Source organism: Biomphalaria glabrata, chromosome 9 (assembly GCF_947242115.1).
Source record: "Biomphalaria glabrata chromosome 9, xgBioGlab47.1, whole genome shotgun sequence".
Taxonomy (NCBI): Eukaryota; Metazoa; Mollusca; class Gastropoda; family Planorbidae; genus Biomphalaria; species Biomphalaria glabrata.
Window position 1 is genome coordinate 41,185,188 of NC_074719.1, and position 72,089 is coordinate 41,257,276.

Consider the following 72,089-nt stretch of genomic DNA (forward strand, 5'->3'; position numbering starts at 1 on the left):
AGCAGGGGATTTCTGTATGTCTATTTTAGGGCTTTATTCAGCAGACAAATGCATTAGCTGAAAAAATAAGTGACATTATGCAGAGAAACAGTAACCAATACGTATACAAGTTTTAACTATCTAATAAATTTTATAAAAAAAAAACAACTACTTGCCAGCCGATGCCAACAGGGATTTCCAGCAAGGGATATCTGTATGTCTATTTTAAGTGCTTTATGCCACAGTCATATGCATCAGCTGAAAAAAAAAAGGGACACTGCAGAAAACATTAACCAAATAATCTCCCTTGGCAGATTGCTGACAGTTGGAACATCACAATCATGAAATATACATTACAAGACTCACTTTGCAGGGTGGCTCATTTGAAGCAGGCTTCTTTCATGTGTCCATTCTAAACAAGAGTTCTGTCTCGCTTCTGGAGCAGCAGTCTTTCACGTGTTCATTACATGACAAGGGTACCGACTAACTTGTCTTGGAACAACAGTCTTTCATTATGTCCATTACAAGTCAAGGGTACTGATTGACTAGGCAGGTCGATTAACTTGAAGCAGTCTTCATATACACTGGAGCAACTGGCAGACAGATGTTACCCTGTAATAGAATTAGTTTGCAATAATCTGCAATAAAAAGTAAATGCACATAGTCATTTTAACCAGACCATGGTTTCCAGCAAGTTTAAATGTGTAGATAAGTGATCCAATAAAATATGAACTTATTTTGTCAAAATAGTGAAGAACTGATTTACAGCCATATATATATATAAATGTAAATGACTCCAACCTGTTTTTTTGGTTCTCTTTTCCTCTACTGAATTGACCAATGAACTGCAACAGGAGCAATTTGTATCTTAATCTGAAATGAGAGTTTCTATTACAATTTATTACAATGATTTAACATGGAAAGAACTTGCAAAGAAAAGCAAATGAAAAACAAAAGGCATATGAGAAGACAAAAAAAATAAATATATGTATTAATTTTTATATGCAGTTTTTAGGTCTAGCCTTTTGCTCATTAGATAAGGTCTAAATGATCTGTATGTTGCTTTACTGAAAAATATTATAACAATGATAGTGAATAGGGTTAGGTTTTTGTGAGTACTGGCAACACTCTCAATTAGCTTGCTTAAAATTGTAATAATAATGACATTACTATCTTTTATTATGCATATATCCAAGGAAACAAAGTTGAATTTGCTTAATCCTACTACTTTCAAAAACTACTTGCCTCAAGGAGAAAAAATGTGGAAACCCTTACTGCAATTCTTGATATGCAGTTTCTATTATTTGGCCTGATCCTAGTACTGTGTGTGGCTTTATATCAGTTGTAAATACTCTGCATCCCTGTCTGAATTTAAATATAATAATGAATGGGCTGCCTAAATGAAGATAAGTGTATGACTTAGAGGAGATACTGACTGGAATTTGTACTAAGCTAGTTTATATATTACTGAATTAAAATAGTTCTTTAAATGCTCTGTTAAGATATAGAAGTTGTGTTAAAGTTTTTGTTAGCATCATGGTAAGCTAATTGTTAAAACAAAAAACTATTTTAATTTATTTGAACATTAAAAACACATTAATTGTCGTGCATAAAACTAAAGATTTTATAAAATAAAAAATAATTAGAAGGATTACGATTTCTTGAAGTTTACATGTAGTTTCATAACTGGAATGTTGTATTTTATGCATATATATAAAAACAAGAAAATCTAATTTTTAATGTTTAAATCAAAGTATTTTGAAGTCTCAGAATAATGTGAGCAGCATTAAAAAAATTAGACATCTTAAAGGTGTTTATATGAAGCTTTCAAGACTTGCCTTTTACTCAAGTTGGCCTTTTTACTCAAGTTTTCATTAGTCTGTATGCTGCTCTATTTCTAGAACAATAGGATGTACTCTTGATCTCCATCTGAAAAATATGAAACAAGAGAGAGCATTCGGCTGCCAAATCAAAATCAAAGATAGAGTTTAAAGCCATAGTGATACTGAAATTTGTACTAAACTGCTAAATTATTCTAGCTATCAATTTTACGTGAAGAAAAGTAGCATATTAGACAAATAATTTTAAAAGCATGCAAAAAAAATCTGAAAAAAATTTTCTTTAGGTTAGTTGAACACTAAAATATTCTCAACTTGCATGCAAAAACCAAGAGAAAAAAATAAATATATTACTAGCTTTGCTGGTGTTTATCTGGAGTTTCATAGCTTTCCTATATAATGCATAGATCAAAAGAAACAAAGTTAAGTTTATACAGCTAATACAAGGCATTGTAAAAGACTACTTGCCTTTTATAACAAAACTTGTTACATCTGTTGTAGTTTTATATTCTGCCTGTTCCTGTTTGGTTCCATTAATCAGTATGCTGATTTCTTTTATGAAACTAAATCTTCTCTGCAAAACTTATCTGAAGAATATTATGAAATGTGATGAATGAATGAAATAAGCATTAGGCTGTTTAACCAAATATGTGTTTAAGTCTTAGTGGAGATAAAAGAATGTCAGTTGTATATTTAGGAATAGATCTTGCTCGATAAATGCTAAGTCAGAAGAATAAGCTTGAATCATGATTATGATAATGTGGAAAATATTAGTAGAAATATTCTTAGAATGTGTTATTGGAACATATTCTCAATTAGCATGCATACATTAAAAGTTTAAAAAGAACATAAAAAAAGGAGGATTATACTTGCTTTGCTGAGTTTTATCAGTAGTTTCATTTTCTGTTCTGTACTATGCATAGGTCAAAAGAAACAATTAACCTTTAATATCTTAATTAGAGTACTTTAAAAAGACTACTTGCCTTAAGTCAGAAAAAGACTTTTGGACATCTTTGAAGCCAATATTAACATGTTTTTAGATATTTAGTCTGTTCCTAGAAGATGGTGGTTCCATTCAACTATACCCTGCTTGAGAGTGCTACAATGTTATATGCAGCCTAATCTGTAAAATTTAAAGATGATTGTGAAGATAAAAGAATAAAACATATGGAATAAGATCTAATCAAAGATGTGTCTAAGTCTTTTTATATGGAAAAAATGGAATTTTGTAATAAACATTTTGATAACTCCTAAATTAATCTTGCTTTTAAATGTTATGGGACAGACATAAAGTTGTTACATGGTTACACCAACAAAAGAGTAATTACCAAAAACACAGAATTTAGAAAATTATTCTTCAAAGGTTACTGGAACAATAACATTCTCAATTAGCATGCATAAAACATAAAAATACTTGCTTTGTCGAACTACATAATCAGTTTATAGCTTCCCGCTGTTCTGTACTATGCATATATCAAAGAGAAAATAAAATTGTGTTTGTAATGGGTAAATCACACTAATTTCAAAGAGTACTTGCCTTTAAAAGAAAAAGAGTTGTGGACATGTGTGCTGCTGTTCCAATTAGATAATGGTTCCATTCATCTTCATGCTGTATGCAACAATGCTTGGAAATGCTCTGAGATTTGATCTGAAAATTTTTTTTATATGATGATGAAGGGATTCAGCTCTGGGCTGCCTAATAAAAAATGATGTCTTAATAGAGATAATGGAATGTGTACTAAACTAGTTTGAACAATGGAATTCATCGAAATTGTACTAACAAGAAAAAAAAATATATTAACTGAACTAACTCAGAAATTATTCTTAAATGTAAAAATGTTATTTCAACATTGGAAACAAACATTCTCAATTAGCATGCAATCAACAGTTTTAAAAAATTACTTGCTTTTCTGAGGTTTATATGTATTTTTATATCTTGACTGTTCTGCATTATGTAGCCTATACAGAATAAAGCACATTTAAAAAATAACTGAATTGTAAAATTTAAAAGGAACAACTTGCCTCGAATGAACTTTCGAACGTGCTGGCTGATAACTAGCACTCAAAGGAGATTGTTTCTTTAATCTGTCTGCTCCTTTAGTCTTACATTAATCTGTCTGCTCCTTTAGTCTTAGAGTGCTAGGATGAACTCCACAACTGGATCTTAAAAATATGTAATAAAGAGTAAATAGAGCATTGGACTGCCCAACCAAACAATTTTAAATCTAAGGATGCTGAACTAAATACTAAACTTGTTTGGACACTTAACTTATCTCTAAATACAAAGCAATAAGAACAAAGTTGTATCAAAAGTTATACAAACGTTATGCAAACAAAAACAAATTACTAAGCAATGAGAGAACTAAGAAAATTATTCTTGAAATATTATTTGAACATTGAAACTAAAACTAACATGCTTAAAGGTAACATAAAAATGAAAAGATAACTTGCTTTTCTGAAGTTTATCAGTTGTGTCATAGTTTGCCTGTTCTGTATATAGCTATGCATACTTCAAATGAAACATGAAGTTAATTGTAAAATCAAAATATTTAGATCTAAAAGAAAAACTTGCCTCAAACAAAAACACAATGTTTTCAAGCCCTGCCTGTTACTCTATGGAGCTGGTTCCATTGATGTATAGACTGCTCTATTTCTAGAGCAATAGAGTGCAACATCATCTGAAAAATAAAATGTGATGAATTGAGTTGCCATACCAAAGATGTCTTTGTAGAGAAATAGCAGGCTAAATAGGAAATTGTACTGCTATTTCTGAATTCTGCTTAAAACCCTGCCATGTACCGCGAAAACCTAGAATTGTAGACTTTTCAAAACCTATTCCGTTGAATGGAGATTTCTCTCCTTTGCAGATTCTATACTAGACTAGATTAACTTAAGACACTTAAGTAGATTCAATGAAATGAAACGATTATAACCCAAAGAATTGATTAATAATAATAATCAACTCAATAATGAATAATCCATTGCTCCGCACAATAAATTAAATTTAATGTAAAAATAAATCAATCCACTCACAATGAATTAAAATAGTCTACTTTCTAGATCTAGATCTATAATGTCATCTTGGCCATAGACAACTTCTGTCTGTGACTTTCTACACATCTCCCACGACGTATGTGAACAGCGCACGAAAATCTCACCAAAATCGGGTCATCTTTTATAGTCGTCTGCACGGGAGAAAAGGGGACGCAATTAACTGTTTTAGATCTAAATGGAAAAAAAAAGCGGATATAGGCATATTGGGATCTATTTTTAGTGATTATAATGGGCGCTTGATTACGTTGGAATAAGCTTCCAAAAAGAAAAAAAAAAGTGATTAAAAATATATAGTTTAAGAAAACTGTTTCCGAATAAATACACCAAACTAAGCAGCAACTATTTAAATATAGATATATATCGGATTGGTAAGGTCAGGGGCGTAGCTAGAGCTTTGGGGGCCCGGGGGATTGACCTCTTTAGGGGCCCTTTAAAAAATATATACAAAATCATTAGAAAATGTATTTTCAGAAACACATACACTAGTATCAAACACAACACACTAATAAAAGATAAAAAAGAAGGGCGGATAAGCCTACAAGATATCAAAACAAAATTTAAAGCACTTCGTTTAAAATTTATCGGTAGGGTAGTTAGGTGCCCTGAAAACTTCCCCTCATTAACTTAATACTATTTCGGTTTAAGGCTCAACAAAATTCTCCCCATCCAAAACAACACACCTCACTTTTTTGGCACCCACATCCACCCTTTTTACAGATCACTAACCAGACACCTACAAAACAATGAAAATCAAATACACCACAAAACTAAAAACAATTACACATCACTTAGACATAAACTTAGAGTAAATTTAGAGCTTAGAATAAAATGGGGGAGGGAATTAGGAATAGTGGTTAATACACACACAGATACATTCACGCAATTACACACTAAAAACATAACTCCGAAAGCACGGGAGGTGATCTACAGGCTAATTTATGGGATGACCCCAATAAAGAAGAGGGGTAAGGACAGGGCAGGCCACACATGTAAACTATGCGGGGTGGAAAATAACAGACTAGAAAAACATTTGTTTGGGGAGTGTCTAAACTTCACTATTGTGAGAGAAACTCTGTCAAATATTTTAAATGCCAACAGCCATGTCAAGGTCAACATAGGCATAGCAATATTTTAAAATAAAATACTTAAAGAAAAAAGTAAAAAACTTAAACATATGAACTTGATTTTATTAGCAGAGTATAGGATACTTATATGGAACACGTATGTAAAAGCTACTTACGACTACAAAATCCTAAATAGAATTCAAGTAGATCATATATATAGAAGGATAATACAATGTAGGATAGAAAAGTTTTAAATAAAATATATATTTAAAAAAAAAGTAAATGTACATTTAAGTAAATAAAATATTGAAATGTAAAATATTGTAGACCTATATTTTGTCACATTGTTAATGGTGACAATGAAAAGCATTTATATTTAGAATGTACTGTATATAGCAATATTGGAAATACTGTAAGAGATTTATTAGAGAAAATTGTGAAACCTATGTGAATAGTAATTTAAGCGAAACATAAAATGATACATAATTTTAAATTTAATAATTGTATCAGAATATAGAAATTTAGTATGGAACAGTAGACTTAAAGCTGTGTATCATAATGTCATTTTTAATCCAAATGATTAGGATATAATATACAGAAATATACTTGATTTTAAAATTGAACACTATGAAGGCTGACGCCAAATGTAATTTTTAGCGGCCCCCGTAAGGGGAAAAAGCCGCTATTAGGTTTGTGCAAAATGTCCGTCTGTCCGTCTGTCCGTCTGTCCGTCTGTCACACTCAGATCTCGAAAACTAGAAGAGATATGAAAAATATTATTTCATCATTAAATCCGGCTTGAAAAGTTTAGGTGCAACGGCTACTTTTGGTTTTCTAAAAGCAAACCGTTTAATTTATAAAATTAATTATGCAAGCGATTTTTTCATAAAAATACACCAATTCTAAAACAATTACGTAAATGTAAGGGAGGCAATGTTACAATATGCTAACAAAGATGGACAATTTTTGTGTATTTTCAGTATCACTAAGTCAAATATATTTTTAAAATGTACAGGAAATGTTTACAACAAATACAAATAATAGTTAAAGACGTTTTTTCTGGTCAACTAGCTGCTAAAATTAAAAGAAAACATTTCTGTTTGTTTATAAAGGCTCATAATGCACTTTGTATGTAAATATCACGCACATTTTTTTAAATGGACTTTTTATGCAGCGATTTTCGTGCAGTAGCGTAACGTCGCAACATGATCAGGTGCTAAACCAATTCCTTAAACTTTTTTAAAAAATCAGATTTTATTTATTTTTTGTTTAGTGCCCCCATCCGAATAAAAGAAGCTTATTTTTGTGCGTTTTGTCTGTTGGTCGGTCTGTCCGTCACGATTAGATTTAAAAAACTAGAACTCTAAAAGCTATTGAAAATCTGATTTACCCTTTAATGTTCCTCCCATAACATCTCAATAGTTTTAAGTATCTAAAATTGATTGTTCCGGATTTTTTTGTGCAAAACTAATCAACGCCAACAAATGTTTGTTTGCTCTTCTAACTTATATTACATTCAATTTCCATGCTTAAACGTTGCAAAAACACATTATCAATAATATGTTGTTCCGTTTTTTATGTAAATAGCATATTAATGCTAAATCATAATCTCTATACTGACTTATATTTCATTAAGTGTAAAAATGTTCCGGATATTGTTTTATAAAACATGAATTATGCCTAATGATTGTTTGAAATCGCATAAGGCTTTTAAAAAAAAGTAATTTACTAGAATTGATTACTGAAAATTACTTTTTAGACATTTAATTTTCTTGTAAAACATAACATAGAAGTTTTGTAATCGATAAAGAAAGTTCCGGATTTTGTTTCTTACAAATCGTCGCCAGAAATTTCCGAATTTATTTAAAAATCTACTAACGCCAATTAATTGTTTGAACTCCCTCTTCTAATTAATAAACAAATAATTTTCTCATTTACGAAATAATGTTTTTACGGATTTTTCTGAAAAATATTTTAACTCACTACTCTCTTACAGTACATTTAACTTTCTACCTAAAACATTAAAAAATCTAATTATCGTTAATATTATGTTCCGATTTTTAAGGAAAACAGAATCCAAACACCAAAGTAAGGTATGAAAATCTCTCCACGTGGCTGTAGTACATCTAATTTTTATACGAGACCATCCAAAAAATTTAATTAACGGTATTACATTTATCTGAAATTCTCTTTTTCTTTTACTATTTATACAAACATCCGGAACAATCTATTATATAAACTTTTCAATTGTGTTCATACCTAAAAATTATTGCGATGTTTTGAAACGTAAAATAAAGGTTAATCAATTTTTAATAACTTTTAGTTGTTTTTTTTATATCAAGATAACGGACAGACCGACTGACAGACAAAACGCAAAAACAATGCGGCTTTGATCCTTTTAAAATAAATTCTATTAGAACTCAGTGCACCAATGTCTATGAACCCTCGTTAAATATCTCGTGTAAATAAAGACATTTTTTTTTATGGTACCGGTACTAGCCTATTGTGAGGTAATGGAATTTTTTTTCTTTGACGTCATATGAATGGACTCTTTAAATGTAATGTTAAAAGAACGCACTCGGTGCACCAATGTCTATTAACCCTCGAAAAAATTGCTTGTATTAATGAAAACATATTTTAGTCTAACTAAGCCGTGTGACGTAGTGTTTTTTTTTCCTTTGACGTCACATGGAATGAATTCTTTAAATGAAATGCTAAAAGAACGCACTCGGTGCACCAATGTCTATGAACACTCGAGAAATAGCTCGTTTTGATAAAGGTGATTTTTAGTCTAGCTAGGCCTTGTGACGTAGTGTTTTTTTTTCCTTTGACGTCATATGGAATGAATTCTTTAAATGAAATGCTAAAAGAACGCACTCGGTGCACCAATGTCTATGAACACTCGATAAAAGGCTCGTAATGATGAAGGCGATTTTTATTCTAGCTAGGCCGTGTGACGTAGTGTTTTTTTTCCTTTGACGTCATATGGAATGAATTCTTTAAATGAAATGCTTAAAGAACGCACTCGGTGCACCAAAGTCTATGAACACTCGATAAATGGCTCTTATAGATGAAGGCGATTTTTAGTCTAGCTAGGCCGTGTGACGTAGTGTTTTTTTTTCCCTCTGACGTTATATGGAATTAATTCTTCAAATGAAATGAAAAAAGAACTCGGTATAGTAATGTTTATTAAGCCTCGTTATGTGACTCGCGTTTAAAAAAGGAATGATATCTTGATTTAGATCTAATCTAGATTTTTTAAACTAGATCTAGATTTTTATTACAGTATATCTAGATCTGGATTTATATTCTAATTAAAATTATTTTAGAGTCTAGATCTAGAATTTCTAGATCTAGTTTAGACTAAAATAGACTAGATTAAGATGTAGAATTTCAATTTCTAAACTTAAAGTGTAAAAAAAAAGTGTAGATTTTCATTTCCAAACGTTTTGATCAATATTGTAATGTTTTAATATACTAAAACTAATCTACTATTTTTTTATTAAATTTAAATTTACGGCAAATGAATCTTTGAAACATTATTACTTTTGACCATCGGATGGCTGCCTGGTCGTGCGGTTTTCGCGCTGGACTGTCGTTCAGATTTATGGATGGCCCAGGGTTCAAACCCTGCCCGCTCCCATCCCCCGTCGTCCTGCGGGAGGTTTGAACTAGGAAGTAATTATCTTCAACTCTGAAGGAACATCCGAAACGTGTAAAACATTTTACATCAAAATTAAATCACCTCTTGAATATTATTTGCGAATATGCAGGGATCCGACTTCGACGGGGGCCGCCTCTGAGTTTGTGTAACACAAACTCTCTTTGTAATCTTGTTTATTGATCCATTGTATGTTTTATTTTAAATCAAAGGAGCTTTTCTTTTTTTTTTTTTTTTTAAGGATTCTTTTATTTTCTTTCAATGAATTGGAAAATTCCATTTGTATCATAAATATCAATTTACAAAAGTCTGTTTAAACAATGAAGAAAATAAGTTTAATGTATGTGTGTGTGTGTGTGTGTGTGTGTTTGTATAAGTGATAACTATTAACAATTTGCATGTGTATGTATTTAATACATTGTTTATTTGCTTTCAAATTATAAAGTAAAGTAATTATAAAGTAAAGTAAAGTTCCCCTTTCAGACCTTGTGGTCTATAGGGCAGACGATGTAAAGGTCATCTGTTTCTGTAGCCTACGGTTTACGAGGGTGTCATGTGGCCAGCACAACGTCCAACCGCCTTTACTTTTCCCCAACTAACGTTAGGTACCCATTAGAGCTGGGTGGACCCAGAGGCGCCCGAAGATCCTGAAGTTAAAAATCCCAGTCTTCACCAGGATTCGAACCCCGGACCACGGTTCGGTAGCCAAGCGCTTTACCGCTCAGCCACCGCGCCTCCTTTCAAATTATAATACTAAAAATTACCTATTAATTTTTTTTTTCAACAAGAGAGACAATTAGGACTGGAAGATGCAATGTGGAAATTTCTTTTGGTTACATCCCTTTGATTAAATAAATAAATTTTCAAGACAACCCAAACAGGACATGAATTGGACTACTAAATTGTTAAAAAAAACAAACAAAAAAAAAAAAAACACTATTTCAATATGGACAAGATTGACTTATAAAATATTTTTCAACTAATAAATTTAATCTTAAAATGAGTTATATTCAAAAATGAAATAATTTTTAAGCTCTTCATACACATACTTACTTTAACTCTGTACATTTATAGAAAGCAAATGGTTTTATTATATGTACATATCCATAACTCCCCCCCCCCCCCCAGTTTTTCCAACTTGTCCAGGTAAGTGATAGAATCATAGCGTATTGGGAAAGCTAAAAGCTTGAAATTGCGCTAAACAAAAACAATCGGCAAAAAATATTTCTAATCGCACAGATTTATTGTTTTTGGTCTAGATCTATTACATTTTATATTAAATGACTGATCCAAACTAATACAACTACACTTAATATAAGCTTTTTTTTTTTTTTTTAAAGTATTTTTATGTTTTTCTTGTTAACCTAGACTGAGCCTCTCGACGTACTGGTTTTGTTTTTCCATGTTTCGGATGTTCCTTCAGAGTTGAAGATAATTACTTCCTAGTCCAAACCTCCCGAAGGATGACGGAGGATGGGAGCGGGCAGGGTTTGAACCCTCGACCATCGATAAATCTGAACGACAGTCCAGAGCGTAAACCGCACGACCAGGCAGCCATACTTATAAATTTGTGTCGTTCGGTGTGCGCGCTGGACTGCCGTGCGCGAGTCACGTTTGTCGCGTGTTCATTACCCTTCCCAATGCTCTTCTCCATCGTCCTGCGGGAGGTTTGGGCTCTAGGCAGTAGATTATCTTTAACTCTGAAGAAACATCCAAAACATGTGAAGCATTTGACATTTTTACAAACAAACCTGTCAAAATGTATTGACCCTCCCAATTTCTTTGCTACTGAAATCTACAGCACAATCACACAGAGATGTAAAAAAGTAGAAACAAAACAAGTACATCCTCCGTTTGGGACCCCTCAACTCAAGAAAACATTAAGAAACTGGAGCAGACACAAAATAGAGCAGCGAGATTCATAACAAACGAATATTCACATTTGACTAGAGTAACACCTTTAGTAAAATCACTAAATTTAGAAAGCCTTCAGGACAGAAGACTTAAAAGTAAAGTAGCAATTATACATAAAACATTGAACCATAATCTTCAAATACAAAAACAAAATTTAATAAAATACTCTGAAAGACACAAAAAATAAAGGCACATTCCTCGTCCCATATGCTAGGACAAATTTGTACAAATACTCCTTCTTCCCTAGTGCTATTAGAGCATGGAATGGGTTGCCTGAGCTAGCCAGGAAAACCAGCGACTTGGCAGAGTTTAAGTCATTGGTTGATATGCATGACCAAATGCATGACGCGTAGGACGTAATCATCTTCTTTGTTTGAAGTAACGTCTGTATTATATAAGATAAGATAAGATGTAAGTAGTTGGCCTAGTTTACAGAAACATACGAAACGTCCTTACTGACCTCCAGGAATGATAGCATTACAAACAGAATATGTATTGGTCGTCAAATATTCTTGACCTTTGTTGTGAATAGTTTTTTTTTTTTCTGTTAGTGGTCGTGTGTCATGGGGTACTCGGAGAAGCGTGCCCTGCTCTGGAGATCTTTGGGCTAAGTATATCTTTAGTATTATTGTATATTATATAAGGTATTTATAAGTAGATATAGCCTCAAATGATTTCCAGGCAGTATATTTTTACCCTGATGTTCTGCATCTTGGGGTACTCCCAAACGTGACATAATTTATAGCCTTTTCTCTGAGGGATTCAACCTGTATTGAATCATCAGATGGGCTTTACCAAACGGATGTCTATAGGTGGGATTCTATGAAGCTTGCAGGCTCATAGGTTTCCCTGAAGCCTATAGTTCATCATGACCCTTTTGCTGTTTTTTTTTTTTTTGGCTAAAAGTGGCTAGTGTCAGCCTGAAGCCTGTAACCCCAGAATGGTCAAAAGTGGTCATGTGTTGACCTGTGGCCTGTGACCTTTATTTTACTCATGTAAATGAGTAAACTCATGTGATGATAATGTAACATATGACTAGGGCTGTGTGCCATATTATTTTTGAGTATCTTTTGTTTACTTTTTGTTGTGTCGGCCTGTGAGTTGATGGCCATGTATTTACACATTTATTTTACTCATGTAAATAAACTTTGTACATATGTTTACCTGCGACTTTGTAAAGTCTTTTGTTGCATACATTAGTTTAATTGTATACCTGGAGGTTATACCTAATAACCTAGGCAGTACAAGAAGGGACCAATACACCTCTGGACGAACGTGCCAGCACACTTTTAACACTAATCTGTTGATCTAAAATACCTAAGCCTAGCTATAATTCTAATTGAGTATCTTTAGCTATACCCTCTAATAGGTAAATTAATTGATCAAAATTTTGTTATATTGAGTGGGGTGCTCTTTTAGAATCAATCCCCATTACTATGTAACATGGGGTACTCTTACAAGCAACCTCATTTCATTTGTAACAGTTATCTATAAGTGTTTACTATAGATCTGCAATGATCGTTGGTAAGTAACTTCTAATGAGGTAAGAACTACGCTTATGCAAATGCGAATCACTGCTTTTCTGGAAGAATCTGCCATTTTTACTGCACGATATGAATGTCTTCTATATTACGTATAGTTGACGTTCCACTGGTCAGTCAATTGTGCTCTGCCATAGACATAGACCTTTCTGATATTGCTATTTATAAGGAGGATAATCATCGGTTTATTTATTTGTTTGTTATGACATTGGTTAACGAGGGTGTCATCTGACTGTGACAATAGCCAATTGCTATTACCTATCCCCAATTAATATATCTGCAATGCAAAATGTTTAAACACTGTCAGGGAGAGGTATGGCGAGAATGTTAGTTTGATATGATTGTTATATCCCCTTGTTATGAATGCGAAGTGTTGCACGTGTTGTGAACTGAGTGATTAAGTCTTCATTGAATGTGCGAGAGAATGTGTTAGTCAGTAAGGTCTTGCTCCCGGTCCAGGAAGGTTGGACGTTTACTTCCTGGACTGGTATTTATGCATTTATAGTTGATGGACTGGTGTTTTGTTTATTAATATTTACTTGAGCAATATTGGATATTAAAATATTGATATATTCTTGGAGATTTGGAGTTGGAGTTGATGTGTAGGCTATCTAGTGGTAACTGTTCTTATTTGAGTAATTAAACAAGTATTGTTAAGTGTTATTGAGGATTCATACCCCCCAACGAGCCAAGTCAAGAAACACACCAACCAAGTCCAGACAAGCTTAAGAACCCTGACATCTGGAGGCTTCGTCCGGGCAGGTATCGTTGTACCTGTTACCTATCATTTGTCGCTTCGATCAGCCAAACGAGACACTACCTTGACATATTTGAGTGAATCTGTATTATTTAATACCAGTGTATTAACCAGTGTACTATTAATACAGTATTATTATTGACATCTGAGGGCCCGTCGTCCGGCCAGGTACCGTGTCTGTTGTACCTATTTTTTCGTCACCTTGAAGAAGTCATTGAACTAGCCAGAGCCTGCATTTTTTTTTTGTTCACTGGTTGACCTCTACACACGATTGTGACTGTTACACACAGAAGTTTTTGTTGACAGCTTGTGATTCAGCACGGGATGTCATCACCATTTAAAGAGGAATCACCATTAAAAGGGACATCACCATTTAATGAGACACTACTACTACTACTACTACTACTACTACTTACTTACTATTGGATTATTGGATTTTGAGACATCGCCATTTAAAGAGGAATCACCATTTAAAGGGACATCACCATTTAGAGAGACATTACTACTTACTTACTATTGGATTATTGGATTTTGAGACATCGCCATTTGAAGAGGCATCGCCATTTAAAGAGACATCGCCATTTGGAGACATCGCCATTTAAAGAGACACTACTACTACTACTTACTTACTATTGGATTATTGGATTTAGAGACATCGCCATTTAAAGAGACATCGCCATTTGGAGACATCGCCATTTAAAGAGACACTACTACTACTAGTATTCACTTACTATTGAATTATTCTACATGAATGCAATTACTCAAGTAATCGTGGTTTATCTACCTTTGCTACATTGATGTTGAATTATTATTGTACTACCTGACTAGATAATCATTTTTTTTTGTATGCACCCATTATTATTACTATTAGTATCATATCAATGTTTGAATAATTTTGTTTTGTATTTTTTTCATTCTCTAAATCTGCTGAGAGTCATAAAGCGTTTACAAGGAGGCCGAACAGCGACCTGACAGTCCAGAAGTTCTACATTCTTAAAGCAACACTGTCGTGTGGGAAGAGTTGTCATTTCTTTCCTGGCATCAGACACAGATAAGTTGAGTTTTCTTTTGTCTGTTGTATCGGGCATTCAGGGTCGAGTGTACATTGCCTTTTCAGTAGGGGAGATAAAGGGTGAATTTTTTCATTTCTTTGTTGATCCTTTTTATAATTTATTGTCTTATGTAAATTGAACAATGTTACTTGTTAACTTAACCTTTATAAATTAATTTACGCTTATTCAGTAATATTTCTTATTATTTGTGATTACCATGGACGAGTTTAAACCTAGGTCAATTGAGGTATTAATAGAACAGGCCCACATGTTTGGAATTGAGGGTGATGAACTACGAGAGTTTGTTTTAAACCAACAAAAACTAGATCTAGAAAGATTAAAAGATTTAAACCGACAAAAACTAGATCTAGAAAGATTAAAATTAGAATTAGAAAGAAAGGCAATAGAAGTGGTAAAGTTGAAAATGGAACTGGAAGTAAAACTGTCATTACAGGGAGATGTGAACTATAAAATAGAAATTGAAAATGACATATTAACTAATGAGGAACAAAATAACTGCCAGGATATTGATAATAATATAAGTGGAATAGAAGATAATGAAGAAATTGAGAATGTCTTATCAAGTAAGGAACTAAATGATTGTAATTATACTGTTATGATATCAGTGAGATAGAAAAGGGAAAAGTAATTGAAAATGTGTTAACCAATATGGAACTAAAGGATTGTAATTATATTATTAATGATATGAGAGAGATTGAAGATAAGGAAGTATTAATTGAAAATGTCTTAACTACTGAGGAACTTTTTGATATTAATGAGATAGAAATTGGAGAAGTAATAGAAAATGTCTTAACTACTGAGGAACTTATTGATAAGGAACTTATTGATTGTCAATTTATTGACAATAATATTATTCATGTTCTGAGACCATTTCACAGAGTACACAAACCATTAAGGAGATTAAACCTAACAAAAGGAGTTTATCAAGTTGTTGGTACTGGTAAAGTAAAACCAGACCCCAATTGGCTACAAATGTTTTTGTACCTAAAAATCCCCAGAAGACGAAAAAAAAGTCTTAAAGAAGTTTGTCAAGTTGTTGTTGGGGGTAAAGTTAAACCAGACCCCAATAGGCTACAAATGTTTTTGTACCTAAAACTTCCAAGAAAAAGAAAAAAGAAATCTTGACGTAGTGTTTCCCCTCTCCCTGTTGCTGAGAAGGGGATGTCCACGAGGGTCACCTGAATTCCCGAGTGCGACTTGGCAATAGAGAAAATTCAGCATTGTCTGTTTTCATGTATTTTAATTATTTTGTTGTACCAAATCTTAATAGTTATTGTGTTTATCTAAACAGTACATCCGAAATAGCTTGCTGTGTGTTGCACCAAGTAGATGGCTTCCTTCCGGTAAAGTGCAGAGAGCTGATACATAGAGAGTAGCATTACTTCATTAGTAGCGTGAGTGTCCAACGCCTAGACAGATACCTTTGATACCCAGGAGGATGCATAATTCAGTTTGACCACAGACCATTGTCTACTAGCAGATACACTGTCAAGACTTAGCACAGTTGTATTAGTTATAATTGTTAGAATTCATTTTTTCCCAATACAATGTGAAACGTGCCTTTAACTATTAGAGACGGTATCTTGTCATATATTATTGCTATACATAGGAGTTGATCTTTTCTTGTATGTTTGCTGTTTTACATATTAAATATTAACGTGGAAAGGACTAGGCTTGCCGACTTCAAATTGTAATTTAATTCTCCATGCCACTATTTGTTTTTCTCTTTTATTCTTTTCTCTCTTTCCCTTTGTTGTAAATAGCGGGACATATTTTTTTTGTTAGGTTAATAAGGGCTATTTCACTTTCATGTACATTATATACATTTGTGTGTAGATATATATGTTTATATATATGTATATAAGTATGTGTATGACACACTGTGTGTATGTATGTATATTTATGTATATATTTGAATGACTGTTATCTAATAACAGTCATATCGTGAGAGGGGGTATGTCAGGGAGAGGTATGGCGAGAATGTTAGTTTGATATGATTGTTATATCCCCTTGTTATGAATGCGAAGTGTTGCACGTGTTGTGAACTGAGTGATTAAGTCTTCGTTGAATGTGCGAGAGAATGTGTTAGTCAGTAAGGTCTTGCTCCCGGTCCAGGAAGGTTGGACGTTTACTTCCTGGACTGGTATTTATGCATTTATAGTTGATGGACTGGTGTTTTGTTTATTAATATTTACTTGAGCAATATTGGATATTAAAATATTGATATATTCTTGGAGATTTGGAGTTGGAGTTGATGTGTAGGCTATCTAGTGGTAACTGTTCTTATTTGAGTAATTAAACAAGTATTGTTAAGTGTTATTGAGGATTCATACCCCCCAACGAGCCAAGTCAAGAAACACACCAACCAAGAGAGACAAGCAGCAAGCAGCAGTACATATATATATATAATTAAGACATCTGACAAACACATTAGCTTAAAGAGTTTCAATTCCTCACACTTTTCGTTACGTATAAATAAGGTGGAGGGCTAAATCTAAGTTTAAAGTAATTAGGTTTCAAAAACAGCAAGATGACATATAGGACATTGAAACAACACGATAATTTTTTGTTCCAAAGTTAAACACACTTAACATAATAATAAATATTAATACATCAAAAAAAAAAAAAAAAAGAAAAAAAAAAAAAAATACTTAATTTTAGATTTTTTTAAAAAATATGCTATATTTATGGAAAACTCCATTTTAAGACAATGAGGCTTTCTTATATAAGGCATTCTCTATCTTATTATTGGAAAATATTCACAAGTCTTAGGTGACTATCAATGTGGTTTCAGACCCTATAAAAAAAAGAAAAATTACCTAACATAAATCATACAATTTTAATTGGGCTACCGAATTTCGGCTTATGTTAACATTCAAAAGGAATGTTCAACCTTCAGTTTCTTCTCATCCTGATCATCTTGTTCCATGTCATCGGCTTCTCTCCTGCCCCCAGCTTGCCTTCTAATTTGATCCGCCTCTGGTTTTAAGTTCAATTTTTCAGCATTGAAAACCACACTCTGCAATTTCAAAACGAAAAGGATTACACAAAATCAAAGTTCTTATATGATTCTTGGAAGATGGTTATGCTTTGTTTAAAAAAACTGTGCTTACTGGCCTGGACATTCAACGAGGTATGCAAAAGGGTGGGGTGGTCAAAAAGTTTGTAGTTAGGAATGAACTCTCTCTATAGAGGATGTCGAAATATTATGGGAAGTTATTGTAATGCTGGCTGTTTCTCTGAATTTCAAACGATTAAAAAGTGGGGTTGTGAGGGAGACATTTGTATATATTATGTTGATATATGTTTATGTTGATATATGTTTATGTAGATTTGTCTATGTTGATATATGTTTATGTTTTTGTTGGTATATGTTTTTGTTCATGCTGATATATGTTTATGTTAATATGTTAAATTTTACGTTGATATATGTTTATGTTGATATATGTTTATAACGATATATGTTAATGTTGATATATGTTTATGTTTTTGTAGGTATACGTTTATGTTTATGTTGATATATGTTTATAACGATATATGTTAATGTTGATATATGATAATGTTAATGTTTATGTTGATATATATTTATGTTGATTTATGTTTTATTGATATATTTGTATGTCCTGTTGTCAAGTTCCACAAGGTTATTACCTCTGAAGTGTTAATGATTTTAAGCGCCTCATTAATTACAAAATGCGTTCAATGTCACGCGAGTGAAATAGCCTCTAACAACCAGTATAACTCTTGTTCATCACATGTGGCTCAGATATTGAGTCCGGCAGACCTGTTATCACTAACTGAAGAAGGAAGAAAGGTAAGCAACTGGCGCCTAAATCAGTAAACTTCGGGCAGGAGGGACTCGTTAGACTTGTTTGGCTAGGAGAAAGAAAAACTCTCCTTTCAAACCTCCGCAGGCTTGTGGCTATATCCATAAACGGGAAAGACTTCGGTACACAAGCCAGAGAAAATGTTTCGCTTCTGAATTGCAGTAGACTCACAGGATCTTAACATAAATAAACGTCATTGAATGTAATCTTGTGTTCGATTGTATGTTATCAACGATAAACAACTGTTATTGTAGGGCCTGTTATATAAGAATCACAATAATATTCTTGACGGTCTCTTTAACACTGTCCATTGGCGAGTTTCTGCCTTTTAGGTAAAGGTAATCTTCTTATGATATTAAGCGCCTCGAATATGTCTGCGAGATCAGTTGTCACTCTCTTCTTGGTTGATATAAAAAAAAAGGTTGTCACTATTTTAGATAACCTTCCATATTCATTTAATCTCTGAGCATTAGGTTATGACATTTTTATATTTCGGCTGTTCTTATGTTCTGAAATAGTAGTACAGCGGTGCCGATTATTATTGCAGTTTTTTTTTTGTCGATAAAGAGTAAATCTTGTCCATTAAGATCAAACGTTATGTCAATCAAAATAGCTGTATCACAGAATAGTAGATAATTGGTTGACCTAATAACCTCTTGTGGTAAGTATTTGTAGCTTGAGGGAGTATTTCAACCAATCAGATCATGTGTCAAGGCATGTTGTTGTATTTAGTTTCATAACTTGATTAGATCCACCAAGAGTGATCACCTTCCTGACATTGTTATACATAACTATTTAATTTGACTTCAATAAAAGCTTTTTTTTTTTTGTTATTATTATATTGCTTCTTTTACGTAGGTACGTACGTGACCACCAGATGGACACAAAAGACAGACCAAAAGAATACCCAACTACTTACGTCTTTTAAGGACTACTAAAATGTTTTCTAAAGCATTTTTAATACATTCGTTTACGAAAGCTGCCAAGCCGAGTTGAGATAGGCCTATATTCATTCATGAATCTCGTACTAAAAAATTATTGAATTAATTCTTTACTTTATAATCTCATTCATTTAACAAAGCTATCGCTCTTTTCGTTTTTAATAGCTATGAATGTATCGGCTTCGGGTAATCCCATTTTCACAAAACTAATTTTATTTTCGTAATTTTATTTTCGTAGAGAAAGAGAACAAACTTGAAAGGATCATTAGCTAAGTTTAACATACATCTAAATCCAATCCACTAGATAAGTAGACACAAACTTATACCCTCAGGCCGCGGGTAATGTCAGGCTAGTATATATGCAGTATGGTGTGTATGGATATAACATGTTTTAGAGAGATAATTAAGTTGAAAATTTGTGAAAACCTGCCTTGGTCATTGAGCCGTTAACAATTCCGTTCACTTCTATGCTAGTTCTGTCCCCAATATGTCCTGTGAAACATAGATCTTCAGTTGATCCATTTCTATATAACGAATTTTTGAATTAGAGTTGGTTGTAGTTAAATATTTAATATTTATAAAATTATAGCATGCAACATTGTCAAATGTGCAGGAAATATTATGGATATAGATGTAAATGAAATACATGCACCCATTATTATGGTGAACACTAAAAAACAACAACAAAGTAACATATTAAATAAAAGTAGTATTTTTGGTAAGATATAATTACTGAAGATACTCAACACTGCATGGGCGTAGCCAGGATTTTTTTTCGGGGGGGGTTTTGGGGGGGGGTGAATTTTTTTCTCCCCCCCCCCGACCCCCCCCCCGGGAAAAAAATTATATGTGTGTGTGTGTGTGTGTGTGTGTGTACATAATCTTTATTACATTCTGACCCTTCATTCTTTCGGAAGACGTTTATTGTGCCCTAGAATAGGTTCTTCCATGAGTTAGTGAAAAAATTGTAGATTCCCCGACATTAATAGCAAAGGGGTCTGGGGGAGCGCTAGGAGCTCCCCCAGCGCGGGGCAAAGCCCCGCCGCCAAGCACTATTTCTGATATTGAAAACCAACAAAATGCATATTCTGAGGTATCTACAGTCCATTTTAATGCTATTAAAAAGTTTTATTTCAAAAACCTAATGTGCTATTCTTACTGACTTAGACCCTCCCACGCCGTTCGGAGCATTTGACGTCAAGCAGTTTCCATAAAAATCTGTCACTGGTAATGTCTGAAGCCTCTTCCCACCTACCATGAGGACCTCCATGAATGAGTGGCGTCAAGTTGTACTAGGATATCATTGCAACTCTTCTTATGCGTAATTCATTTTGTCGGAGAACATGTCCCGCAAACCTCATGCGTCGTTCTCTCACAATCTTACTAAGGGGTCGACTCCCAGTTCGGCATAGGATTTCCTTGATTTAGATCCGACCTCTATAACTGACTCCTGAAATCTGTCTTAGCCATCTTTGTTGAGCTATATTTAGTGTTTTTCGATTTCGGTAGATGACTATTCACTGCAGTTTATTAATGAAGCCCTGCCACGGGTAAAAATGTGTAACCTCTCTTGAATACGCTCTTGGAATTAAGTGACTGTAGTTTGCTTTAGATTTTATATCGAAAAGAGAAGTTTTATCGTCAAAATCTTTTGGGGGTTTTCCACCTGAAAATGCTCTGTAGGGGGATCTTAGAATCAAAACCATCTGGAGGGGTTTTAAACTTTAAAAAAAAAAGCCATCTGTAGAAGAAACTCAAAACCCCCGATTGGCTTGGCTACGCTCAAATAATTTTAGTGTGTAATTTGCTTTTTTTTTATATTGAAGATGTATTTTTAGCACCAAACCCCTCTGAATGGGGGTTTAAACTCAAAACCCCGTTCGGCAACGCTCATAGCATTTTGAGTGCGTAATTTGCTTTTTTTCTTACACTGAAGATGGCGGGGTTTTAAACTCAAAACCCCTTTGACTACGCTCATAGATTTTAGAGTGAGTAATTTTCTTTTATTTATATTGAAGAGGTACTTTTTAGCTTCAAACTCCACTGGAGGGGAGTTTAAACTCAAAACCCCATAGACTACACTCATAACATTTTTAGTGTATATTTTGCTTTTTTTATTATTAAAAAGAGGTATTTTTTACCTTCAAACCCCGCTGAAGTGGGGTTTAAACTCAAAACTGAGTCATTTAGCTACGCTCATAACATTTTGAGTGCGTAATTAGCTTTTTTTTTATATTGAAGAGGGGTTTATCGTAAATTTTTGAGGGGGTTTTAAAATCAAAATCTTCCTTAACTGTGCTCTTGGAATTAGGGGATTTTCGTTTGCATTTTTTTTTTGTTTTGTTTTATAGAAGAGGGGGAGTTAACTGCAAAAACCCCAGGTAGGGGGTTTAAAACTCAAAACCCCTGGTAGGGGGTTTTATACTCGAACCGCTCTGGTAGGTGTTTTAAACTCGAACCCCCCTGGTAGGGGGTTTTAAACTCGAACCCCCCTGGTAGGGGGTTTTAAACTCGAACCCCCCTGGTAGGGGGTTTTAAACTCGAACCCCCCTGGTAGGGGGTTTTAAACTCAAAACCCCTTTGTTGTGCTAGGGCAAGTGATGGTTTAGTATTAAAATCTCACCTAAAATAAACAAAATCAAAGCAAAAAATCAGTCACTAAATCCCGACTCCCCCCCCCCAAGGGGGGGGGATTTCATTTCGGGGGGGGGTTTGAACCCCAAGAACCCCCCCCCTGGCTACGCCCATGCAACACTGTATTTTAATTTGATTAGGAACTGACATTTTTCCTAACTTACTGAGGTGTGGTTTCATTCAAAGCTCCCACGATGTCTAGAATCTCTAGAAGTTCACTCCCTTTAACATTCCAATCCATGCCATTGACCACGATCGACTGAAAGGTAAAAATAAAAAGATATGCAAAATACAAAGGTTACGTGCCATTGTATCAATTAGTGTGGACCAGTCATGTTTTTATTTTTTAATACATTTTTCTTTTGCTGTTAGTTTTATTTCTAATAAGAGTACTTGTCATAAAAAAATAAATAAGGATCGACAAAGTAATGCTTCTTCTTGCCTAGTGCCATTAGAACATGGAATGGGTTGCCTGAGCAATGTTTTAAGTCATTGGTTAACAGATGTATAACGCGTAGGACGTAATCATCTTGTTTTTAATTGAAGCATAGTCTCTTCTTATATCTCTCTACCTCTCTCTCCTTCTATCTCTACATCTCTTTCTACTTCTCTCTCTCTCTCAAACTCTCACTCTTTACTCTCTCCTTATATGTCTCTCCCTCTATCTCATAATATCTCTATCTCACTTTCTCCTACTCTCTCTCATTCTCACTCTTTACTCTCTTCTTATATCTCTCTACCTCTCTCTCTCTCTCTCTTCTTCTATCTCTTCTTCTCTTTATTCTTCTCTCTCTTTCTAAGTCTCTTTCTAGACTCTTTATCTCTCTACCTCTCTCTCCTTCTATTTCTACTTCTCTTTCTCCTTTTCTCTCTCACTCAAACTCTCACTCTTTACTCTCTCCTTATGTGTCTACCTCTCTCTCCCTTTATCTCTACCTCTCTTCGTCCTTCTCCCTCTCTAACTCTCACTCTTTACTCTCTTCTTATATCTCTCTACCTCTCTCTCTCTTCTTCTATCTCTTCTTCTCTTTATTCTTCTCTCTCTTTCTAATTCTCTTTCTTGACTCTCTTTTTATATCTCTCTACTCTTTCTCCTTCTCTGTTTGGTTTTGATTGGAATTTTTGTTTGTTTTGTTTCGATGCTGTTTCTTATAGGAGGGAAGTAGCTTCCATTTGAGAGAGAAGTTACACTCTGCAGTTATCAAAGCCAGAGTAAAGCTTTGTTATCTCTATATTCTATGGATATTGACTTACTTGTGTTAAATGGGCTTTCATTAAACCATTAACGGTAACGGTCTGTGTGTGACTGTTTGATTCTTGCGAGTTGGATCGATTAGAACCAATTTTTCCGGCATTTGACCTGTAATTAAAAAAAGTATTCATCTTTTGCATGGAAATCTTTAATTCTATGCTACATCTTAATTACATAATATAATTTACGAACAATTTTGGTTTGTGTCTTTTTAGCGGCCCCCGTAAGGGGAAAAAGCCGCTATTAGGTTTGTGCAAAATGTCCGTCTGTCCGTCTGTCCGTCTGTCCGTCTGTCACACTCAGATCTCGAAAACTAGAAGAGATATGAAAAATATTATTTCATCATTAAATCCGGCTTGAAAAGTTTAGGTGCAACGGCTACTTTTGGTTTTCTAAAAGCAAACCGTTTAATTTATAAAATTAATTATGCAAGCGATTTTTTCATAAAAATACACCAATTCTAAAACAATTACGTAAATGTAAGGGAGGCAATGTTACAATATGCTAACAAAGATGGACAATTTTTGTGTATTTTCAGTATCACTAAGTCAAATATATTTTTAAAATGTACAGGAAATGTTTACAACAAATACAAATAATAGTTAAAGACGTTTTTTCTGGTCAACTAGCTGCTAAAATTAAAAGAAAACATTTCTGTTTGTTTATAAAGGCTCATAATGCACTTTGTATGTAAATATCACGCACATTTTTTTAAATGGACTTTTTATGCAGCGATTTTCGTGCAGTAGCGTAACGTCGCAACATGATCAGGTGCTAAACCAATTCCTTAAACTTTTTTAAAAAATCAGATTTTATTTATTTTTTGTTTAGTGCCCCCATCCGAATAAAAGAAGCTTATTTTTGTGCGTTTTGTCTGTTGGTCGGTCTGTCCGTCACGATTAGATTTAAAAAACTAGAACTCTAAAAGCTATTGAAAATCTGATTTACCCTTTAATGTTCCTCCCATAACATCTCAATAGTTTTAAGTATCTAAAATTGATTGTTCCGGATTTTTTTGTGCAAAACTAATCAACGCCAACAAATGTTTGTTTGCTCTTCTAACTTATATTACATTCAATTTCCATGCTTAAACGTTGCAAAAACACATTATCAATAATATGTTGTTCCGTTTTTTATGTAAATAGCATATTAATGCTAAATCATAATCTCTATACTGACTTATATTTCATTAAGTGTAAAAATGTTCCGGATATTGTTTTATAAAACATGAATTATGCCTAATGATTGTTTGAAATCGCATAAGGCTTTTAAAAAAAAGTAATTTACTAGAATTGATTACTGAAAATTACTTTTTAGACATTTAATTTTCTTGTAAAACATAACATAGAAGTTTTGTAATCGATAAAGAAAGTTCCGGATTTTGTTTCTTACAAATCGTCGCCAGAAATTTCCGAATTTATTTAAAAATCTACTAACGCCAAATAATTGTTTGAACTCCCTCTTCTAATTAATAAACAAATAATCTTCTCATTTACGAAATAGTGTTTTTACGGATTTTTATGAAAAATATTTTAACTCACTACTCTCTTACAGTACATTTAACTTTCTACCTAAAACATTAAAAAATCTAATTATCGTTAATATTATGTTCCGATTTTTAAGGAAAACAGAATCCAAACACCAAAGTAAGGTATGAAAATCTCTCCACGTGGCTGTAGTACATCTAATTTTTATACGAGACCATCCAAAAAATTTAATTAACGGTATTACATTTATCTGAAATTCTCTTTTTCTTTTACTATTTATACAAACATCCGGAACAATCTATTATATAAACTTTTCAATTGTGTTCATACCTAAAAATTATTGCGATGTTTTGAAACGTAAAATAAAGGTTAATCAATTTTTAATAACTTTTAGTTGTTTTTTTTTATATCAAGATAACGGACAGACCGACTGACAGACAAAACGCAAAAACAATGTGGCTTTGATCCTTTTAAAATAATATCTATTAGAACTCAGTGCACCAATGTCTATGAACTATCGTTAAATATCTCGTGTAAATATAGACATTTTTTTTTATGGTACCGGTACTAGCCTATTGTGAGGTAATGGAATTTTTTTTCTTTGACGTCATATGAATGGACTCTTTAAATGTAATGTTAAAAGAACGCACTCGGTGCACCAATGTCTATTAACCCTCGAAAAAATTGCTTGTATTAATGAAAACATATTTTAGTCTAACTAAGCCGTGTGACGTAGTGTTTTTTTTTTCCTTTGACGTCACATGGAATGAATTCTTTAAATGAAATGCTAAAAGAACGCACTCGGTGCACCAATGTCTATGAACACTCGAGAAATGGCTCGTGTTGATAAAGGTGATTTTTAGTCTAGCTAGGCCTTGTGACGTAGTGTTTTTTTTTCCTTTGACGTCATATGGAATGAATTCTTTAAATGAAATGCTAAAAGAACGCACTCGGTGCACCAAAGTCAATAAACACTCGGATAAATGGCTCGTAATGATGAAGGCGATTTTTAGTCTAGCTAGGCCGTGTGACGTAGTATTTTTTTTCCCTCTGACGTTATATGGAATTAATTCTTCAAATGAAATGAAAAAAGAACTCGGTATAGTAATGTTTATTAAGCCTCGTTATGTGACTCGCGTTTAAAAAAGGAATGATATCTTGATTTAGATCTAATCTAGATTTTTAAAACTAGATCTAGATTTTTATTACAGTATATCTAGATCTGGATTTATATTCTAATTAAAATTATTTTAGAGTCTAGATCTAGAATTTCTAGATCTAGTTTAGACTAAAATAGACTAGATTAAGATGTAGAATTTCAATTTCTAAACTTAAAGTGTAAAAAAAAATTTTCATTTCCAAACGTTTTGATCAATATTGTAATGTTTTAATATACTAAAACTAATCTACTATTTTTTTATTAAATTTAAATTTACGGCAAATGAATCTTTGAAACATTATTACTTTTGACCATCGGATGGCTGCCTGGTCGAGCGGTTTGCGCGCTGGACTGTCGTTCAGATTTATGGATGGCCCAGGGTTCAAACCCTGCCCGCTCCCATCCCCCGTCGTCCTGCGGGAGGTTTGGACTAGGAAGTAATTATCTTCAACTCTGAAGGAACATCCGAAACGTGTAAAACATTTTACATCAAAATTAAATCACCTCTTGAATATTATTTGCGAATATGCAGATCCGACAGGGATCCGACTTCGACGGGGGCCGCCTCTGAGTTTGTGTAACACAAACTCTCTTTGTAATCTTGTTATCTTATCAATTACAGATGATATTTCAAAATAGAAGATGGTTACGTCCGACGCATATCATGTGTCAATTTAGTCATACATATTGATCAGTGACTTAAACTTTGCCAATTCGTTGGTTTTTCTGGCTGATTCAAGCAACCCATTTCAAGCACGAGGGAAGATGGAGTATTCAAACAAGTTTGTTCTAGCATATTTAAGCTAGAAATTATCCTATATCTTTGTGTTATGGCGATCCTTAACAAAACACTTTTACTCATGATTCAACGCTAGAGATCAATCTATCTGCAGACTTTTACCATACATATTTGTGAGTTGATGTCAAAACACGAAACTCCAACAGGATACAATTGACAAGACAAATGTATATGAACATAGTCTTTTTCCCGCCTAGTTTATATTCAACAACTACTCCTGGAAATTAAGAAGATATATATCCTTACTCAAACCTTAAATGCTATTTAAACAAAAACAGAAATCGAAGTTACAAGAAGATTAGTAATTTATGAGATTTATTTACATGGGTTCATCTTAGATACAAAATGAAACATCCAATAAAAGTAATATTTCTTCAATGCCTAACCATCAAAAGAATGATACCACACATTATAGAAACAAAAGGCTATATTTAACTTTATTAATTCTTTTTAACCTCTTTCAATCTACCAATATTAACTCTAGGCCTCATTTCTTTATGCTAATCAAGATAGAGATACACATGTATTAAAGATTAAATTGAACACATGATGGTGAGATGTTAACCTTTGTCAAAATCTGCTAATCAAAGTTGCCAATAATAGGCCAAAAATAAAATAAATAGATTCTCTGTTAAGGATTCTCAACTCAAGAAAACATCAAGAAACTGGAACAGACACAAAATAGAGCAGTGAGATTCATTACCAACGAATATTCACATTTCACTACAGTAATACTTTCGTACAATCACATAATTTATTATAATACTCAGAAAGACACAAAGATAAAGACATATCTTCCATTCCATATGCTAGGACAAATTTTTACTAATGCTCCTTCTTCCCTAGTGCTATTAGAGCATGGAATGGGTTGCCTGATCTAGCCAGGAAAACCAGTGACTTGGTAGAATTTAGGTCATTGGTTAACATACATGATTAGATGCATGACGTGTATTATATAACATAAGATTGATCAACCTGGATTTTGTACATTATCTGTTAGAAAAAGGAACACCTCTTTCTACAAATACTCACCACATTAGGTTCTCGTGTGAACCAATTAAGTATTTAACTGGGAAAGAGCTATTTTCGTGTAATAAGATTGCGATTTTGAATGATTAGATTTACTCTTTATGGACAAACAATCAGTATATCTCATAGACATCGCTAGACTATCACTATCTAACAATATAAGAAAGCTGAAAGTCAAAAGGAAATTCTAAATATGAGCTTAGAGATTAAGCAATACGGACGTTAAGTGGAATAGCAATATACCCTGCTGTTATATCAGCTTGACACCTTACGTAGCAGAATTATTTGATGCCTTAAACATTCCTACGACGAGAGCGGTACTGCTGCAGACCTGCCACATCATCAGAAAATATTTCCGTTATGGGGACAACAATGAATTATGTTTCCCTTTAAATAATCTCGACCCTGGCAGTGCCAGAGAATATGAATTAGTTCATCTAAAATAATAACAATAGTAAATATAATAATTATAATAACATTACTGGATACTTACATCTTTATGGGTTGAAAACAAGGTTAGAACAAACTGGTAAAATCTACGTATATATAATCTGTTAATTGGATGACTAGAGTGGCGGCTGGAATGAGAAATATCTTTTAAACATTTGCATTTTCACAGGACTTCTCAGTCACATGAACAAATGAAATGTTAACATATAAAAAAAATAGATTTAATGACGATAAGACAAAAATTATTCGAGTGGGATATAAGGCCGTCAGACAATGCTTGAAGAGCTGGACAGGTTCACGTACCTTGGCAGCATCATAACAAATGATGGAGATGCCTACCATGATGTAGCGTGCCGAATAGAAAAGGCAGGGAGCATTTTCCAAAGGCTGCAGCCTATTTGGACTAGCCAAGCCATTGGACTTGAAACAAAAATACACCTTCTCAACACAATCGCCATTCCAACTGCTATATATGCATGTGAGAAATTGAGAAAAGACTAAATGTGGCTCAACAGAGATGGCTGAGACGGATTTTGGGAGTCAGTTACACAGATCGGGTCTCAAACAAGGAAATCCTATGCCGAACTGGGAGTCGAACACTTAGTAAGGTTGTGACAGAGCGTCGCATGTTCTACGACAAAATGAATTACGCACACCAAGAGTAGCGATAACATGGAAGCCAATACGAGGAAAGAGCAAACAGGGACGACCTCGTAATACTTGGCGACACACCTTTATGGAGGTCCTCAGAACAGTGGACACCAGGTGGGAGGAGGCTTCAGATATTGCCAATGAAAGATTTTTATGGAGACAGCTTGCCGCCCAATGCGCCGAACGGCGGGGGAGGACCTAACTCTAAGTAAGTAAATAATGACGTTATTGGAGACAGTTTTAATATTTGAAAAATAGTCTATTAGCCATTAATCTTTTAAAAAGATTTATTGCATTTCAAGTGATGAATAATTCATTATGTTTAAGATTGCCAGGGGCGGACTGGGTGTCTAAATTGGCTTTTCTATACAATCCAGCCCATAAATTGTATATTAAACAATGGGCATCTAGAGCACTTGTCCTCAAAACTATTATGCTAAGTTTGATAATGTATGTATAACTGCACGCATGTATGCAGTGAGCTCTATATACATATTTATAAGAAATATACATGTATCTCTAAGTGTGACTATGTCCTAAAACGATGGCTGCCTGGTCGTGCGGTTTGCGCGCTAGACTGTCGTTCGGATTTATCGACGGTCGAGGGAGGTTTGGACTAGGAAGTAAACTATCTTCAACTCTGAAGGAACATCCGAAACATGTAAAACAAACAAACGATAAAGCCAACTAGTAGCACTGTCTACCGATGTAAGCTATTTATGCATTATTTCGGAAATGTATTAGAGTTAAATTAGTATTACCATGTAGTCTGTAAAAGATTTCTTTTTTTACCACGACACCCAGATCATCACTTTTATAAGAGAATATTGTAAAACCATTTACAATTTTATACGTGTCATATAGTGGCGTTCCTTCGCCCCTTTGGGTCCAGCCCACCCGGCATTAGACCGGGTATTAGCCCGAATGCCCACATAGCCAGTTCGCCCCTAAAGATTGCCAATTACAGATGTGAAGCTCGGTGCTGAAACAAATGATGTTTAAAAACATGAAACAAAATGAACGACAGCACCAGGGACAAGGTTTGTTAAGGAGAGAAAGTAGTGAATTAAATGCGACGAAAAAAAAAGGGGGGGGACTGTCGGCTCTATTGGAGTTGTTGGGGAACACGGATGTGACGAGGTGAGGAGCGGAGCTAGGTCGGGCATGTGACTATTAGGGTGGTAATTTGCATATGGGTGAATGACTCTGGACCAGACAAAAGTTTTATTTGAACATTGTCTAGATGTTAAGTTCGCGTAGTGCGTTCTCGCAAGGCGGTGTTATCCTTTCCAGGGTCACTGGTTGGGGCACCGTCAGCGAAGTACATTTTGTTTAATATTGTTATAAACCTGGTGGTGGCACAGATGGGGGTAGTGGTGTGAGTGTAGTCAGCCGACGCAAATCGCCCCAGGCCAATGCTAGACGAGCGGTCAACCGTGACGAGTTACGACGATCGGCCGAGACGAGTTAACAACATGAAGGTTCGAGTAGGATCGGCGTCGTGAACAGAGCTCAGGAGCGTCCCAGAATGGTCGAGTCCGGTTCTAGAAGGCCAGTAGGGACCCTATTTAAAGAGCGGAGGTGTCGCAGTCAAGATGGTTCAGAAAGCAGGTTCACGACAGGAGTTCAGAACACGGTCGACTACAGCACAGTTCAACAGTGTGGTTCTGTACGGAGCATTACGACGGTTCAGTGCGGAGTACTGTCAAGTACAGTTGAGACGAACGGCGTCTTGATCTTGGTCTGTGATCGAGTCCGACACAACGAGCCCAAGTGTGTGAAGTCAGTCCCGAACTGTTGAACCCAGTGCAAGCCCGGAACGAGACGGAGAGGCCAGTGCAAGACTTGATACGGCGGAACGGTGTTATCGGAGAGATATTTGTTATCGCAGAGCTATTTGTACTGTTCTACGTGCTGCCAATTGTACAGTATTGGCTGTTATTTATGGACATTAAACCTTTACGTTATTTTGGAGCCCTGACTTGTCAAGTTCTTTAAGTTGGTGGTGTATGGTGCAGTTTGCAGAGAGCCTGGATAGTGAGATTCGTAACAACTGGTGTTAGAAGTGGGATCGGATCGGAACGGATAGGAACGGATCTACTATGGCTCGTCTGAAACTGCTGTACGAACTCGAATTGAAAGAACTGAAGCGAGAGCTACGTGATCGAGGGCTGAAGACAAGTGGAAACAAAGAAACCTTACAAGCACGCCTCCGGGAAGACATAATGGAAGAAGAGGAAGATCCAGACACGTATCTTTTTCAAGTAGAACCAGATATGGAGGAGCTCTTGAGCTCAATGCTAGGAAACATCAATTCCAAGATAGATGCCATGGACACCAAGGTAGATGCCAAGATAGATGTCATTGTCTCGGGAATCAAAACCGAGTTAGTGGCTTTGAACCAACGCATACCTGCTGTGGAGGAGAGAATCACCAATACTGATGTTTGTCCAGATGATAAAACCAGTGAGAGGAGCCTTGGTGGTGATCATGAGAACCCATTGAAACCTGACGAAACCGTTGAGAGACATATGCAAGTCGAGAGATACCAGCCAGGTCCGGACCTAACAGACGTTGGTCCAGCTGCCAAGACTGGAGATGAAAGTCCTGATGGTGGTAAAGAGAATCAAAGGAAGCTTGACGTTGAAGTTGATGGACATTCGCACGATGAAAGTCATCGACCAGGTCTGAAACCAACAGGCGATTGGCCCGATACTGATACGAGAGAGAGAGGTCCTGATGGTGGGGAAGAAAGCCGAATGGAGCCTGAAGCCGAAGACGAGGGACCTTTGCACGAGGAGTGTTACCAACCTGCCCCACAAGCATGCCCTCCAGACAAGGCTGAGGATGATGATCTGTCCCACAATTCCCCCCTGTCCTGTGGATTTGAAGCCCATCCCAGTCCTTCTTCGCAAAGCCCTATGAAGCCACCTCTTTGGTCAACAATCTTGGTAATCCCTGCCCTTACATCCTATACCTCTCCATGTGTCAAGTGGCTGCCCTCAGTACCAAACGACAAGAGAGCGATGCAACCACAACGTCACTGCAACAAGAGGACGATCAACTGGAGGAAAAGAAGAAGGCGGCGTTTGCGTAGTCCAACGTGCATGGTGATTCTACCAAGAAATAACTGCAGCCACATGAAAACCAACTGGCGGAGAAGAAGAAGAAGGCGACTTTTGCTGAGTGCAATATGGATGACCATGCGATCACGAGGTCGATACAACCAGATGAAGGCTAACTGGAGGAGAAGAAAACGTTTTCTGAGTTCCACGTGGATGGCGATGAAAGCACGACGGCGAGGCAACCAGGTCAAGGCAAACTGGAGGAGAAGAAGGAAGCGACCATTGCTGACTGCAACATGGATGGCCCCATTAAGCTCAAGACGCAAGCCAACTGCCACCGATCGACCCCCACCTACAGCGATGAAATTTCACAGCCAATGTCATGAGGTTGAATCTGCCCGGGACGGACAGATCTAAGGAGGGGGCAGTGTTATAAACCTGGTGGTGGCACAGATGGGGGTAGTGGTGTGAGTGTAGTCAGCCGACGCAAATCGCCCCAGGCCAGTGCTAGACGAGCGGTCAACCGTGACGAGTTACGACGATCGGCCGAGACGAGTTAACAACATGAAGGTTCGAGTAGGATCGGCGTCGTGAACAGAGCTCAGGAGCGTCCCAGAATGGTCGAGCGACGTTCTGTCCGGTTCTAGAAGGCCAGTAGGGACCCTATTTAAAGAGCGGAGGTGTCGCAGTCAAGATGGTTCAGAAAGCGGGTTCACGACAGGAGTTCAGAACACGGTCGACTACAGCACAGTTCAACAGTGTGGTTCTGTGCGGAGCATTACGACGGTTCAGTGCGGAGTACTGTCAAGTACAGTTGAGACGAACGGCGTCTTGATCTTGGTCTGTGATCGAGTCCGACACAACGAGCCCAAGTGTGTGAAGTCAGTCCCGAACTGTTGAACCCAGTGCAAGCCCGGAACGAGACGGAGAGGCCAGTGCAAGACTTGATACGGCGGAACGGTGTTATCGGAGAGATATTTGTTATCGCAGAGCTATTTGTACTGTTCTACGTGCTGCCAATTGTACAGTATTGGCTGTTATTTATGGACATTAAACCTTTACGTTATTTTGGAGCCCTGACTTGTCAAGTTCTTTAAGTTGGTGGTGTATGGTGCAGTTTGCAGAGAGCCTGGATAGTGAGATTCGTAACAATATGTTTGTATTATCATTTAAGAATGTCAATTTCGGGTTCTAAGACATATTACAGCGCCCGAGCACTGAAAAGTGTAATCTCATTTGATTCCCTGCATTTCTTGTGAGCTGAAATATTCATTGAAATTATGTTTTGAGACGAGACAGTAGTGTACCTTAGTGATAGCGGTCATTTGATTGTTATTACCTGTACCTGTCCTACTAGTTAGATTTCAATATTTTAGTTTCTCTTGTTAACCTATACGACGTTTATTTCTGTATTAATTTTTGGTCTACTCTTCTATTTTTTTTTTTGTGTTAATAAACTCTTTTTGTATTGTTTGTAACTGAAAATTTGTTAAGTCCATTTGTATAAATCAGTAAAACACTTGACTTAGAAACCGAGGTCCTGGGTTCCTAACTTGGTGAAGACAAACTTTTTTACCTGGATCTTTAGGCGCCTCTCCAAAACTTGATCAATACCCAAGGAACCAGAAAGTACCACTCGACAAGTATGAGATCACAAGCTTCTAAAGTGACTTAAGCCGCTTAAAGAGACTTGCGCAGAGTTGCTGTTGAGTCTAAAGTTTTAATCCTAGAAAACAAAACTAATCCAACTAAATAATTTAAACTGTTAAGCACTTATACTGTACTTATCATCAAGACCTAAATCTATATTACATCATGTTTAAACATTTAATATACAATTATGGAACTCTTATTTTAAAAGTGCGCCTTGTTGTACCTACTAAGTTAGTGATGTGTCGATCAAGCATGTTCAATATATTGTCATGCATCTTAAAAGGGAATTCCCTAATAGTAGCGTATTTCTTAACAAACCTAAAAAAAAACCTTTATAATATTGTAGATTTTCATGAAAAGGCTTGTTTTCGAGTCCGAAGATCAGTGAGGAACGCAATATTTTCCTTGGCTGCGCAGCCCCAGCTCTGACCTAGATATTTTGCCATAACTAGGTCAAGCATAACTATAGTCCGCAGTTGGTCGATTTAGATTTTCTTTTCACCGTCTGCGTCTGTCCTCGGCAGCGGATTTTTTTTTTGCTCTCAAATTAGTATTTCCCGGCCTTTAAAAATAACCTCCAGCTGTCTCATTATCAGGTGCTTTCTTCTTTGTCAGCTAAGGCAAGTTGGCGTCTAAGCTGGTCTTTGAAGCGTCTCTGTGGGGCGCCTCTGTTACGTCGAAAACCTTTTAGCTCATAAAAAAGACTTCCTTTGGCATGCGATCTCCCCCATACGGCATACGTGCCATGCGTGCCCTGCCCAGCGTAACTGTCGGACCATAAGAAGTCCCTATATCTTGTCCATAGCGGCGTTCGCAAGGACATCGATATTTGTTGTGCGGCCACCGTATGTCCATGATGGAGCGCAAGCATCTTTGGTGAAAGCGCTTAAGTAGTCTTAGTTGTTTTCTGTTTGGTGTCCATGTCTCCGATCCATATAGTAGGGTTGAGAGATCCACCGCCTGGTAGACATTGATTTTTGTAGGCAGGTGGAGTATTTATTCCGCCAAACTCTCGCCTTGAAAGTGAGGCGTCATTTGATCCTATAGTACCCAGATATGTGAAGTGGTCTACCACGTTAAGGGGCTGTCCGCTTACAGTGATCTTTGGGGCTAAGTAGTTGTTTTTATTGCGTGACATCTGGAACATGACTTCTGTTTTCCCGAGGTTTATAGATAAACCGAAAGAGGCGGCAGCGTATGCAAATTCGTTAACAGCGTTCTGGAGGTCATGTTCATTGTGAGCTAGAAGGGCGCAATCATCGGCATTGAGAAACTCCATTATGACTATCTCCTTTAATTTTGTATATAATAATAGACGTCGAAGATTGAACACATTGCCTTCGTGCAATCGCTGCCTCATTTGACCCAGCATTACGCCATAGAAGATTGCGAATACAGTAGGAGCAGGTACACTTCAAACTATATCTATCATTAATGTACATGTAAAAGTTACTTTCTATATTAGATATTTAACAAAATAAATTGCTTATAATTAATAAACTAATTGGTTATTTATAATTAATTCATGTTTAATTAGGTAAAATAAATAATTGTTTAAAGTATTAACTTGATTGGAGATGCGTGAGGGGGAAGTGGCGTTAACAATTGTTTAAGGGGGAATAAACACTATAACTTTAGCTTTATCCGTGAATACTGAAGGATTAGTTTCCCTTGTTGGTAACAAACAAAATAATTAACCCAGCATTCCGCCACTGGATGTCCCTATTCAGATATCAATAGCGGAATTCAATTCTGTTTGCCTGACAATATGTTCACGTGTTTAAAGTAGCGCGAACTGAAAGATTAGCCTTTTAAAGTAGTAAAACCTAAAAGCGACAAAGTAGATAGTAGATGCAATCAAAATAATGAAACAAAGAAACAGTCTTGTCTATCTAAATGAAATTGTTTGATCTGCAATTAGTTTTTCGCTGTTTCTTTTATCATATGTCACCTTCCCTCTATAAATTGTGACTCAGTTTTACGCGTATTTCAGACTTCAGTCCATTGCTTCGGTAAGCTTAGATTTAATGTTTTCATGTAATGTTCAAATTGCTAGTTCTAGAAACTATACTTACTAAACGAAAAAAAACTAGATCAGTTTGGTTTTTCAACGTTTTTTTTTTGTTAAATAAAATTATATTTAAAGAGGTAATTCGGTTTTCAGCAATAATTGTTTTCCGAATTTAGTTCAAAACTATTTTCGTTAAATCAGCGAAATATTATTATTTTTATTATTATTATTTTTTCCATAAGAATGAGTGAACTTTGATCAACTTTTCTTTCTAATCTTATATAATAAAGACGTTACTTCAAAAAAGAAGATGATTACGTCCTATGTGTAATGCATTTAGTCATACATTTTAACCAATGAACTAAATTCTGCTAAGTCACTGGTTTTCCTGGCTAGCTCAGGCCACACATTCCATGCTCTTATAGCACTAGTGAAGAAGAAGCGTTTGTACAAATTTGTTGGTAAGGATCAAATCCAGTACAAATATGTATTTTGTGAAACTAAATATAGTAGTAAATATTTTAAAAAGTGCATGTACATTTGTAAAAGTATAAATATAAAAAATAAAGTAGGTTGGTTGATAAGATAAGATAAGATAAGATAAATTGATCCAATCTAATGGAAATTCAGTTTGACTACAATTGACAAGCTCAGCGAAACTACTGTACAAACACAATATTGACAAAAAATTCGAACAACATTCACACACGAAACACATACATATTCACACCACGAAACACATACACATTCACAACCAGCGCTTTATGAATTTGACTTCCATGTACTTCTCGATGACGACAGCTGATCTTGTAATACTCTGACCGAAAGTGGGATAAAGGAGTTTTTAAATCTTTCAGTTTTAGTCCTATGGAAAGGAGACGACCACTTCGTTCAGATCTTATGTAACAGTGGTTTAATTTTTAAACTTTTTACTTTCTAATAATCACCTTGCTATATTGTTGTTATCGTAATATGAAAGGCCAGAAAAGTAAGAGGAATAAAGGGACATCTTCTTGCAGTGAAGGCAGTGGGGGATAGTCCTTTTGTATTTCCTCGTTGACTTTGGAAGGACATACATAGAAGCGAGGTTTGAAACGCTCATGCGGTCTAATTATTTAGCGAATACTTCACATGTTAGTTTTAATTGTCATTCTCTCTGTCTTCAATTTCTCCTTCTGATCAACCAAGAATTTCTAAAATTGATACACTTAAGTCAGAAAAAATATTACATTTTTATTACCCATAGATATCACCAGGAATAACTTTATTGCACTAAACTGGGTTCGGCCGGCTTTACCTGGTATATTCGAGCTCCGAGCATAAGTTTTAGGTTAAGGGACAGCTAGGGACAAAAAATATTTTGGTCAAATACTGCATTATTCCAGTTTAAACTCGTTCTGACACCTTATTATAACCCGTAACTGCTGTCTCCCGTGTTGTTTTAGCCGCTTTGCAGCAGCATCAGAGTTTCCTCTCCGGGGGGCATTCCTGGGCCTTAGATAAAGGGGTCATGGGTGGCCCATGCGTCATGATCCCTCTCTCGACCTTGCTGATGTGATCCAAAGGAACGCATCGCATTACATTTGGCACCAACTCAGTTGCAGAAGCTGCCGGAGGGAACTTCGCAGCTGATACTCCCAACGCCTAAGGGGCTTCACTCCTGATTTCTCCTCGAGGTTGTCTCCTGAAGCCTCAGTACCACAAGGCAGCGGGGGTTTGAAGTTAGAGTACCCCTCTCCTAGGCTGACGAGCTCCGTCTGGGTTTTGTGGCGCCAGGTATCCGCCTTCACCCCTTCACCTGTTAGTAAGAGGAGTTTCGCCAGGCTTAATATCTAAGCCACACGAGCAAGCCAGGTGCTGGACTTAGTTGTCAGAGGCTATTTGAGACGCATGCCATTAGGAGTATTTTATAGACAATGGGAGCTTAACCCCATTGACACCCCTGGCCATGACAAAAGGTTTCAAAGGTTGTCTGTCACCTAGAAACAGCTAAATCACGTAGAGCCGTAGACGATACATTCATTTTTATCATTTTGTTTATTTAAAGCCAGAGACCAAAGTGTTTCATCAACAATAAACTGTCGCCATGTTGAGTCAGCTGTGTTTGTTAGTTCTCATTGGATGTTCTGCTGTGATGTGCCAAGAGCAGGCTCCGTCGCAGGATCCGTCGAAGGATGCAGATTTTGAGCAAAGGCTTTCTGCAGCTGTTCAAGCAATTAAAGAGGTATGTGTTCAATTCAAAGAAATGTTCGTTTGAACAGCCTATTTACAACTTATGCACACAAGGTTTCTTCAGAATACGCGATGGAACTAAATTGTGACTAAAGTATATTATTGTAAAGCTTATATTTCTATCTTCAAATATTATTTGAGTCGTCCGTAAAACCCAAAATACAAATGTATCACAATGGAATATGTTGTTGTTGACAGCCGTTGAATTGTAGCATAAAACAGCAGGTAGGCGAATTATACATTGTTATACTTGAACAGACTTTGAATAAACTTTGCGAACATCACAAAATATAAATTACAATATAAACATATTTAACTATGGATAAGATAAAATAAATAAAGTAGAATTTTGTGATAATATAAAGTGGTATTTTGAACAAAATCTAACTCCTTACAAGAACGCTACTTTTCACTCTGGCAATTTGGAGTAGTCTCTGGCCTACCAAGAGAGCTGACTATAGTGTTGCATTATTCACACTTTACAGCCACCAACCAATCGTTTCTTCCCACCGTGCGCAAAACTCAAAACTCAAACTCTTCCCACCGTCACCATAAAACACAAACACACGAGCACATTCCATAACAAATGGATGGCTGCCTGGTCTTGCGGTTTTCGCGCTAGATTGTCATTCAGATTTATCGATGGTCCCGGGTTCAAACCCTGTCCGCTCCCATCCCCCGTCGTCCTGAGGGAGGTTTAGACAAGGAAGTAATTATCTTCAACTCTGAAGGAACATCCGAAACATGTAAAACAAATGTCCACACAAAATGTTAAAGTAGAGTAATCTGCTCTTTGTCTACATTAGGACCTCGAGGCCTGCTCACTGTCATTCTCTGTTGACCCACAGGGGTCGTCTTTTTTAGCCATAGAATAATAATCTATTTTGGGAAAAGGAAGAAGTTTGTGGGAAAAAGACGTTCGTGGTATTAGCCTACCGTTGGTATCCTTTCCTTGTCTTGCTGCACTGATGGTACTTGTAATTAAGAATACCAGTACTTTACTGTAACACTACCCTGTAGCAGTGTGTGGCACAGTAGTATTAAACAGAGATCGTGTGTGCTCTAGGCGAAATCAAATAGTCAGGGCCGGCATCAGATAATTTGAGGCCCTAGGCGAAGTGAATTTTGGTTGAAAAACTAAAATTACGACATTTATTAAAAACCTAGTGTGCCCCAACAATAACATTGAGGACAAGTTCCAGTATTTTTTCTCTAAAAAATTTGTGCAAGGCTTAAACCAACCAAAGGCCCTAGGCGGCTGCATAGTTTACCTATGCCTAAGACCGACCCTGAAATAGTTGATGATTGTCATGTTTATTTCAATGATGTTGTTCCTGGGAAACGTCACCGCTTAGACGTTGAACTGAATGGATGAAAATTTATTAAATGCTAATGGCCTTCAGTAAAGATCTGGGATGATTGAACAAGTCTTTATTTAGAAAACAACAACAACAACAAAAATATTAACGTCTTGTCTCCCTTCGTTGAGTAGCCTCCCTTGAATTAACATTATTAGTGTAAGTAAGTTAACATCCAAACTATGCCGTTTTATTTTTTTAAAATAATATTTTTAATTCACAACAGGCGGCCAAAGAGCTAGAGTCACAGGAGGGTGCTAAAGAAAGTAGAGATGAACCATTGACTCGTTACCTGTCTTCACCTTTGTACCGTCGTTCCAACCAAGATCTCTTAAGAAAATCTCGAGGCTTCTGGGGTACTGTGGGAAACGTTGCCAAAGTTGCCGGTGCCGCTGCTTTAGTCTTTGGTTGATTGTGGAGCCATTCAAAAATTTAAACTTACACTTTTGAAAGAAAATCGCAAATGTTTGGTTTATTTATTTTTTGTTTGTTTCAAAGATAGATATGTATTTATTCTATGCTTTTGTTTCCTTGTTTAATTAATAAAAACATATTCTGTATTATATAATTCAATGGCGAAGAGCAATTAAACATTGAAATGATAAGATACAATTCTCGTTCAATATTTTTTTTAGGATAATCTAGCAGACCGTATTATTGATAGATTATTTCGTTTTCAAAACGTTACAGTGTTTCTAAACTAAAGCTTGACAGAGCGAATAAAACTTCAAAACTTTCGTCTTAATTAATTTTTTTACTATTTTCATATGCATAATTACCCCCCCCCCTCTTTTTTTTTCCAATTATCGGGGCTATTATGGCCTATTTTACACTTTCTCTCCTAATTGACTATACCATTGTTGATTTGACCTCGTTAAATTAAAGTGTTTTTTTTTTAATTTTATAAACTTTATTTTGTGTTCTATAAAAAGAGCATGCCTTACCCTTTAACTCTATACCAACTAAATCATTGTCTGATAACAAACGACAAAGCTATTGAAGCTTAATCATAACAGGGGAGTGAAATAGTATTGAGCAAAAGGAAAAATTCCGTCGAAACGTGGAAAAATAATGTACGGAGAGAAAGAGTTAAGAGTAATACTTCAGTCCTTACGATCTATAGGGTATAAGATGAAAAGGTTGTTTCTATGGCCGAGGATGGCATGGTTAACGTGGGTGTCATGTTGCCAATGCAACGACCAACCTTTTTTTATTTTCTAAAATAAAGTCATATACACATTAGAAAGGTCTGGGCTGAGGGATGTCCTAAAAATATCGAAATAAAAAATTCCTGTGTCTATACCGAGATTCGAACTCGGTACAGAAGCCAAACACTTTAACACTCAGCCACCACGACTCAAAGTGTTTAAGACATTTTTATCTCTTAAAAATAGTTCAAGTAATAGTTGTAGGACGACAAAAGACATTCAAGGCAATGAAAAGGTTGACAAAGACTAAGTCTACGGTAGGAATTAATTTAAATATGAAGTTATCATTGAGACCCCATACAAACAAGAAAGACGAATGTTGAGAAGACCTCGACTCCTTCCTTTCACAGAGAAATAGATGTTTGCTTCAGCTTCAACTTCAACTTTTTGTTCTAACGTTTAACATCTCTTGTGAGGCGTAGCTGTTAATAATGAAATACATGTAGAACTGACTTCTTCGTGTTCATCACACAATCAACATTCACGCATTGTTACGACCATCAAAAGTCATGACCAGTATGGCACTTGCGGATCCGATTTAAAAACCCCATTGACAACGAACAACATGCTGAGAATTACTCCCTTAGAGCACGCGAGAGGAAGCGAGCAGTGAGTCTTAAGGTTGCCTTGTCCCCGTACAAGGACAGCCTCTGTGTCGGCCATGAACCAGTTATCTCTCTATCAAATTTTTGTCCCAAAAGTCCTTCGTGCAGAACTCTGCATTCGTAAAGAATGTGGTCTATTGTTTCATCGTCCTCCATGCAATGGCGACACCGTGTGTCGTAGTTCTCCTTCCATCGTCCGAGGTAAGCACCAATAGGACAGTGTCCGACCCGGAACTGGGCTAGGACCGCCTGTTCCTCACGATTCAATTACCACCATGCATCTCTTTTGTCTGGTCTACTCATTGCCCGGTGAAGCTTACGTCCCTTGTCCGAAGAATCCCAGCCATCGTGCCAAAGTGTCAACATGCGCTGGTTGACTAGGGCTCGTACACTTTGATAAGTGCACGGTTATTCATGTTCGAGCGCCGTTGCGACCGCGGTTTTCGCGAGCTGGTCAGCCAAGTCGTGGCTGACCACCCCACAATGGGCGGGCACCCATTGCAAAGTAACGTTCACGCCGAATCGTAGGAGACGCCCTCCGACCGTTAGGACGTCACATACCCTCAGCGGATCCAGAACTTTGGAGCGGGGCCTAACCCTAACGGCCAGTAAACTCTAACCCTAAGCCTAAACACGCGAACAGCACACACACACACACACACATATATATATATAAACCCAACAAATTAGGCCACGTATGTGAATACTGAAGGATTATTTTCCCTTTTTGGTATTAAACAAAATAATGAATTACTAGTAATTGGTTACTTTTTCTTATTGATTCATGTCTTGGCTCTGCTATTGAATAATTGTGCAAAGTTTCAGTTTGAGCCGAGAATGGGTGTGGGAGAAATAACGTGCACACACTTTTTACCAGAGTGAGTTGATATTAGCTTTGAAAAAAAAGAAAGGTTTAATTGAAATAATAATTTAAATTAAATTACCCATACAGACTTTTGGATCTATAGGTCATCTGTTTCTATGACCTTCGGTTAACGAGTGTGTTATGTGGCCAGCACAACGATCAACCGCCTTAACTTTTCCCAAACTAATGTCAGGTAACCATTAAAGCTTGGGTCTGCAAAGCATCCACACAATCCTGATGCAGTCCCAGCTGCGATGGGCAGGACAGGTATACCGCCACATCCCTAAACGACTCTTGTAAGACCAACCAAGCGAAGGAAAGCGCTCGCAAGGTGATCAAAAAAAGCGCTTCAGGGACATTTTCAAAGCTTCTCTGAAGGCGTCCAGCGTAGACCTATATGGTTCAGGGACATCCTCAAAGCTTCTCTGAAGGCGTTCAGCGTAGACCTATATGGTTCAGGGACATCCTCAAAGCTTCTCTAAAGGCGTCCAGCGTAGACCTATATGGTTCAGGGACATCCTCTGAGCTTCTCTGAAAGCGTTCAGCATAGACCTATACGCTTCAGGGACATCCTCAAAGCTTCTCTGAAAGCGTTCAGCATAGACCTATGCCTTAGCATTCTATTAGGGCAGGATGGATTCTCCTTTTTAACTAAAAAAAATAATAATAAGGCTTGTCTTCGGCTTATCTTTGGCTTGTCTTCGAGTCCGAAGATTAATGTGGAACGCCGTATTTTCCATGGCTACGTAGCCCCAGCTGTGACCTACATATTTTGCCACAGCCAGGGCAAGCATGACCTTTGTCCACATGTGGTCGATTGAGATTTTCTTTTCATCATCTGCGTATGTCCTCGGTAGCGGATTTTCTTTTGGTCTCAAATGTGTATCCCGCGGCTTTCATAAGTGACCTCCAGAAGTCTCGTTCTGATGCTGCATGCAACCAGCTGATCTATTCTATGTCAGCTAAGGCATGTTGGCGCATAAACTGGTCTTTACAGCGTTTCTGTTGGGCACCTCTGTTACGTTGACCACCTTTTAGTTCACCAAAAAAAAAGACTGACTTTAACATACATTTGTCCCCCATAAGTGATACTTGCCCTACCCAGCGTAACTGTTGGGCCATAAGAAGTCTCTCTACACTGTCCATATCGGCGTTCACAAGGAGATCACTGTTTGTAGTGCACTCTTGCCACCGTATGGTCATGATAGAGCGAGAGCATCTTTTGTGAAAGCGCTCAAGTAGTCTTAGTTGCGTTTTGTATTATATTTATTTTATATTTACGTAAAACATGTAATATTTTTTTTTTAAAACGTAATCAATTCCAACTTTAATGAAGCAGATCGAAACCAATGGTCATAGAAGTCCTGAACACTAACCTGCAACGTCAAAATCTGTGGGCAGTGGAGACCGATAGCACGTTACCACGACGTACAGACCTGTGACGTGGCAACGACCCATTGATCTCATCCGTTACCGGGTACCGACGTCGCATGTCAGTGTTGAGGCCTTCTATGACGGATGATTTCGCATGAAACCAAAAAAAAATAATTAATTCCTTAAATATCAATAACAAACGTTTTCCACAGAAATTAAAAAAAAAAATATTTTCTATATAGTGCATCTTTCATACTTATAGCATGCTCTGTGCGCTATGGTCCAATCTCTTTTGTGTCACTCTCTATTGTTTAGCGCATTTTCCATGCTTATAGCACTCTCAGACAGCTATGGTCCAATCTCTTTTGTGTCACTCTCTATTGTTTAGCGCATTTTCCATGCTTATAGCACTCTCAGACGGCAATGGTCCAATCTCTTTTGTGTCACTCTCTATTGTTTAGCGCATTTTCCATGCTTATGGCACTCTTAGACGGCTATGGTCCAATCTCTTTTGTGTCACTCTCTATTGTTTAGCGCATTTTCCATCCTTATAGCATTCTCAGACGGCTATGGTCAAATCTCTTTTGTGAACCAATGGGAGAAGTGGACTTCTGAAGGTTTCAGTGTTGCCTTTATTCGCCCTGAAAACACAACTCAGCACGATACTGGATTCAAACTCTAGCCCCCTTGTTAGGTGTCCGAACCGTAGCCAAGTGGTTTTTACTCTCTAAGCCACAAATCCAACAACTCTTGACATGACAAAGGCATACGCCATTAATCTACTGAAAAAAAATATCGTTAAAAGAATCACCTTAAAATATACATCTTTCTATTTTCATTTACCTTTTTTATAAGCTTTTAAGAATAAAATATATTTAATTTGCTTCGTCAATCTTAAAGTCAGAGAGGGAAAATCTATCTAACGATTAGCTCTACTCTTGGTCATGTCCACCATTTGAATGTATATAGGCTTCTAGACGAACTTCAGTTCTTGCCTTAGTTCCTCTATTCCTCTGAATCCATTAGTTTACGTAATCACTTGAAAAAAAAATCCATTAATTAATATTTCGAGATCTAAATTGAACATGTGTTGACTTGTTGAAATAGCACGTGATACAGAGGCTTTTAATCCGAGAGAATAACAAGTTGAAAGAATGTGGCGATATCAGAATCATTAAACGTAATACTATCAGTTCGGTCTAAATTGAATCACACAGTTACATCTACACAGGCCTGATGAACCTAAATTATTCGTTCTCATCTCATGTCACCTTGACTCTTTATATATCCTGCCAGTAGTTAAGCGTCCATTGTAAACTTGATTCCATTGTTCGGTAAGTCAAAATGTAATATTATCACTTAATGATCAATAAGAAATTTTGTAAAATTGAAAAATGATTTTTTTTAGTATTTTTGTTTTTAGATTCAACAACGTCAAATCTGTATTATTGTATTCCAAAAAATAACAATGACATAAAAGTGTTTTTTCTCGATAATTTTTTTTTTGCGGACAATTTCTAAAATTTTGCATTTCCTTGTTTTATTTATTGATGGGATTTTCTAAAATATACCTTGGCTACATAATGTACTTCCATTCTAACTATCTAGTTTTATATATTTTTTCTACATTTTTTAAAAATGTGTATTATTTTGTCTTGATCATTATAGTTTATGTAAAAAAAAAACAACATAGAATCAAGTTGATATTGTGGAGTGTGTTGCTGGATGTTGTTCTCATTGACGTATGAATCTTTATAGGTTCTTAGTTTAATTACATTCAATTTAGAAAAAATACTTAGGAATTAGAATCGGTTCAAATTTAATTATAAAAATCCAATATGGCAAAGTTTCGATGGCAACCAGATTTTGTTTACATTTTTATTTACATTATTTAATCGATTTAATATAAAAATAAATGTCACTTTATATAATATTTCAATACCATTGGGAAAAAAAATAGCGTAAAGGGTTTTCCTCCCCTTTTTACAAAGCTTATATCAACTCACTCTGTCTGTCTAGTAAAAAGTTTGTTAAAGTTATTTCACTGACACCCAATATCAGATCTATGCAAAATTATTTCTTTTACCTGACAACACAAGAATCATTAAAAAAGGAATAACAACTAACCAGGTAGTTAATTAACTATTGGTAATTAAATATTTTGTATGGTATCTTGAACAAGGTGAACTTGACTGAAGTTATAGTATAAGCTGAATTAGTCCCCTTTATATTGTCGCTGCATTTAAGTAAGTTTGAAATAAACAATAGATAACTTATACAACATTCTATTTTCATCACTTCTAACCAGCAGTATGGTTAGAAAATCGGATTGAGGAGGATTGAGTCATGAGTTCGAATTGAAGACGTTCACTACCACTTTTTTTTTTAAAATAAATTCTTAAAATAAAGATTGCGATAAAATTTACCCATGCAGCTATCATTTCACTTCCCCTCGCCCCCTAAATTTCCAAAAAGGTCCAGTCCAGATAAAAGATAGCGTATTGAGAAAGCTTAGCGTATGAAATAGCGCTAAACAAAAACAATTGGTGCAAATATTTCTAATCGCACAGATTTATTGTTGTAGGTCTAGGTTTATTAAAAACTTAATTACATGACTGATCCAAGTTAATTGATAGAACTACACTTCGTATAATTTTTTCGTTGACAAAAAAATTTTATACATTTTTTTCTTGTTAATTATTTTAATGCACATGTTTAGTTTTCATTAAAATAGTTGCTAAGCTTCGTGTTACAGAATTTATCGTACCCATAGATTGTTAAATGTTTATAACTGCAGGCAACTGTCAGAGAATAGAGAGTTTCTTTAACACACTAAGCGCTTGTCGTAAACATTTGGCAAGATTAAAATGATGTCAATGTAAATGTACACTGAAAATAGGCGTAGCTTTGTACTAGCAATTGGGCATTTGTGTTTCCACGAGCCTCTTAGTCTCTGTAAGTTAAACCAGGAGAGCATAACTGCTGATTTCTTTTAGTTATACGAAGCCAGGGGGACATAACTGCATTTTGCTCTGACGTAATCTAGTGACACACTTTCCCAGAGTATGATGGGAATTGGTAAAGTCTTATTCATTGAACACACATCTCTTTTGTAATATGGGACTCTCATTTTAACAAAAACAAAACAAAAATATTATAAAATGAATAAGCACACACACAAATTCAGGTATAAAGAAAATAATAATCTAAACCTTTAAGAATACTATTACACATTGTTATTATTAAAATTCACTCTAAGGAACAATGAAACCCGAATTTCTTTTTTGGCCTTTTTACTGTACTATCTCACAATACACAAGTTGTAACATAATCTAATTTGTTTAGTTCCAATTGTGATTTAAAAGCTATTTTTAAACCTCTTTTTTTTGCGCATAAATGAGTAGCGAAACAACAATTGTTGCTATTGGCAACCAGTTATGAATTTTATATTCTTCTATTGAAATGTTTTGCATTAATAAAGAATATCGGACATTACCTCGATATTTTTCTAGTATAAATATTGTCAAATAAATAATGTTGGGAAAAGTTGACATAAGCTAAACATTTTTATTCAGTTTAGTCCATAGCTTACGGCAACAGACTTTTCTATCTACTTGACTGTCTGGTACAATAGTTCTGCACGTTAGTTCTCCGACACTTATCTATGGATCAAGTTGAAACTTTGCACAATTATTCGTTGTATCTAACAGGACTGATCTCAATTTAATTTAAAAGTTAATAATTATTTAATAAATTATTAGTAATTACTTACGCTATTACGTTTTGTTCACGGTATTTCTCCTAGAACCTATATAGGGAATTTATTTGAAAGTTTGCATATTAGTCATGGCATATTAGGATGGCTGCCTGGTCGTGCGGTTTGCGCGCTGGACTGTCGTTCGGATTTATCAACGGTCCAGGGTTCAAACCCTGCCCGCTCCCATCCCCCGTCGTCCTGCGGGAGGTTTGGACTAGGAAGTAAACTATCTTCAACTCTGAAGGAACATCCGAAACATGTAAAACATTTTACAAAACATTTTTACAATGACAATACATGCATTAAAAAACAACATTTAGTGGTAATTCGATAATTTTTATTGTATGAAAAAAGAAGCTTTATCCTGCGTCATTGAGAAATATGACAATAACTTTGCAGTTCTTTCTCTTAGTTAATTTTTTTCTTTTTTTTTGCTTGTTTCCAGACATAGACTCAAGTATTGTATTCAATATCAACTCTCACAATGTTAAGTCAGCTGTGTTTGGTACTGCTCATTGCTTGTGCAGCTGTGATGAGCCAAGAACAGACTTCGTCCCAGGATCCAGATTTTGAGCAAAATCTTGCAGCGGCTGTTAACGCAATTAAAGAGGTAAGTGAAGGTTTTCGTACAAAATGCTAGAAGTGTTTGTATTTTGTACAAAGTGCTAAAAGTGTTTGTATTTTTTACAAAGTGCTAGAAGTGTTTGTATTTTGTACAAGTGCTAGAAAAGTTTGTATTTGTACAAAGTGCTACAAGTGTTTGTATTTGTATTTTGTTCAAAGTGCTAGAAGTGTTTGTATTTGTATTTTGTTCAAAGTGCTAGAAGTGTTTGTATTTTGATTAAAGTTCTATAAGTGTTTGTATTTTGTTCAAAGTTCTATAAGTGTTTGTATTTTTTACAAAGTACTAGAAGTGTTTGTACTTTGTTCAAAGTGCTAAAAGTGTTTGTATTTTGTACAAAGTGATAGAAGTGTTTGTTCTTTGTTCAAAGTGCTAGAAGTGTTTGTATTTTGTACAAAGTGCTAGAAGTGTTTGTTCTTTGTTCAAAGTGCTAGAAGTGTTTGTATTTTGTAAAGTGCTAGAAGTGTTTGTATTTTGTATAAAGTGCTAGAAGTTTTTGTTTTATATTAAGTGCTTCAAGTGTTCGATCTGTAAAAAGTTTAGTTTAAAAGTGTTTATTGATCCAAAATGCTCAAAATAATAGCATTCGTTCGAACAATGTTTTAAACAGACGTCTCATGTTGTCGAGTTTAGTTGTGTTTTTTTTTTATTTTTCTAAACTTTATATCAACCTTGTCTGTCTGGTAAAAAGTTTGCACACGTTATTTCTCCGACACCCAATCTCTCTCTATATTCTAAATTTCTTTTCAGACTTTGCTATCTATAGGGCTGATCGATGTTAAGGCCATTTGTTTCCTTGACCAACGGTCAACGAGTAGCGTGTGATGTGGCCAGCACAATGACCCACCACGTTTTCTTTCCCCAACTAAATTTATGTATCCACTAGAATTGGGTGAGTTCATGGGCACCCTAAAAATCGCGAAATTCAAAGTCCTCGAGATTTAAACCCAAGACCCCATGTTCGGAATCCAAGCGCTTAACCACTTTGCCTTGGCACCACATATACTATTAAGGCATTCAAAGTATGTTTACCAAAAAAAAAATGTTTGTTCACATTTCTCCTTCTATATATGACAGGCGGCCAAAGAGATAACGGCTGAAGAAGGTCCTACAGAAAGGAGGGAACAGTCCATGTTCAATGAAGAAGTCTTAAGACAAAGTCGAGGTTTCTGGAAAAGCCTGGCCAAGGCAGCGGGTGTCGCGGCAATTATTGGCAGATAAATGTTGAACAAACTGAGTTCAAACCCTATAATCTTTCAAGAACTATGACACGACTCTAATAATTCATTAAACTTTTTTTATGATAATTTTTTTGTTTGTTAATATCAATACTTATTATAAAAATATAGTTTAGACTATAAATTATTATAAGCATTGCTATTTAACATTTTTCATACGTCTGATAAAATGAAAATTAATAAAATTGCCCGTTATAACAAAATTCATAGATGTATAAACTAGCGATATTTACGATGATAGTGTTACCCACAAAGAAAAATATTTTCAGAATTAGTAACGAGCGATGAAAAGAACAATAATAGTAAGACTTGTTAGTCGTATGGGTCATCAGGTATTCAGTAGCTTAGACTAACATTGTGAAATAGTAGAACAACAATATCACTGGAAGATGTATGAATAGTATTGAACTTAATACTATAAAGAAAAAAAACATTCAGAAAACTTAATTATATTATTTCAAAGGGTTTGTACCTAACAGTGACATAACTAAGGGGGGGATGGGGGAGAATTTGAAGATTCCCCCGGGCCCCCACTTGAGGGGGGCCCCCAAATGGGTATCCGAAATTTGTTTGTAAATACATAAATTAATATATTTGATTTACAAATAGTGTCAACGGGTGTCTTTCTTTTTCAACATTCACTGAAAGGAGATGAAGCCGAGATTTAAAAAAAAAACAAGAGTAATACAAGAGAAGAAGCTACGTCGGCAGTTTCTTTGCATCTCGACAAAATCATCAAACTGTTGGAGAACCTTTTTGAATCAACAACTGAAAGAATGGACACTAGAAGCAGTGCACAGAATCTGTTCTGTTGTCACAGATAGATATTAATATTAACATACTGTAGACATTAATGAATAATAATGATAATTATAACGGAGACTGTGATTATCAAAGTAGACATAGAAGACTCTCTTTTTATTTCCGTCAAATGTTTTTACTTTCGCACAAAACATAAACAACAAACAATGACGTAATATCATATAATATTAACACATCCTTCCTTTTGAAGTTATTATCACATCCTTTTAAAGTTCTCAGGACTGATATATTCTAGGAATTTTAACGATTCGACCACTTCTGGTTGTCTTGACTGGCACAGCAAGTTCTCTAGACGTTGGTCTATAACTGTCTGTTTCGTTTGTTCCAAAAGTTCGCTGTTCTTTGTCTTCATCGGTATCATAGTACCCAGAGATGTCTTCATCGAAACTCTTGTTCAAAAAGCGTTGATTTCTTCTGTATGTTTTTCCATCGTTTGTCTTTATGATGTAAAATCTGAATAGTTTTTTTTTATGACAACTGCTTTGGCCATGTTGATCCTAGACGAACTCTCACTTTCTCTCCCAAGTGCTATTAGAGCATGGAATGGGTTGCCTAAGCCAGCCAGGAAAACCAGTGACTTGGCAGAATTTAAGTCATTGGTTAATATGCGTGATTAAATGCATGACGCGTAGGACGTAATCATCTTCTTTTTTTAAGTAACGTCTGTATTATATAAGATAAGATAAGACAGAGTAATCTTTAGGTAGTCTTGCTTTTGCATCGTATTTCACTTTGCTTTTCATCTGTTGTTCGTTGAGTAATGTCTCTGGATTTTCAGCTATCGATGGTTTCAATAATTTTGGATCAGTTGGAATGATTCCCTGAGTCTTCAACTCATCAACTCAATCAAAACAACCAGAAGAAAGAAAAGACTTGATGGGAAGTTGAGTTCTTATGTAGGACTGTCAATAGAACTGCAATTCAAACGTGTTGCGACAGAAGTACTGGACAGATTTCATTTGGAGATGAAGGGCCTATTAGAAAGGCTGGAAAGAAAATGGATACCTTTAGGTTTCTTCTTGAACTAAGACACCTGCTTATGACAAACTGTGTTACTTTTCCTGTTTGTATGATGAAATAAATGTCAAATCGCTTGATCAATGATGTCATTGATGCACGAGCAATTTTCATCAACAAACCAGTAATACAATCACCAATAGATATAAGGCGGAAACAGGCTCCTTATGGTAATTATTTGTGCTCAAACCTTGCAAGAAAGGCTTATCTTGGCTTTGATGTCAGTGAAGTCACAACTAGAAAGTATCGATGTAGTTGATGTTATAGATGTCTTTCCTGCACATAATGCACGACGTGAAGCGATATGAATTGAGATTTGTCACTTGTGCATTATTTAGCTAATAAACAACGGCATTATTCATTAAAAGAGTCTTGATTACTTTTTGTTAACTTTACTGATATACTGAATCAATTTGATTTTAGGCTTATATATGTTTTTGCTTACATTATCTCATATCATATGTCGAATGTCAATATGCAAGGGTCCCCCAAAGAGGTCAATCCCCCCCCGGGCCCCCAACTCCCTAGCTACGCTCCTGGTACATAATCATAGTGCTAAAACTTCATCTTTACCTGCTTAGCCTGTTGAATCGTTGGGGCATGGAACTCTTTTATTTTGACCGTCTTTCTCTGTTCCTGTCTTTTAATGACAGGCCCGTCTATTTATTTTTAGCTGTCTTCCCATCACTTTCTCTGTCTCTTCTTCCTTTTTTTCTTAGAGACAAAATAATATTATATAAAAATAATAACTCAATTGTCTTATAATACCCATTAAAAATGCATGGCAGAGGTCATTATCGACTCATTCCTTGCCGCAGTGGCTGTCTAGTTAAGCGCTTCGCATCCTTCCTGGGTTCCTGGGTTGGAATCTCGGTTAAGATTGGGATTTTGAACAATGGGATTTTTAGGACGCCCCTAAGTCCAATGGTTGGGATTGTGAATTTTAGAATTTATAGGGCGCCCACTCAACTCTAAAGGGCACCTGACTTTAGTTGGGGAAAGTAAAGGCGGGTTTTCATTGTGCTGGCCACACGATACCCTGCTCGTTAACCGTTGGCAAAAAAAACAACAACACATGACCTTAAAAATCATCTGTACTATAGACCGCACGTTTGAAAAGGGGATCTTGACTTTACTTTTATTTTAATCGACTCATTCCAAGGTCCATGACTAGTATGAAATCTCTCAAATACTCGCTCTCCTCAACTGGTCATTGAGAATTTCTTTCACGGTACTCATTGGTACAGTAAAAACAAATCAAATGTCAAAGTGTAGAAATTGTATCGATTTTCTGTACTAAAACAATCTAATTATAACTTTAGCGTTTTGTCCATTGTATACAAATTACCAACGGTGAAGTCCTGCGAAAAGCAGGGTCAACAGGAGATGGCATGGACATGTTAAAAGCGTGCAACAAGGTCGACTCCCACAAAATATTTTGTGTGTTGATCAAATAGAAGGCAGGATAGCTACACTTTTAAAGTATACTGATGTATGTAAGCGCGACATAAAATTCTAAACAATGGATACCAACAGTTTTGAGACAGAAGCACTCGATAGATCCACATAGAGAGCGAATATAAAGCAAGGGTCTTGGATTGTGGATAGTTATGTTCTACGCATTTCTTGTGTCAATCTAGTCATGCATGTTGATCTGTGACTTCAAATATGCTAAATCATTGGTTTTTCTGGCTGACTCGGGCAACCTATTCCATTTAAAGATAAGAGAAAGCATAACGGTTATGTGAAAAGCTTTTGCTTCGTCCTAGTACATTATCAAAAATGAGATTAGTATATGATCTAGACTTAGACTTAGATCTTGAATCTAGATTTAGATCTAAAACTAGGTCTAGATATAACTAGATCTATGTCTAGTTTGTATCAAACTGAAAGTGTAAGGAAAGATTTCAAATATATTATACATATAAATATGTGTTTCCGTAGTGAATAGGTTATTAAATCTGCCAAACACGCATAAGGTTCTGGGTTTAAAACACAGTTAAATTTTTTTTTTTAGTTCATAAATATTTCTACATTTTTTTTTGTGAGTCGCATCCTGTAAAACAGATATGCATTTTTTGATTATTTTTTTAATCATATTTTTTTACAGCCTAATATGTTCTATCCTCTACCAATGTCTAAATCTGTCCGTCTGTCTCTAGGTGGACCACTTCGGGGGCCGATTTTAAGTTTGTGTCTTTGTAACGTTGTTTTTTTTTTTTAATTCGTCTGCATTGAGTTTTGTTTTAGTTTTATTTGGTCGCGACCAGACCGGCCCATTTGGTACAGGCCCACTGGGCATTCGCCCGTTTGCCCATATAGCCAGTCTGCATACATACTGTGACGATACGTAAACGCTTGCATATAAAAGTTTCATTTGCTCTCTAAAGCGTCCGAGAGGAAGGTTTGCTGTTAGAACTTCTCCGTTTTGTTTTCCTCTTTTCTATTTTCATTTAATTAGTCATCCCTTGACCAGGTGCATTAAAGCTCGTGAACTCATCCGGTACGGCATTCGTTCAGCCCCCCCCCCCCCCCGTGTCCAGAGAGCTCGACATGCCCCGTCCCCCTTCCCCTCGGGCACGACAATAGCCCATAAAAAGAACCACGTCCACCGTACCGCGTTGGTAACTTGTGACATATTTTCTGTCCGAGCAGTGTCTAGGGAAAATTTTAGCACTATGATTAGGTACAAACCCTTTTAAATAATTTAATTATGTATCCTGTAATATTTTTGTTAATGGTATTACGTTCAATACTATTCATACATCTTCCAGTGATATTGTTGTTTTACTATTTCACCATGTCATACCAAGCTACTGAACACCTTTTGATCCTTACGACTAACAAGTCTTACTATTGTAGTCGTTTTTTTTTCTCTTTAATAAAACTAAAAATATTACCTTTGTGTGGAATCAGTATCAACCTAAATACCGTCTTGTTTTACATCTATGAATTTTGTTATACTAGGTAATGCAATGTACTGAAAAATATTAAAAAATTGGCGATTTTCTAAATGCTCATGTTATCAGATGTCTGAAAATTGTTAAAATTTAAATCAGTTTGAAATAGCAATGATTATAACAATAAACAATACGTAAACATTGTCATTAAATTTGTTTAATTAATTATTACATTCGTGTCCAAGTTCTTGAAAGATAATAGAGTTTAAACTCCTTTATGTACGACATCTATCTGCCAAGAACTGCTGCGACACCCGCAATTTTGCCCACACTTTTCCAGAAACCTCGACTTTGTCTTAAGACTGCTTCATTGAACATGGACTGTTCCCTCCTTTCTGTAGGACCTTCTTCAGCCGTTATCTCTTTGGCCGCCTGTCATATATAGATAGAGAAATGTGAACAAGCATTTTTTTTATTACAAATATTTTTGTTTAATAAAATACTTCTTTCAAATATTACGATTGCCTTAACAATATATGGGGGCGCAGTGGCTGAGTGGTTTAGCGCTTGGCTTTTGAACCTGTGGTCTTGGGTTTGAATCTCGAGGATTTTGAATTTCGGGAATTTTAGGATGCCCATCAATCTAATAATCTAATGGATACCTGAATTTTCTTGGGGAAAGTCGTTTTTCTGGCCTCACGACACCCTGCTTGATAACCGTTGGGCAAGGCAATAAGAGACATTAACATCAATTAGCCTTAAAAGAGAGAGGGAGAGAGAGAGAGAGAGAGAGAGAGAGAGAAAGAGAGAGAGAGAGAGAGAGAAAGAGATAGAGAAGTTTGATGTACAAACATTTTACCACAAAGTCAGGGTTGATATAAACTTTGAAAAAAAAAAAAAAAAAAAAGAAAAACAACTCAGTTAAACAAAATACTCGACAACATTATGAAGACATATGTTTTTTTAATGAACACATATGTTTTTTTATTTTGTAAAAACAAGCTTTTATTTTTGAACATTTTATACCAATTAACACTTTTCAATAAAATTTTATGCAAATTGAATAATTCTAGAACATTGTTCAAAACGAACCCTTTTATCACTTTATACAAAACGAAACAAATCTACCTTTGTATCAAATAAGAAAACTTTTAGCACTTTATACAAAATGAAAAAATCTACCTTTGTATTAAGTAAGAAAACTTTGAGCACTTTATACAAAATGTAAAAATCTACCTTTGTATTAAGTAAGAAAACTTTTAGCACTTTATACAAAATGAAAAAATCTACCTTTGTATTATGTAAGAAAACTTTGAGCACTTTATACAAAATGAAAAAATCTACCTTTGTATTAAGTAAGAAAACTTTGAGCACTTTATACAAAACGAAAAAAATCTACCTTTATATTAAGTAAGAAAACTTTGAGCACTTTATACAAAATGAAAAAATCTACCTTTGTATTAAGTAAGAAAACTTTGAGCACTTTATACAAAACGAAAAAAATCTACCTTTGTATTAAGTAAGAAAACTTTGAGCACTTTATACAAAATGAAAAAATCTACCTTTGTATTAAGTAAGAAAACTTTGAGCACTTTATACAAAACGAAAAAAATCTACCTTTGTATTAAGTAAGAAAACTTTGAGCACTTTATACAAAACGAAAAAAATCTACCTTTGTAATAAATAAGAAAACTTTTAGCACTTTATACAAAATTAAAAAATCTACCTTTGTATTAAATACGAAAACTTTTAGCACTTTATACAAAATGAAAAAATCTACCTTTGTATTAAATACGAAAACTTTTAGCACTTTATACAAAACGAAAAAAATCTACCTTTGTAATAAATAAGAAAACTTTTAGCACTTTATACAAAATGAAAAAATCTACCTTTGTATTAAATACGAAAACTTTTAGCACTTTATACAAAATGAAAAAATCTACCTTTGTATTAAATACGAAAACTTTTAGCACTTTATACAAAACGAAAAAAATCTACCTTTGTAATAAATAAGAAAACTTTTAGCACTTTATACAAAATGAAAAAATCTACCTTTGTATTAAATACGAAAACTTTTAGCACTTTATACAAAACGAACACTTGTAGCACTTTGAAAAAAAGAATATTTCAAGAAATGTATGCAAAAGGTACACTTCTAGAAATTTTGTACAAATCACAAATACATCTAGCAGATTGTACAAAACGAACAATTCTATCTTTTATACAAAACAAAAACGTCTTGCTCTTTGTACAGAATATGAACACTTGGTACACGTTTTACAATACGAACACTTGTTACACTTTTTACAATACGAACACTTGTTAGACTTTTTACAATACGAACACTTGGTACACATTTTACAATATGAAAATTTCTAGCACTTTATACAAAATAAACACTTCTATAACTTCATACAAAACGAAACTTCTAGCACATTAAAACAAAACGAATAGCTATATCACTTTGTACAAAAAGAACCTTTTAAGCACTTTATATCAAACAAACCCTTCCAGCACTTTGTTCAAAACGATCAAATCTAGCACTTTATACCATACAAACATTTCTAGCACTTTGTACAATACAAACATTATTAGCACTTTGTACAATACGAACATTTCGAGCACTTTTTTTTTATAAACACTTCTAGCACTTTGTACAAAATACAAAAACTTCTAGCCCTTTGTACAAAATACAAACACCTGTAGCACTTTGAACAAAATACAAACAATTCTAGCACTTTGAACAAAATACAAACACTTCTAGCACTTTGTACAAATTACAAACAATTCTAGCACTTTGAACAATATACTAACACTTCTAGTACTTCTACAAAATACAAACACTTCTAGCACTTTGAACAAAATACAAACACTTCTAGCACTTTGAACAAAATACAAATACTTCTAGCACTTTGTACAAAATACAAATACTTCTAGCACTTTGTACAAAATACAAACACTTCTAGCACTTTGTACAAAATACAAACACTTCTAGCACTTTGTACAAAATACAAACACTTCTAGCACTTTGTACAAAATACAAACACTTCTAGCACTTTGTACAAAATACAAACACTTCTAGCACTTTGTACAAAATACAAACACTTCTAGCACTTTGAACAAAATACAAACCCGTCTAGCACTTTGTACAAAAACGTTCCCTTACCTCTTTAATTGCATTAACAGCCGCTGCAAGTTTTTGCTCGAAATCTGGATCCTGGGACGGAGTCTGTTCTTGGCTCATCACAGCAGTACAAGCAATGAGCAGTACCAAACACAGTTGACTTAACATTGTGATAGTTTATATTGAATACAATACAAGTCTATGACTGGAAACAAGCAAAAAAAAAAAAAAAAGAAAATGAGAGAAAGAACTGCAAAGTCATTGTCATATTTCTCAATAACGCAGGATAGAGCTTCTTTTTTTTTATAAAATGCAAACAAAATTACTACTAATTGTTTTTTTAAATTGTCGACTTTGAATAAAAATGCTAAATTTCAAATAGATTCGAGAATGGGTACTGGGAGAAATACCGTGAACAAAACGTAATAGGGTAAATAATAACCAATAATTTATTCAATAATTAGTAACTTTTAAAATGAAATTGATGTCTGTTTTGTTAGGTACAACAAATAATTGTGCAAAGTTTCTTCTTGATCTTATTATCTTATCTTATATAATACAGACGTTACTTCAAAATGATCCATGGATAAGTCTCGGAGAAATAACAGGTAGAGATATTGTACCAGACAGTCAAGCAGATAGAAAAGTATGTTGTCATAAGCTATGTACTTAACTATATAAAAATGTTTAGCTTATGTCAACTTTTCCCAACATTATTTATTTGACAAGATTTATACTAAGAAAATGTTAGGATAGTGTCCAGTATTCTTTATTAATGCAAAACATTTCAATAGAAGAATATAAAATTCATAACTGGTTGCCAATAGCAACATTTGTTGTTTTGGCACTCATTTAACCGCGAAGATTAAAAGAGCTAAAATAGCTTTTAAAAATACAAATGGAGATAAACAAATTAGATTATGCTATCACTTATTTGCATCTGTCTATTGTGAGATAGTACAGTATAAAAGGTCAAAAGAGAAAATTCAGGTCACATCATTTCAATGAGTGAATTGTAATAGTAACAATGATTAATATTATTTTTAATGGTTTAGATTATCATTTCCTCATTCCTAGAGCTTTGTGTGTGTGTGCTTATTCATTTTAGAATATTTGTTTTTTCTGTTTTTCTTAAAATGAGTGTTCCATATTACAAAAGAGATCTGTGTTCAATTAGTAAGACTTTACCATTTCCTATCATACGTCAGAGTACAATACTTTAGGATAACTACAGCATATCTGCATTTATATTCTCCTGGTTTAACTTACAGAGACTGAGAGGCTCGTGTAAGCGCTAATGTTCAATTGTTAGTACAAAGCTACGCCTATTTTCAGTGTACATTTACATTGACATCCTTTTAAGCTTGGTAAATGTTTAAGACAAGCGCTTAGTGTGTTAAAGAAACTCTCTATTCTCCGACTGTTTTCTGCAGTCTTAAACATTTTTAACAATCTTGGGCCTAGGCGACTTCAAAGTGTATGTCGAAAGAAAGATTCTAAAACATAATTATAGGAAAATGTTATACGAAGTGTAGTTGTTCGGATTAGTCATTTAAATAAGTTTAGAATAGATTGTTTTTTATTTAGCGCTATTTCATGCTTTTAGCTTTCTCAATACGCTATGATCCTATCACGTGACTGGACCAGTTGGGAAAAATGAAGAGCGGGGGGGGGGGGGCAGAAAAAAATCGGATATCTGGCGGAATTTCACGTTTTTGAATCTGAAAAAAAAATAAATAGAAAAAAAAAACTCAATATTTTTTAATTTTTGTATTCAGCAATAAGTGATTACTATACATTTTTACTTACCGAACGAACAATGGAGTCAAGTTTACAATAAACACACAACTAGTTGTTTGAGATTTATAGAGTCAAGGTGACATGAGATAAGAACATATAATTTAGGTTCAAGAGCCCTGTGTAGATGTAACTGTGTGAGTCGATTTAGACCGAACTGATAGTATTACGTTTAATGATTCTGATATCACCACATTATTTCAACTTGTTATTCTCTCGGATTAAAAGCCTCTGTATCATGTGCTATTTCAACAAGTCAACACATGTTCTATTTAGATCGCGAAATATTAATTAATGCTTTTTTCAAGTGATTACATAAAATAATGGATTCAGAGAATAGAGGAATTAGGGAAAGAGTTCATCTAGAAGCTTATAAACATTTAAATGGTGGACATAACTGAGAGTAGAGCTAATCGTTCAATAGATTTTCCCTCTCTGACTTTAAGATTGGAGGAAGCAGAGCAAATGTATTTTATTCTTAAAAACTAATAAAAACATATAAAAGAGGGACGTGGAAGGAATAAATTGTAAATTTAAATAAAAAAAGATGTATAGTTTAGGGTGGTATATTTTTTTCCCAGAAGACATTAGGGGCGTATGCCTTTGTCTTGTCATGAGTTTCTGGGCGGATTATGTTTGTTTGTAAAATGTTTGTTTGTAAAATGTTTTAATTGTTTCGGATGTTCCTTCAACGTTAGAGATAGTTTACTTCCTAGTCCAAACCTCCTGCAGTACGACGGGGGATGGCAGCGGGCAGGGTTTGAACCCAGGACCATCGATAAATCCAAACGACATTCCAACACGCAAACCGCTGTACAAATACTCCTTCTTCCCTAGCGCTATTAGAGCATGGAATGGGTTGCCTGAGCTAGCCAGGAAAACCAGTGACTCGTCAGAATGACTGAATGCATGATGCGTAGGACGTAATCATCTTCTTTTTTGAAGTAACGTCTGTATTATATAAGATAAGAAAAACCGAACGACCAGGCAGCCAGACTTATTAGACTAAAACCACTTGGCTACGGTTTGGCCACCTAACAAGGGGGCTCGTGTTCAAATCAGAATCGAGCTTAGTTGTGATTGCTGGGCGAATAAAGGCGATAAGGAAACATACAGGATGCCCCCCCTTCTCCCACTGGTCCACAAAAGAGATTGGGCTATAGCCGACTGAGAATGCTATACAAAAGAGATTAGACTATTGTTTCACCGCTATTAAAGAGTTTTCATGTTTCATAACTTTTAATTACTTTTAATGTTTCGCAGCTAATAAATAGCTAATATGTGTCACCGCTAGTAAAAAAAAAGTTTTAAAGATGCAGCGCTATTTTGCAAATTAAATTTTTAACCGGTATTCAAATTTTTAAAGGTTTAGCCACTATTAGTAAGTTAAATTTATTGCTATTAAATCGTTTGAATCTTTCACCGCTATTAAATCATTTGAATCTTTCACCGCTATTAAATCGTTTGAATCTTTCACCGCTATTAAATCGTTTGAATCTTTCCCCGCTATTAAATAGTTTGAATCTTTCACTGCTATTAAATAGTTTGAATCTTTCACTGCTATTAAATAGTTTGAATCTTTCCCTGCTATTAAATAGTTTGAATCTTTCACCGCTATTAAATCGTTTGAATCTTTCACCGCTATTAAATCGTTTGAATCTTTCACCGCTATTAAATCGTTTGAATCTTTCACCGCTATTAAATCGTTTGAATCTTTCCCCGCTATTAAATAGTTTGAATCTTTCACTGCTATTAAATAGTTTGAATCTTTCACTGCTATTAAATAGTTTGAATCTTTCACCGCTATTAAATAGTTTGAATCTTTCACTGCTATTAAATAGTTTGAATCTTTCACTGCTATTAAATAGTTTGAATCTTTCACTGCTACTAAATCGTTTGAATCTTTCCCTGCTATTAAATAGTTTGAATATTTCACCGCTATTAAATCGTTTGAATCTGTCAGGGGGAGGTATTGCGAGAATGAATGTTACTTTGATATTTTGGTATGATTGTTATATCCCCTTGTTATGAATGCGAAGTGTTGCACGTGTTGTAAACTGAGTGATTAAGTCTTCGTTGAATGTGCGAGAGAGTGTGTTAGGTCAGTAAGGTCTTGCTCCCGGTCCAGGAAGGTTGGACGTTTACTTCCTGGACTGGTGTATATATATGTATATAACATGAAAGTCGATGGACTGATGATTGTTGATTAATAATATTTGAGGGTTGATTTCATTGTGTGCTTATTGAATATTAAAGTATTATTCGTATTTCAATGGATATCTATAGTTGGAGTTTCTGTGTATCCAGTAGCAATTGTTCTTATGTAAGCAAGTATTAATAAGTGTAACTGAGTATTCATAACTCTAACGAGCCAAGTCAAGAAACAACAAGAACAAGAGCCAAGCAGTATATAATTTGACCCCTGACAGAATCTTTCAACGCTATTAATTCCTTTGAATGTTTCATTGCTGTAAAGTAATTTAAATATCAGCGCAAGGAGTATCGCTATTAAAAAGAGATTAGACCAAAGCCTTCTGAACATGCCATACATTTAAAAGAGACTGGATCCTAGTTATACAAAAGAGGCTGGAGCGTAGCACACCTAGCATGACATAAGCATTAAAGATGCGCAATACAAAAGAGATTGAACTATACCGCACTGAGCATGCTATAAACATAAAATATTCACTATATAGAAAATCTATTTAAAAAAACAACAACTCGTGTGCAAAACTTTTGTTATTGTTATATGTATTAGGGCCTCTATCTTGTTCATGCCAGACCATCCGTTATAGAAGGCCTCAGCACTGACGTCGGCACCTGGTAGCGGTGGAGACCAATATCTTGTTGCCACGTCACAGGTCTGTACTACATGGTAGCGTGCCATTGGTCTCCGCTGCCTGCAGATTTTGACGTTGCAGGTTAGTGTTCAGGACTTCTATTACCATTGGTTTTAGATCTGCTTTATAAAGTTGGAATTGATCACATAAAAAAAAATATTACATGTTTTACGTAGTTACAAATAAGAAGCTTTTTTTAAAAAGTAAAGTAAAGAAAGTAGAGTCCATCTCTGGCGAGACATTCCAGTCCAAATTGAATTCACGTAAGCGTGACGTAGGCATTGGTAGTTCAGAAACCATCTATTTGACATTTGGCTCCCTTTTCATCCTGCTCTGAGGTCATCGTACTCTCACTGTCCACAGCTGTCTTTGTCATAATGCTCTTTGGACATTTGATCGTTCGTGTGAATTTAAGACGGTCTCTTCAAAGCCTATTGGATTCCGTAGAGATGAATTCACTGGAGACAATTATAATCCTATTAGAACATCTCCATTCTAGATTCCATAAATCAAAATACTGACGTGGATTCGAACAATTAAAAAGCGGTGAAACATTTGAACTGTTTAATAGTGATGAAAAATTTAATTTAATTTACATAGCGCTTTTAACAAACATGCACGCATAATTACGACAGTTTAATAGACAAACTAATAAAAACTAAAGTATTAAATTGATTGTTGTAAATCTTGTTGTTTGTCAAAAAAGGAGCCATTGTAATGTGTCAAAGCTGGGCTGGTGTGGTCATACTTTTAAGCACGACTGACTGACAAAATTATCATATAAGATATAGAGCAGCGGTTCTCAACCTTTTTAGCTCGGCGACCCCCTAGTACGATTCCCCACTAGGGGGCGACCCCCAACCGTAAAATTGTTTTCGTTCATAGGCCTAGGTAGACCCTAAATGTGATTTTGCTAATGTTATACAATCATTATCAAATTTTAAATGTATATATGTGACATCCATGATGTATTTACATAGCAAAAGCTTTAGGTAATTTTATTTGGTGTAAAATAATTTTTTGCTTAAATTATATAAAAAACAAATTTTTCTTTAATGTTTACCATTTATGGTACAAATGTGCTTGTTACAACACTTAAGAAATCGTATGACAAACTCCCAATGAAAAATAGACGAAAAACCGAAATTTCCGATGGTCTTAGGCGACCCCTTGCAAATGGTGATTCGACCCGCAAAGGGGTCGCGACCCACAGGTTGAGAACCCCTGATATAAACGTAATAAAATTACAAAGAAAGCAAGTTAAACAAAGTAAAACAATTGATGGCCCTGCCTCGTGATTTTCTGATATGAACATTTATTATATATATATATATATATATATATATATATATATATATATATATATATATATATATATATATATATATATATATATATATATATATATATATATATATATATATATATATATATATATATATATATATATATATATATATATATATATATATATATATATATATTCAGAATAAATCATCATTATGTTTTAGGTTATCGTAGTACAGAATGCTATTTATAACAAAATAAATAAAAAGGAATAAAATAAACAAATAAATATATGCACACTATGGGAATCTGAACCCAGTGTGTTTAGCTTTAAAAGACAACATTCAACAAAACTAAAACCGTAGAACAAGTGCAGGAATATAAATACCTAGGTACAGCCATCAACAACAAACTTACTCTGAGTGAATACTGTCAAAACCATTTCACCAAAATTAACCAACGATTTTTCTATCTTAGAAAGCTAAGGAAATTTAACATCAACAAAACAATAATTAAACTTTTTTTATACAGCAACCATCAGCAGTCTAGTTAACTTTGCCATCACCTGCTGGTATGGTAACACTTCACTGGTACAAAGACTTAGACTAAATAGACTAATTAAAAAGCATCATATGTCACTCGAACACAGCTACCATCTCTTGAAGAGCTTTTTCATGAAAGATGCCTTTCCAAAACACACACGATTCTTAAGGCCAACCTGCACCCATTAAACCACTGTTACATAAGATCTGAACGAAGTGGTCGTCTCCTTTCCATTAGGACTAAAACAGAAAGATTTAAAAACTCCTTCATCCAACTGTCGGTCAGAGTGTTACAATATCATCTGTCGTCATCAAGAAGTACATATGAGTCTAATTCATAAAGCGCTGGTTGTAAGTGTGTATGTGTTTCGTGTGTGGATGTTGTTTGTGTGCATCTACATTGTTATTGTACAGTAGTTACGCTGAGGTTGTCAATTGTAGTTAAACTGAATTTCCATTTGATTGAATCAATAAAAATTATCTTATCTTTAAAAATGACACAAGCCCGATGGATGTCTGTCAAATTGAGGCTATTTTCGTACTTCAAGAATAACAAAACCATGTTACATCTAAAGATTTATTACACTGAATGACAAACAACTACACACATAGTAAAGATCACAACACGAAATATGGTCAGTACACAGTCTTAAACAAACACTAGGGGAGACAATCAGACAGCTATATAAACACCCTTTGAGTAAAATTTTATCTTCGAAAGATACATATTTACAAATATTTCTTCAAAATATTGGAATTCATATGAATTTTAGCATAAGACATGATTTAAAAATGTATTAGTAAAATAAAACCTATAAGTTTTTTGTGGTTGACCTTTAAAATTATAAGACTAGTAATACTTCTATTACTTAAATATAGCTTCTTTTTTCAACAGTTATCTGCCTTTGAAGGATGACTTTTCGATACATCTGCAACATAATAGAATGATATAGAGAACTCTATTGACATTTTGTAAACACAATTTTTCATTTTTTTTTTTTGTCAAAAAACAAACTTAATTTTAAATAAATTATAAAAATGACAAAACATTTATAATCTTTTTTTTTATAATTTAATATAAAAAATCTATTAAAACAAAAATTATTTTATTTATGTACTAAAAACACAATTGACATTTTCTTAATATTGAACATTTCTGATAATTACCAATTTTACTTTGTTAATTTTAAACTGAAAAACCAAAGTGCCCATTATATTGAAGAGTGACACGGAGGACACACCAGATCGCTAAGCTCATCTTCCAAAACAACGACATTTAAAAATTATAGAAATGCAGTTGATTCAAAAAGACAAATTTTGTTTTAACTTAATCCCTTCTTTAGTTGACATAATAAATATAGTAATAAAATAACATTTCGTGCCTGCACCAAGCTTTTATGAAGTGGAAGAGTCGAAGCCAAGCAGTCAAAGAGCCGCATGCGGCTCGAAACTCAGTTTGCGACCATTGAACTGACCATTGACTGACAAACAAGGACCACTAGACTTAACTATTTAGAAACTTTGACTGTGGTTAATTATTTGAATTCTAATACAAACCAAATACAAAATATTTATAAAAAAATATGATTCAAGCAAAAAGTTGAAGGGCGATTCGTACTTTATATTTTCAACGTATTCTATCATTTATTAAAGAATGTTGTCAACAATTAGCTTTATTCAAATTAAATTATTCACACTTGATTAGAGTAACACCTTTAGTAAAATCACTAAATATATATATATATATATATATATATATGTTTATATATATATATATATGTTTATATATATATGTATATATGTTTATATATATATGTTTATATATATATATATATGTATATATATATATATATATATGTTTGGATGGATGGATGTGTGTGTGTGTGTGTACATAATGAATCTCTATTACATTCTGACCCTTCATTCCTTTGGAAGACGTTTATTGTGCCCTTGAATAAGTTCTTCCTGGAGTTAGTGAGAAAATTGTAGACTCCTCGCTTTTGCCAGCAAGGGATCTGGCGGAGCACTGAGAGCTCCCCCAGCGCGGGGCGTAGCCCCGCCGCCAAGCACTATTTCTGGTATTGAAAGCCATATTCTGAGGTACCTACAGTGCATTATTACTCAAAACCCCTAGTAAGTGGTTTTCGCGGCGTTCCAGTACCACCTCATCGTGGTCGCCGCGTGAACACTCCGCTCTCTGGGAGTGGCCAAGGGTACTGGTTGCTTGCCGCTGATGAATGAGCAGCCGGCAAGTGTAAAAGGAACTCAAAGGGGTTATGTCCAGCCCCCCCCTGTGGGGCCCCGGGGCAACGGTTAGTAAGAGACCACGGGTTCTCCGAAAAGCGGATAGCGCTGGACACCAACTCGAGGGTTGGTCGGGCTCTCCTGGGGCTCGGCTGATTCGCGGGTCTCTCTTTGGGCAAAGACTGGACTGACTGGCGCGGCCTTAGCGGGCTGCGTCGGACGGACCGGTTGGCGTCCACGAGCTAGGCTCTATCTAGCCCGTCCCCTGTGAGGTAGTAGAGGAACGCGCTTCCCAATAAGCAGTTTCGATACTGGGGATATCGAACAATCCTTACACAACCACTCCTCCAGTAGGTGAGCTCTTGCCATACGGAGGTGGTGACCAGTGGTGCGGACTTCCCGCACCCAAAGATTTCGGACCCTCTTGCAGGCCCTGCGTACACTACTTTCTAATCGGCAATAACTAAGGCCGCCAACGGTCTTCGACTTCTATACAAACATGAATAACACACGTCAAACCAGAAAACCCGGGTACGAGCAGACCCAAACAGGCTCCGTCGCGCGGGTAGCGGGCGGCAGGCCCGACAACGAAAAATCCTCTACTACTCGCCCCGTGGTTCCGATCCGGCGGAACCTGTCGAACCACGAAAAATCAGCGAAGGTTCCCCTTCCCAGGACAAAGCCCTCTTCCCAGGCTACACTGCATTCGTTCTTCCCTCGGAAGAACGGTAGCCAAGGTGTGGCTAGCCAACCACACCAACCTGGTGATCATGTCCCGCACCAGGCCCAACCAACCATTACCACCCAAAAGGCCCAACCAAACACGACCAACGAAGCGAGGACCATCGGTCCTCCAAATCACCAACCATTACAACGGTCTGTCGCTACCAGTCCTAAAACCTTAGGGAGCGATAGACTTAGCCAGATAAAAGTACTTCAGCTCAATATCTGTGGTCTAGTACCTAAGATATTAGAGCTCACGAAACTCCTCCATGAGAGGGCAATAGATATCGCACTATTGCAGGAGACTCTTGTAGGCAAGAAACGAAGTAGCCACATCAGCGGCTATACGGCTTATAAATGTAAGTGCGATGAGTGCCGTGGAATAATCACATATGTAAGAAACGGCATGATAGTTTCTCAAAATCCTGGCCCTCAAAGCGGGCGTACCGACGCCATCTCGCTAGATATTTTCATAGCTGGAAGAAAACTCACGGTAATCAACTGTTATAACCCGCCTAAACATGAACTTGCCATTAACCTCGGCAATAAGAACATCTTAACTAAAACTCTATTAGCTGGGGACGTAAATGCGAAATCTCCTGCATGGGGCTATGACGCAACCGACTCCTCGGGCCAAAAAGTCCATGAAATCCTAAACACTACAAACCTATTCTGCTTGCAGAACAAACATAGCCCGCCAACTCTCCTACACACTGGCAACGGGTCTCTCTCGAGACCTGACTTAACACTAATCTCTGCTGATCTTGAGGGGAAAACCATAATTAAAGTGCTTGAGGATGTCGGAAGCGATCATAAACCCATAGAAATTACTATTGCCCTCTCAGAGGCCAGGGGTGTAGCCACTAAACGGCCCAAGAAATGGAGCTACACTAAGGCTGACTGGCCAGCATACGGGGCGGCTGTCGACTCCGCCCTGTCGAGTATCGCGATGGAGGAAGGGACAGTCGACACAAAATACGGCGAAATCACTGCAGCGATTTTGGGTGCGGCTAGGAAGCATATCCCGCGGACCTATCCCGGCATAAGGCATAGACCCGCCTGGTCCCGAGAATTAGATCGAATAGTCAGGGCCAGGAAACGGGCGAGGCGCAGAGCACAAAAAAGGGGACTCCCGAATGCCGCAGGGAGTTTAACGCATTATGCCGGAAGGCCAGCGAGGTGGCCCAACGTGTACGGGCGGACCACTGGAGGGATGCCTGTGCCGGGATGGATCTTCGGGATACTTCCAAAGCCTGGCGTCTTCTTCGTAATCTTGAGGCCAAAGATTCGGCGCGTACAGCCACCCCATTATTGTCACCCAGTGGGGATCGAGTGGCAAAAGATCAAAAAATGGCCGACTTGCTTAACAAATATTTCGCTTCTATAAGCAAGTCCGAAAAGAAGTCTGCCACGTCTATAGCCCTCAACAAGGAGCGTAAGAGACTCGAGAGGGAGTCGGATGGGTTGGAAGACCTGGACACGTGCAACGCGCCCTTCTGCCGTGCTGAGCTGGACAGAGCGATAGCTAAGTGTAAAAACAGAAAGGCTCCGGGGCCAGACAAGGTTACTCCCGAGATGGTAAAACACCTCGGGGGTATTGCGAAAGACAAACTCCTTGAGTTTGCGAATCGGACCTGGGTAGAGTCCAGACTACCCAGGGCCTGGCGCTGTGCTACCATTGTTCCAATACTAAAAAAGGGCAAAGACGCGACTAACGTGGAGTCCTACAGACCCATATCCCTGACCTCCACTATCGGTAAGATAGTAGAACGGATGGTCAGCGAGCGACTCGTGTGGAGCTTTGAGAGTGCCGGTATCCTAGCGCCAGAGCAGGCTGGCTTTAGGGCAGGCTTGAGCCCGATCGACCAGGTCACGATTTTCATGCAGGAGGTGGCCGACGGGTTCCAGAGGTCCGAGAGCACATACGCAGTGTTTATTGACCTAAAACAGGCATATGAACGGGTGTGGAAGCAAGGCCTCTATCTTAAACTTAGAGCCATGGGCGTACGCGGGCGGACCTACAACTGGATAAAACAGTTCCTAACGGAGAGGAAAACACGAACACAGTTCCAGTACTCTCTAAGTGGGGAAAACACCCCTATAAGAGGGTTACCCCAGGGATCCGCCCTCTCATGTATCCTTTTCATGGCCTATCTTAATGATTTGCCCAGCTCACTCCGGTGTCGCAAACTGCTATATGCTGACGATATTGTCCTCTGGTCAACCGGGAAGAAAGCTGACCAACTTCAGGCAGCATTACAAGCCGACCTCCAAACCATCTCCTCGTATTGTTCAAAATGGCAGATTCAGATAAACGTTGCCAAAACGACCTGGAGCCTGTTCAGCCTGGGAATCGACATTCTTGGGGCCCCATTCGAGCTCCAACTCGGTGGGCTGCGACTCCAACGTGAAAACACGCCAAAATATCTAGGAGTCACACTAGATAGGAAGCTCTCAATGCACTTGCACATCCAGGATGTTGAACGAAAGGCCTCGGAGAAGTTGGGGTTACTCAGAAAGCTAGCCAGTACCAAGTGGGGCGCCCGAGCTGACACGCTCCGCACACTGTATACAGGGGCTGTCAGGTCCCAAATTGAGTACAGCCTGCCCGTGCAGGTGTACGCAAGCAAGACAGCCCTCGAATCACTCGACCGTGTACAGGCCCAGGCTCTCCGATTCATTTGCGGCACCTATAGAACGAGCCCAACCTCCGCTGCAGAAATTATGTCCAACGTGGCTCCTCTCAGCCTGAGGAGAGAGCGCGCCGTGCTAACTGCCCTGGAACGCTACAAAAGGGGCGAACCAGGGCTCCCGACCCACACTTTAGTCAGTCATTGGAGAGAAAAACATAGGATTAAACGGACCTCATTTATGCACTGCGCAACAAATTTGAGTGCACAAGCTGGCCTCTCCACTGACCGGGTCCCAATTAGACGGATAAGCACGTGCCCGCCCTGGAGGAGACAGCCCATCCCTCCCATAAATTTCACTATACATGGGTTGGAGGGGGCCACAAAAAGACACACACACCCGGACCTACTTCGAAAAATGGCATTGGAAACACTAAAGACCTACCCGGCCGATGCCATATACTGTTACACAGACGGGTCGGTCATGAAGGACCCCGTAAGAGCTGGGTATGGGGCCTATATCTGTTACCCAGACCTGGACCCTGAAAAGCTATCAGGCACATGCGGCCTCGCCGCATGTAGCTTTGATGCTGAATTAACGGCGATTACGAATACCCTAAAACACGTGCTCCAAAAACTGCGCGAAAAGATAACCGTTGCGACTACCGTTGTAATGGTTACCGATTCCCAGTCCTGCCTCCAAGCCATGGCTGGCTTCGGGGGAAAGTCCAAATTGGTGGAAGAGGCATTAGGCGCCGCAAATAACATCCGCCTGCTTATTGGAGCTGTCATCGTTATGCAGTGGGTGCCCTCGCACTGCGGCGTGAGGGGCAATGCCGTGGCTGATGCTCTAGCACGAGAAGGAGCGCTGGCCGTGCCCGCTTTCGAATCGCCAAGTACGTTCCAACAGGCTACGACAATAATACGAGAGTGGGTACATGAAAAGTGGTTGAAATCCTGGGATGACTCCAACACTGCCAGGGGAGTCTGGCAGCACATGCGCCGCCCAAATCGAGAGGACCCGTGGTGGAGGCTAAAAAGGTCGGAACAAACAACAATAGCGCAGTGGCGTACGGGACACTGCCCCATAGGTGCGTACTTCGCCCGGTTCCGGCCAAATTTTGATGCCCGTTGCCGACACTGTGGGGAATCAGAAGAGACGGTGGCGCACGTCTTGCAAGAGTGTCCGCAGCTCCGCGAGCTGCGGGAGGACGTATCTAGTGGTTTACTAAATTTGTATGGAAGCTACGAGACACTACGCCAAACAGCAGAGTTCCTTACCAGGGCACTACGGGAGACCTAGGTCTCCCTGCCTTGTCACCAATTGGAGTTCATCTCAGTAAGTGGTTTTAAATTCAAAACCCCCTGGTATGGGGTTTCAAGCTCAAAATCCCTTGGTTTGGGGTTTCAAACTCAAAACCCCCTGGTAGGGGGTTTCAAACTCAAAACCCCATTGGCTGTGCTAGGGCAAATGATGGATTAGCATTAAAATTTCACCTAAAATAAACAAAATTAAAGCAAAAGATCAGTCACTAAACTCCGTTGAGGGGGATTTCATTTTGGGGGAGGGTTGAACCCCTCCCCCTTCCACCCGGCTACGCCCATGATCAATAGTAAGAGTATTTAAAAGTGCCCAAATTAAATATTCCAGGCGCCTAGACGAGATTCAATAATAGATTAATTAAGGGTATCATGACACAACATAGCATTACCCCAAATATTCAGTACACACACATGGCAGAAATAATATCTCCTTAATCTAGGCAATACAACTGACAACAATTACCAACACCCTACTCAGACCAGGTCAGCTCTCCAACTGGCTAGACTGACCACTAGGAAATCTTATTGTCCCCCCTTAAAAATCCCCTGCTAAAAGCATTCACCACTCGCAATTAATAAAATAAACAAACACTCACAATATCTAACAGCTTACACACCCCTGCTCTGGACGGAGCAAAAAATCAAAAGATCAAAAAATATTTAATTGGAATTTAATTTTTTTTCATTTATAAATATATTTCATCGCAATAAATTTTATTAATTTGGCATTCATAGTTTTTAAACTGTAGATGTAGATTCACATACATGTTTTAAAAACTATTTCTCCATAATATGGGTCTATCCAAAATTATATATATATATAGATTAATATAACCCAATGTTTTGATTTACAAAAGGGTTATAGGTCGATTAGATATTGTAATAGCTCCATTTATAATATTTTTACATTGACGCATTCGCTTTACTTATAACATTATTATTTCGTTTAATGTTTCTAACACATTATATTACTGAATATATCAGTGATACGCAAATCGAGACCCGCGGGCCACGGTAATATATAACTATTAAAAAAATATAACGATTGGTTTTGGGAACGCCCATGTGTGCATTTCTATAATTATCTAAAGCTGACATCTATTATTGTACAGAAATAGATAAACATTAAACTCAAAACATTTAGCGTTTAGAAATAATTGGTATGCTTAGAATGATGGTGAAATATGATAGACTCTTGAAGATAACAAAACAGGCTTTACAAAACCTCACTGTTATTTACTTTCAAGGGAAACTTAATATTAATCGGAACAATAGTTTTTTTTTAAATCATAGATTTAATAATAACATGGTCTGGTCTTTTCAGCCAGCAAATCGTAAACATAAGCTACTCTTCTAAGGTTCAATAAATCACATAAATACCCGTAGAGTTACATAGTTTGAGTCGTGTTTATTGAAGCAGACAGACAATTCAAAATATTAAATAGTAGTTTTAAAACAGTATGAGAGCGCCAAGGGATTTATTTTAAAGGGATTGAAGAATGTCACACGCAAATTTAACCCAGGGCGTTAGTTTCACGGCTGAGTCCAATTTATTCTTAGAGTATCTCACAAGATTAACACAGTTTGCGATCCTAACAAATCTTATTGTGTTTTCTCAGCCCGTTTGCGTATTCGGCATCACATCCAACATCCTGAATATTCTTGTGTTTGTCAGGCAAGGTTTTCAAGATGGAGTCAATATCACGTTAGCAGCTCTTGCAGTCAGCGACATCGGCGCTCTG

General features: G+C 36.3%; 2 protein-coding genes and 1 long non-coding RNA gene across 4 annotated transcripts; 2 read left to right on the forward strand and 1 right to left on the reverse strand.

The window, feature by feature from the left end:
- The first annotated feature begins 13,786 nt into the window (after window positions 1–13,786).
- On the forward strand, window positions 13,787–17,117 carry LOC106050870 (uncharacterized). The gene is made up of 2 exons (XR_008779929.1): window positions 13,787–15,444; window positions 16,173–17,117. It is a non-coding gene; the product is annotated as an uncharacterized LOC106050870 (long non-coding RNA).
- A 426-nt stretch (window positions 17,118–17,543) lies between these two features.
- Window positions 17,544–34,063, reverse strand: LOC106065076 (uncharacterized). Of its 2 annotated transcripts, none has more exons than XM_056042238.1 (6): window positions 33,752–34,063; window positions 28,503–28,587; window positions 23,538–23,643; window positions 22,448–22,542; window positions 20,080–20,173; window positions 17,544–17,900 (listed from the first exon to the last, which is right to left on the reverse strand). In XM_056042238.1, coding segments are annotated over exons 2-6 (441 nt in total). In that variant the 5' UTR covers window positions 28,505–28,587; window positions 33,752–34,063; the 3' UTR covers window positions 17,544–17,756. The 2 variants fall into 2 exon arrangements, with proteins under 2 accessions (XP_055898213.1, XP_055898214.1); XM_056042239.1 differs by having other exon boundaries at window positions 33,988–34,051.
- Window positions 34,064–35,719: 1,656 nt separating this feature from the next.
- Window positions 35,720–40,041, forward strand: LOC106066170 (uncharacterized). Its single transcript, XM_056042408.1, has 3 exons — window positions 35,720–35,840; window positions 37,887–38,063; window positions 39,656–40,041. The coding sequence occupies exons 2-3, from the start codon at window positions 37,926–37,928 to the stop codon at window positions 39,839–39,841; spliced, it is 324 nt and encodes a 107-aa protein (XP_055898383.1). The 5' UTR covers window positions 35,720–35,840; window positions 37,887–37,925; the 3' UTR covers window positions 39,842–40,041.
- Window positions 40,042–72,089: the final 32,048 nt, after the last annotated feature.

Coding starts and splice junctions, on each gene's coding strand:
- LOC106065076 (XM_056042238.1), bottom strand. Junction 22,543..23,537: donor TGAAAGCCCATTTAACACAA/GTAAGTCAATAT, acceptor TTTACCTTTCAG/TCGATCGTGGTCAATGGCAT. Junction 17,901..20,079: donor TTAACGGCTCAATGACCAAG/GCAGGTTTTCAC, acceptor TTGAAATTGCAG/AGTGTGGTTTTCAATGCTGA.
- LOC106066170 (XM_056042408.1), top strand. CDS start 37,926: ATGTTGAGTCAGCTGTGTTTGTTAGTTCTCATTGGATGTTCTGCTGTG. Junction 38,064..39,655: donor CTGTTCAAGCAATTAAAGAG/GTATGTGTTCAA, acceptor AATTCACAACAG/GCGGCCAAAGAGCTAGAGTC.